The sequence below is a fragment of the Littorina saxatilis genome, linkage group LG13, assembly GCF_037325665.1.
Source record: "Littorina saxatilis isolate snail1 linkage group LG13, US_GU_Lsax_2.0, whole genome shotgun sequence".
Lineage (NCBI taxonomy): Eukaryota > Metazoa > Mollusca > Gastropoda > Littorinimorpha > Littorinidae > Littorina > Littorina saxatilis.
In genome coordinates this window covers 30,077,058-30,149,146 of record NC_090257.1, presented here as the reverse complement: position 1 = coordinate 30,149,146, position 72,089 = coordinate 30,077,058, and the positions used below count along the sequence as shown (strand labels likewise).

General features: G+C 42.6%; 2 protein-coding genes across 4 annotated transcripts; one reads left to right on the top strand and one right to left on the bottom strand.

Annotated features, from left to right (window-relative positions):
* Window positions 1-14,048: 14,048 nt before the first annotated feature.
* LOC138945474 (uncharacterized) lies at window positions 14,049-30,521 on the bottom strand. 3 transcript variants are annotated; one of them, XM_070316904.1, is made up of 9 exons: window positions 30,386-30,521; window positions 25,768-27,107; window positions 24,912-25,343; window positions 23,926-24,041; window positions 22,732-23,403; window positions 19,401-19,601; window positions 18,315-18,781; window positions 16,575-16,780; window positions 14,049-14,772 (listed from the first exon to the last, which is right to left on the bottom strand). In XM_070316904.1, exons 5-9 carry the CDS (start codon window positions 23,006-23,008, stop codon window positions 14,586-14,588), a joined length of 1,338 nt encoding a protein of 445 aa, XP_070173005.1. In that variant the 5' UTR covers window positions 23,009-23,403; window positions 23,926-24,041; window positions 24,912-25,343; window positions 25,768-27,107; window positions 30,386-30,521; the 3' UTR covers window positions 14,049-14,585. The 3 variants fall into 3 exon arrangements, with proteins under 3 accessions (XP_070173005.1, XP_070173006.1, XP_070173004.1); XM_070316905.1 differs by lacking the exons at window positions 25,768-27,107; window positions 30,386-30,521 and having other exon boundaries at window positions 24,912-25,380; XM_070316903.1 differs by lacking the exons at window positions 14,049-14,772; window positions 16,575-16,780; window positions 18,315-18,781; window positions 19,401-19,601; window positions 22,732-23,403 and having other exon boundaries at window positions 23,697-24,041.
* A 6,123-nt stretch (window positions 30,522-36,644) lies between these two features.
* Window positions 36,645-65,019, top strand: LOC138945971 (protein mono-ADP-ribosyltransferase PARP14-like). Its single transcript, XM_070317502.1, has 24 exons — window positions 36,645-36,987; window positions 40,705-40,982; window positions 41,294-41,536; window positions 41,854-42,090; window positions 42,734-44,259; window positions 44,872-44,911; window positions 45,107-45,447; window positions 46,341-46,568; window positions 46,930-47,151; window positions 47,703-47,739; window positions 48,230-48,306; window positions 49,029-49,256; window positions 49,566-49,787; window positions 50,242-50,359; window positions 54,270-54,410; window positions 54,738-54,803; window positions 56,042-56,227; window positions 57,084-57,278; window positions 57,737-57,969; window positions 58,509-58,718; window positions 59,953-60,157; window positions 60,525-60,685; window positions 62,129-62,306; window positions 63,040-65,019. The coding sequence occupies exons 2-24, from the start codon at window positions 40,715-40,717 to the stop codon at window positions 63,315-63,317; spliced, it is 5,640 nt and encodes a 1,879-aa protein (XP_070173603.1). The 5' UTR covers window positions 36,645-36,987; window positions 40,705-40,714; the 3' UTR covers window positions 63,318-65,019.
* The last annotated feature ends 7,070 nt before the right edge of the window (window positions 65,020-72,089 follow it).

The window sequence follows — 72,089 nt, the reverse complement described above, 5'->3', positions numbered from 1 at the left end:
GCCATAAAGTAGGCTACGCGATTTGTTCTACACCGTTTGGATTTTTCTTCTGCATTTTCCGGTTACTGGATTTTTGTATCCATCGCTTTCATCACCGCGTGTTCTAGCTATAGCTGCGTTAGACTTACTTTTGTGATAAAGCTTTGCTAAACTAACCATGGCTACAGGGGGATCTCCTACGAAGAGATTAACTTTTGAGACTCCTGGTAGCGAGGAACAGACAGAGCGAGACGCACGCGTTAGAGCGCGTAGTTTGCTTAAGCGCAAGGAGTTAGAACGTAAGGAAGACATAGAGCGACAGACGAGAAAAGAAGAGCTTGACAGACAAGAACGACAGGCCGAACGTGAGAGACAGGAACGACAAGACGAACGTGACAGACAAGAACGGAAAGAGAAAGATGAACGTGACCGACAGGACAAGAAAGAGAAAGACGAACTTGACAGACAAGAAAGAGAACGACAGGCCGAACGTGACCGTCAGGATAAGAAAGACGAGCTTGAGAGACAGGAACGACAGGCCGAACGTGACAGACAGGACAAACAGGCGGATCGCGAACTCCAGCTAGAACTAGCTAAGCTACAGGCAGAGAAGGGTACGCTTACTCAGGCTAGCGCGCCGACGTTTGTTGCTGACCGTACGAGACTGCCGACGTTCGACGATGACAAGGACGAGCTCGACGACTTTTTACGCCGGTTTGAGCGCATTGCATCTGACCAGAAGTGGGAAGAGGCCACGTGGGCTAGCCGCCTTAGCACCTGCTTAAAAGGACGCGCATTGCAGCTCTACAACGCTTTGGAGGACGACGAGGCGAGAAACTATCAGGCACTAAAGAAGGCGTTACTCCAGCGCTTCAACCTGACTGCGGAAGCCTACAGACGACGTCTGCGTAACAGCAAGAGACTGAGCGGCGAGCTGAGTCATCAGTTTGTGGCACGCCTTAACCTCTACCTGCGGCGCTGGGTGGAGATGGCCGAAAAGGACTGGACCGTCAACGACCTTGCCGACCTCATAGTCATGGAACAACTGATGTCCAGCCTGCGACCTGAGGTGGTGACCTTCGTGCAGGAGCACCAGCCAAAGACTACTCAGGAGGCAGCCGACTGGATCAGAGTACACGAGGACGCCCAGGCGATCTCTGGCAAATCTTCAGGCTCACGGCCGGGAAAATCGGGAAATTCGGGTTCTTCAGGACCCAAGGACGGGAAGGACGATCAGGGACACAAGGGATCGAGTTCCAGAACTGACATCCAGTGTTATTACTGCAACAAGCGGGGCCACGTGAAGAAGGACTGCCACAGGAGACAGGCTGACCAGAAGGGGGTACACTTTGTTGGCAGTGAGGAGTTAAGGGACGTCACGAGCTCATGCACAATTCCACAACTCTGCGTTCCGTGCTCCAGGAAACATTTCCAGCCCCACTGCAACGTCTACGTTAACGGAGTGAAGGGCGAAGGTCTGCGGGACACAGGGGCAGACATGATAGTGGTTCGGGCGAGTCTAGTTCCAGCTATGGCCTACACAGGAGACAGCATCAGGGTGAGAATGGCCGAGGCATCTCACGCTTACGACTTGAACACGGCAGTGATCAAGGTCGTAACCCCGTTGTTCACGGGGACCATCGTGGCCGTCGTCATGGACGATCCTCCATGCGACCTGCTCATTGGGAACCGGGTTCAGTTTGTGGACGGCGTCACCAGGGAGGTTCCCGTTTATCGGGCTCCCGACGTCATTTCAGTGCTCACGCGGGCACAGGCGGAGCGAGAGGACAAACCTCTCAAACCCCTACCTGCTGCACGAGCTGCCCTGGGGAACGTGACCCCCGCGCTTCTCGCGAAGGCTCAGGATTCTGACCCGACCTTAGCTACTCCTCGGGAGCACGCGAAGTCGGGGAAGGTGAAGCTGAGCGGGAAGCATGGGAGGTCAAGGTTCCTCAGGGACAAGAAGTTGCTCTACCGTGAGTTCAGCAACCAAGAAGGTACATTCAAACAGGTTGTCGTGCCTCGCGAGTTTCGCGAGGGTGTCATGGCAACGGCACACGACTCGATTCTGGGAGGTCATCTTGGTACCAAGAAGACCACGGATCGTGTCTGGCGCCACTTTTACTGGCCAGGCATCTGCACGGATGTCCGACGTTTCTGTGCGTCCTGCGATAAGTGCCAGAAGGTGGTTGCCAAAGGAAGGGTGAGGAAGGTCCCCTTGGAGAAGATGCCGCTCATCGACGAACCCTTTCGTCGGGTGGCAGTGGACATCATCGGGCCCATCTTGCCTGCGTCTGAGGACGGAAACAGATACATTTTGACCATGGTGGACTACGCTACTCGATACCCAGAGGCGATCCCTCTGAAATCGATTGAAGCCACGCGAGTAGCTGAGGCTCTGGTTACTATGTGGTCCCGGCTGGGAATTCCATCAGAGGTACTCACCGACAGAGGCACGCAGTTCACGGGAGGAGTGATGGCGGAGGCAGCACGACTGCTATCACTGGAGCAGCATTTCACCACTCCTTACCATGCTCAGTGCAACGGACTGGTGGAAAGGTTCAATGGCACCTTGAAGACCATGCTGAGGAAACTAGCTCAGGAGAAACCACGCACGTGGGACAGGTACATCCCAGCATTGCTTTTTGCATACCGCGAGGTTCCTCAGGAGAGCTTGGGCTTTTCCCCATTTGAGTTGTTGTACGGCAGACAGGTACGCGGTCCCATGGCTATCCTGCGTCAGGCTTGGACGGACGAAGAAGCTGACGAGGAGGTGCAGACGACAGCGACCTACATCGTAGAACTCAGGAACAGGATTGAAGAGACCTGCAAACTGGCTCAAGAGAACCTGGGAAGAGCAGCACAGCGTTACGCGCGAGGATTCGACCGCAAGGCACGGCCGCGCAGCTTCAAGATTGGAGAACGGGTGTTGCTACTTCTACCTGTCAAACACAACAAGCTACAACTGCAGTGGCAAGGACCTTTTGAGGTGACAGCGAAAGTGGGCCAGAACGACTACAGGATCATGATGCACGGGAAAGCACGCCTGTACCACGCCAACCTGCTGCGCGCCTACATAGAGAGGACAGCCTACGGGGAGAAGAACAAAGACCAGAAGAACAAAGACAAGAAGACAGAGAAGGTTGCAGTCATCAGGGGCGAAACGAGGGGTTGCTCGTTCTTGAGGACGACCTTTCTGTCTGGAAACAGACCATCAACCTCTGCAATATCTTCAGGTTGCAAGGTTGGCAAACGCCAGACTTATGCGCTGGGCGTTGATTCTCCAACCGTACCAATTCACGGTACGCGTCATTCCGGGCGCCAACAATGTTGGAGCTGACTTTCTCTCTCGGGCTGTAGAGAAGAACATGACTGTGAGCGAAACCGAGGTTTCGTCTTGAAGAGGGGAGGTGTGTCACGATCGGGTGACAGAGACCAAGAAAGTGTCACTCAGTGGAGTGCCTGTTCTTGGTCGATTATGATAGAAAGCGCCTGTACGTGATATTGGGCTACAGCAGAGTTTGCTGACAGTGCTCAATGAACACGGAGGGTTTGCTGCGCACGAGTTTTACAGTGGAGGTTTCTGCTGTCATAGGGCTGACGGTTTTTCGCTGACAGCGCGCACGGGATTTTCAGGGATTGAGTTTCTCGTGTCTTTTTTCTGCTTGGGGAGGCAGAATTGTGTATAGCTGGACTGGTTTTGTGACAAGGTCAGTCACGTGTTATTGGCTAGGTTGTCTGAGAGAGACACAAGGGCGGCGCACTTGACACCCAGCGGCAGAAGGGGAAGGATCTAATACACAGTTTCTAGAGTATGATGGTTTTTCACCGAGTATTATATTCGGCACTCTAAGGGAACTTCCACCAATTATTTCTTCTCTCTGCCACGTATTTTGCTGAGGACAAGTCGTCAACTTTCCTTCGTCGGCGATGGCTTTCGCATAAGGATTCGACAAGGGGTTCTGGACGTTTTTGGTCACTGTTGACGAACAGAGGCTGTTCCAGGGAGGAAGCGGATTTTTGCTTCCATGAGAGTACAATCATAGGCTTTTGAGGTAATAAATCATTATTTAACGCTGTTGATGAGTCTGTGTTGTGGAATGAAATACTCTCTGTTGTTCTTTCCAGGTTAGCGCATAATTTACTCTCTGTGACGCTAAAATACTAATCTGTATATGGTTTTTGCAGATAGGGAGAGAAGGACGGAAAATGACTGTTTTGTTGTTGTAAAAAGTCCGTTTTGTGCAGGCCCACGTGCTCGATGAGATATTTAAAGATGACATGTTTAAAGATGGTGGGTGAGGGGTAGCTGACATGTTTAGTGTACCGATGCTTTCTGTTTGCAGCCTTCGTTTCGTTTCGTTTCGTTACGTTCCTGTAACATCTGCACGGCTGACTTTGGCGGGACCTGTTGAAGCTACGCTAACCAGGAGACCGGCTAACCAGGAGACCGGCTAACCAGCGGACCGGCTAACCAGCGGACCGGCTAACCAGCGAACCGGCTAACCAGCGAACCGGCTAACCAGCGAACCGACTAACCAGCATACCGGCTAAGCAGCAGCAGCAGAGATAAAGCTAAGTGCACCATGTCGTACGCACCCCGTTGACCACCGTTGTCTTTTCGTATCTGTGATTTCATTGGAGTAGTGACAACGTGGGGTGTGTGACACCTGCACGAACTAGAGCTTTTCGAACAGAACATTCGCATTTAACTATATTTACACGGGTTCAGCGTGTTACTATAATTTTCTATATACTACTGGCATTTTGTCAGTGAACACTGGTTTTTTTACGTGTTGAGAACGTAAAAGGAACATATTTTGAGTGAAGGCTCGAGGGAGGTGGAGAGTTTATACATAAACAGGCGTCTGAAACTTATACTTTTGTTGACTCTATTTAATTGTATGCCTGCGAGAGTGGATCGTGGTGTGGTTAGTTAATTAGTAGTAATTAACCGGTTCATAATCACCTTAAGTGATATATTGAAACGTGACAGAGATGATTTGAAGAGTTGTACAAGACAAGCTGAGGCTACCTAATAAACAATAGAGTTTATACATTAATGTATCAGTTGAACACTGGATTTATCTTCTTTTGAGCCATGTGACGCGACGTCAGAGGCCGACAGTAACAGCTATTGTGTTTTCAGCGTAGCAATAGGGTCCGATATTTAGACGAGACAAGTATAATGCCGACGAGTCACAACACACAACACAGAAAGACAACCCAAAAGACAGACATACGCGGAAACACACTCATACAGAGAGAGAGAGAGAGAGAGAGAGGGAGAGAGAGAGAGAGAGAGAGAGAGAGAGAGAGAGAAAGAGAGAGAGAGAGAGAGAGAGAGAGAGAGCGAGCGATCGAACGATCGAGCGAACGAGCTTTATTTTACAAGGATAAAGGTGTAAGGCACATTTCAGTGTGATCAGCGTGTGAAGGTGAATACAAACAGGGGTATGATAGTGTGAGAAAGAGAGAGAGAGAAAGAGAAAGAGAGAGAGAGAGAGAGGGGGAGAGTGAGAGAGAGAATGAATGTGTCTTTTAAATCTCTCCACCTCCCAAACCCCCATCCGCCACTCCCTCCCCGTGTAAGACCTTATGTCACAGTAGCCTCGTCTGGGAGACCACAATTCGAACAGGCTGTATCGCGTATATCACCCCTGTTTTTATTTACCTTCACACGCAGATCACACTGAAAAGCCGCAATTTTCATGAATTAGTATTTATGCAGTGTAGGCCTACCGGAGACCTAGAACACCCCCCAAAATCAAATTCGCAAAAGCAAATTTTCAGACACTAAAATACACACCAAATCACAATAAGCAAGAGTGACCCCGTTTTTGATTGCAACTTGAAGAACAACTCATTTTCTACTCATACACATTTATTTGATTCAGCTGTTGTGTCTGACAGTGTTATTTTGACCGGCCCCCGGTGGTTAGCGCATCGGGCTGCGGACCGGGAGGTCGTGGGTTCGAATCCCATCAGGGTCATGTGGAATTTTCGGGCTACGGCCGGCTCCTACCCAGAGTGGAATTAAGTGCTATGGTTCCTATGGGAAGGCTGGGATCACACAGCCGATTGTCATTCACTTAACGAATGCGACTTGGAGGGTGCTCAGGTTCTGTTTACCTGACTAACACCGCAGGTGCGGCAGTTCTCGGGCCTGGTTGACGCCAGGATATATTATGCTAGTAAGCGTAAAGTGCTGCCCTGTCACGTAGTCTCAAAACAACATTGGAAATCCATAGCATCATCAGTATAATCATCCTCATCTCATTAAGCATCCAAACTTATTAATTGTCCTTGCTCTTGTGGGCCTTCATGCCCGGAGCTCTCATGGTGACATGGTCTCAGTGTTCCTGTTCGATCATTCCCTGAATAGTAGTTCTGCTGTCAGTCTTCAACGTGTGACGTTCTGGGGGGTCGACGAAGGGACATGGTGGCTGTCTGCTCTCTGGAGGGGACGCTCACTCAGTCTGGCTCCGCGACTAACAGTCAATGTCGTTAGTAAGGTGCTGCGTCCGTTAGCTCGGGACAGACCCACTACTGAACACATTCGAAGTGACTCGGCAGCAGTGCAGTGTCAATTTCAGAGGGTAGCGACCTGACATTCCCCCCTGGAGCGTCTGTAAAATCGACAAGTCTGGCAGCGGAAGGAAATTCAGATGTGGATGGAGCAGGGACGGGGCGGTGTGAGAGCACAACGGGACAAGAAACAGGTGTAAAAGACGAAAAAAACAGTGTTGTTTTGCCATTTTGAAGAAGACAGGTGTCAGCCTTGCCAGAAGCCGTATGGGTCTGTTTTGGCGTCATTTTGTGTGGGCTATGTGGGTAAAAACCCTGTGGTTTTGTATTGGTTCATTGTATTGCTTTTTAAGTAATTATACATGAGTATTGATAACACAATTGCAAAAACGCGCGAAACATCAATTACAAAAAACAGATCTTCCAACATCAAAACCCAGTCCAGCGCAGCAGACGGAACTTGCACGTCACTCAACTTGAAGCGATAATAACTTCAGCAGGACCGACGACGCAATGCAGATCATCCCAGCCCGCTACACGTTGCATGAAAGGAAAACAGGCCAAATACTCGTCATAATCCCTATCGCGGCATAAATGATAGGCCGTGCGTCGTCTGTGCCGCTGAAACTGCGCAGGTACATTCTGCCCATAAGCGTGCCAGTTCAGTCTGCTGCGCTGGACTGGGTTTTGATGTTGGAAGACCTGTTTTTCGTAATTGTTCTTTTGCGTTCACATTTCCATACCACCGAAGCGCGTTGTTGCTTTTGTACAAACTTGATCCCCAATTATAATATTTATTTGTGAACATTGAAGTTTGCAAACTGCTGAATTTGTGCAACTATAGTGAAAAGAGTTATTACAGTTTAATACAACTTTTTCTGAAAAGTTCCAGTGCGTCCAACAAACTCATCAAAACGCCATGATATTTTACACACTTTTTGCAATTGTATTAACAATACTCATGTCAAATTCAAAAGCAATACAACGAGCCATTACAAAACCACGTGTTTTTTTTACCCACATAGCCCACACAAAATGACGCAAAAACAAGCCTTTTACGGCTTCTGACGAGGCTGACACTAATCTTCTTCAAAATGGCAAAACAACACTGTTAGGCATAACAGCTGCACCAAATCAGTTTTTATGGGTAGAAAATGAGTTGTTCTTCAATTTGAGATCAAAATCGGGGTCATTCTTGTAAATTTGGATTTTTGTGTGTATTTTAGTGTTTGCAAATTTGCTTTTGCAAATTTTATTTTGGGGGGTGTCCTAGGTCTCCGGTACACTGCATAAATACTAATGCATGAAAAATGAAACGCTTTATTTCATGCGGTAGGGAAATTAATTGCCTTTCTGGCAATATACTTGGTTTTAATATAACTGACGCATCACAAAGATCTACAGCTAAATGTATGCGTGTACTTTTTTAGGACGAGTAGTGTAGTACCTCTTCGTCGTCACAGTGAACCGAAGACCTCATACACTAGATCACACACACACACACACACACACACACACACACACACACACACACACACACACACACACACACACACACGCCACCCCCTCCTTTTAACTTCAATGCACACACACACTGACACACACACACCCAACACACACACACACACAAACATGAACAAGACTTTGTATATATATACAAATGCCGCTGTTTTAATTAAAAAAATTATTTGAAAGCAAACAAATATCCATGTCATGATGCTTGATAAGGTAAAGCAAAATCACTCACAAATCTCTGTCTAAAAGATCTAAAAAGCATGTACCCATATGAACAGGGTATAAAATGTATTAAGCAGTTTTTAGGTGAATCAATTTCAGGCAGGCACATTACTATTTTTCAGATCAAATAGTTTTTATTGATAGCATATTGCACACTCGTTTGCATTAGAATATATGCGTTGAAAAGGAATTTTAATGATAAAAAGCGATATAGCAGGATGTGAAGCCTTGCTGTTTGTGAGTAGTCAGTATAAAGACCGAATTGGCATACAAACCACAAGAACAAAAACAAAATAAAAACACACCACGAAAATCATAGTGGTCTGATTGCTGCTAAACAATTCTGACTGAAACACACAGCAAAAAAATGCACAGTTTTTTAAAGGCACAGTAATGACAGATACAGCTCAGTTGGTAGCGCGCTGGATTTGTATTCAGTTGGCCGCTGTCAGCGCGAGTTCGATCCCAGGTTCGGCGGAAATTTATTTCACAGAGTCAACTTTGTGTGCAGACTCTCTTCGGTGTCCGAACCACCCCCCGTGTATACTACATTGGGTGTGCACGTTAAAGATCCCACGATTGACAAAAGGGTCTTTCCTGGCAAAATTGCTTAGGCACAGTTAATAATTGTCTACCATACCCGTGTAACTTGGAATAAGGCCGTGAAAGGTAAATATGCGCCGACATGGCTGCAATCTACTGGCCGTATAAAATTTCATCTCACACGGCATCACTGCAGAGCGCCTAGAACTGTACCCACGGAATATGCGCGATATAAGCCTCATTGATTGATTGATTGATTGATTTTACACACAGTACAAACACCCTTCCATTTGAACGCTCACCAAACGGGAACATCCTAGGTGCCCTACGTAAAGAGCGAGCAATTTTCAAAGAATTAATTTTGTGGATTGTCTCAGAGACAAATCGGACCGTGGTGCGTTTTGGCGCTAGACCTAACTTTTAAAATCTAGATAATAAATTGACAGCTTGTTACACAAACATTCTTAAATCATAAAAGAATTCTTTTTTCATCAAGACAAGATCAGTACAATTCGAAGTTTTGAAAGTTTGAAAAAAGAAAAGCCCGGAAGCAGGGTCACGCAAGGTCGTGGTTCTCGTAGCAGACGACGGTTTATGCCTATCGCCAGTTCCTCTGAACAGTCAAAAACCATCGCTAGAGTTCTTGTGAATCACAGCCGTTTGTTTCGTATAGATTCAGAGGTACATAATAACGTGCTATTGCAGATAAGCTTACAGCGAGTCGCATTCAAATTACAAACTGACGACTACATTGTGAAAAAAGGAAACTGGATCACAAGGGTTCACGATGGCTCAAGGGTAAGATAAACCACACACAAATGAATTCTTTGAAAATTGCTCGCTCTTTACGGAGGGCACCTAGGATGTTCTCAAGCGGTGAGTGTTTAAATGAAAGGGTGTTTGTACTGTGTGTAAAAGCCTGACAGTATCTGTGATGGTTTACGGGAGGCTTACTGTGCCTTTAAGTCGTACGTGCAAATTTTCTTTGCGAGAAAATTGTTGAATTAATTGCACTCCCACAGTGCTTACGTACAGTAATCTGGCAAGTGCTCATGGCGCCCTTTCAGAGAAAGCGGGACTCATTTTCTAATACCATTCATAAAATCACAATTGAAATTTCCACGAACAATAAACTTCATACCAGTCATACCAGTTGCATTACCAGATTGGTCTGCCAGGGCTCAGTAAGCAACATTTGCAGAAGGTGGTCTATCAAAAGTTCCAAACAATAGATTTTCCTGATCTACCTTCGTTTCAATCCAAATGGCTTCTAAATTGGGGACGGAGAGATCATGTCTCGTTTTACAAAACAAATTATTTTTAACATATAATGAGGATTATTGGGTCTATCTTGCCGTATCAGTAAGTGAAATCCAGTTAAATACAGATCATCATTGCTTACTGAGTTAGACAACCGTGTTTATGTCACAATATCAAAAATGTGAGCCTAAAATTCTAAAATATCGATTTTATTTCGAAGGCTGCTCACGTTCCAATGGACAATAGATATTTTCTCTGCATTTTTCTTTGCCGGTCCTGGGTTCATGAACATCGCCAGCTAAAATCAACAATATTTCGAATCAGGTAAATTATTGAATAACACATGTTAAATTAACAATCTGCATTAAATAATGATATACAAGCATTTTTTCCAAACTTCCGTTAAAACACCGCATTCATTTATTTTGAGTGTCTTTCACATTTTCGCGTATTTGGAAAACAATCACCTTTACACTTAATACAAAATAATGCGAACTAATTGACTCTGGAGTAAAAAGTTCGTACGATATTGTTTTACTCCGAGTACACCTGTCGTACGAGAAAAGAACTCCCCAAGGAACGGAAAAGTTACTCCCTCCACGAAATTTGTACTCCCCACATTCTTACTCCCAGTACAAATCTCGTACGACGAGGGAGTATTTTTTTCGTGATACACCGGCAGTTCCATGTTGCCAAAAAAACAGGTGAGGGGGCCCAGAACATTGTTACAAACACGGAAGAAAGATGTTGATACATTAAAAATAACATAGATAGACAGAGTTAGCGGAAAGGAATAATAAAAACGCCAAAATGTAATAGCTTGAGTTCAAGAAAAACACTTGAAATAATGTTGAACTGTGCATATGTAAATAGAGAAGGACATTTTGTTTATAACGTGATACTTTATATCATTAGAGTCCTTTGTGCTGAACAACAAAGGAAAAAGCAAAAGAAAAGCGCACTGAGTCAGGGCCAAGGCCAGTGGACTATTACAACATGTAAATACTGCCTATTGCCGGGTAACTATACAATGAAGCAGTGTAAACAAACAAAACGAGATCCAGCGTGAAAACAGTAGTCGCTGCATCTTAATAAAAACCACACAATACGCATATAAACAGTGAGTCATACAAGCAGTGCAAACCCCGATGAACACACGGAAAAGCAAGAACAGCTCCGATGCCTGCAGTGTCTCGATTTGAACAAAGTTGTGTAAATACCGTAATAAAAATCGGTTCCACACAATATCGCACAAGTCTCAAACATTCCCCACGAAGAACGCAGATTTAGCCTTTGTAAATATGTCACCGGCTTTCATACAGACAAACAACATCAAAGTATAAACAACAACAACAATGCAAACGAACAAGAAAATTAACCAAACTTGAAAGTAAACACACCCTCATTGAGAAAAACACCCTCGTTCACACACGAACAGAACCCATTATTAATCCACACCCAGTGTCACACACACGCACACACACATTTACACCCACACCCACACGTGTTGATGTCCACATATATAAGTAGGGCGGTTTCAAGTTCTTATCTTTTCGTGCACACTTTGTTCAATCTAAAGTTCGATCGTCACGCTTTCCAGACTAAGTCATTGATTATCATTCATAGTTAGATATCTGTACTTAGTGGTTTGTTATTATCGAAGGAGGCGGGGGGGGGGGGGGGGATTTTGACCAGGGGGCTATGCACCCCACGCGCGCATCATCCCTCACACAAAGTTTACCGAGCGTGTTTTGGCAGAGTTCAACACAGCCCAGTACAGCTTGTATTCGTGTCCACTGACACAGCAGTCAAGGTCACGTCGTAGCTTGACAACCCACCGTAGTGCTTGACGCAGCCAGAGTTCATGTGCACGCAGTCCTGTATGGCATAATCTCTTCACGTGTTATACGTACGATTGGAAACGACATGATTTACACACAACTAACATGGTATTTTACAACACAGAACCGTGTACTGTCAATAATTAACCATATTGTAGGCAGGAGATCCTCAAAGTTTCAAAGCAATTCACCGGGTCATCGCTGAAATACAGCGCTTTTTGTCATGGTTCCCCTCAAAATACGCAAAAGAGTTCTTTGCTGATGGTCACAGAAGGGGGGAATAAGAGGTAAACAATTAAGCAGCTTTAAGCTTATCCAAGTTATTTATGTTCCACATACATACTATTTTAACACACAGTTAAAACAAAAGCTGGGTGGACATCCACCGCAAGGGTGTCTTTGAACATGACCAGCGCTCAACAGGAACATTATTTTTAACTTTCTGAGCTTGTTGTTGACCCAAAAATAACATATCAATATGTTTTTGGAATCATAAAATGATAACAAACAAGATGAAATAACGTTTGGATTGATTACTTAAATTGTAATTTCAATTAGAATTTTCAGAATGTTTAATGACCAAACTCATTTATTAATTGTTAAGCTTCCCAGATGAAGTGAAACCACATAGTCCGGGCTTCGTCGAAGATTGATTGACCAAAATGTCATTCAATTTGAAAAAAAAAAATTAGGGTGTGACAGTTCTGCCTCAACTTTCACAAGAAGCCGGATATGAGGTCATCAAAAACATTTATGGAAAATATGAAAAAAAAAACCTTCTGGGGATATTATTCTTAGGAACTCTTATGTTAAGTTCTATGGAGAACAGTCCAGTAGGTTTTTTTTTTTTAATGAATCTACGCATATACACACTTTGTCAAATAATTTTCCCCTAACGCACGTTTTGTGCGTGACACAGAACTTTAATTGTGGTTTAGATGTATTTTAGGTTGAAACATGGTTGCTTTGGTGTTAAGATTTCAATATCTATATTAATGAACTCTTTCTAGCAGTAGTCCTTTCCCCCATCTAATAGAGTGGATTTGTGTGAGAACAAAATAAACGCACGTTTCAGGATGTAAAACTGCCTGAAACGTGCGTTATGGTCAGTTCAGGTCAGTTTTTACAGTTAGTCAAGTTTTGACTAAATGTTTTAACATAGACGGGGGATCGAGACGAGGGTCGTGGTGTGTGTGTGTGTGTGTGTGTGTGTGTGTGTGTGTGTGTGTGTGTGTGTAGAGCGATTCAAAGAAAACTACTGGACCGATCATCATGAAATTTAACATGCGAGTTCCTGGGTATGATATCCCCAGACGTATTTTTTTTATGAATGTCTTTGATGACGTCATATCCGGCTTTTTGTGAAAATTGAGTCAGCACTGTCACGCCCTCAATTTTTAACCAAATTGGTTGACATTTTTGTCAAGTAATCTTCGACGAAGCCCGGACTTTGGTATTGCATTTCAGCTTGGAGGCTTAAAAACTAGTTAATTAGTTTGCTAATTAAATTTGTCATTAAAATCAAATTTTCACAAACAGATTATTGCATCATATTCCTCAATTTCTCCTGAATTAAGAAATATATACATATATGTCATATTTACTCTAAAACTGTGCTCAGAATTACCGAAAATAGGTTCAGTCGGCCCAAGTACTGCGATTGCACGCTATGCGGAGACGAGCCTGACCGGTCTCAGTCTTTGGCTTTGGTTAGTCGAGACTATCTTAAATATAGTCTTGGCGGAGACTGTTTGTTGGCGTTAATCTGTTACTTTGATGCCGACAGCTTGACTAAATGTTTTTATGTCGCTTCACGCGACTTGTTGTTCTTAACGTTGCTTGTCTCAGCTGATTTTAAAATGTTGTCTCGTGCTGTTGAATATCTGAACCCTTCAAATAAACCAGTTTTAGTTGAAGATAAGTTTCTGCTATAAAGTAGCTTCCAGTACAATGAGCAAGAGTATGACCATTCCCAATTTTGGTTGACATAATTATTTGTGTGACACGCAAGTTTAATTTACCTATAAAAAAAATTAAATAAAACATTCTTTTATTCAATACAGTGCTTACACTGCTTCTTGGATGCAATTAAAGTTAAGTTTTACTCATCAAGTGTGAAAACGTTAACAAATGGTTAAAATTAAGCGACACCCCCCCCCCCCTTTCTGTGACCAGCAGCAAAGAATAACCCAAAACCTATTCTTATATAATCAATCAACACCTGCATAAGTAGAAATGCAATGACACAATAAGTACGCAAGGTAGCAAAATAAAACATCCTGTTCTGGGTAGATACTTGCTTTGACTTTCTACTCGTATGTAAACGTTGCCAAGTTGTGCGTATGCTGAATTTCTTCGATGTCTGATTGGCATCTAACGTTTATGTCGTTTTGATTTTGGGGTACCCTTATTTGGGCGGCGGTCATGTGACGCCTGTAAAAGAAATCTTTGATCTGAAAAGTGTGCTTCATCGCTAAGTAGAGGGCCGTTGATGGCATAGAAAATGTGAATAAATTAACATTGGAATGAATGCCTTGGATTGGGTACGAAAATGGGTGCAATCATTTTTTTTGCAGAGCTTAGTTCGCATGTACCCTGTTCACACCTTACCACAAAGATTAGACGTACATCTTATGTTAATACCGATGAATATTTACACATTTTCAAAATCGTAATCTGCGGCGCACCCTGGACTGTTCAAGCACTTGTTCCTGAAGTGTGAGAAAGATGAATTTGCGAAGATCCCCGTAGTGGCGCCTGACAATACTTATGCGGGTTTTCGATGAAGTCTTTGTGAATGTCAGTCAGATCTTTCTCTGTAACTCCATTGTCTGCCAAGTCCAGTGTCATTCGTTCCAAGAAGTTATGATCCAGATAGCCATGCCTGCACAGAGAAGCGTAAAGATATGTTTTCATGTAGCGACGCGGCAGCGGCACGACGGCGACAAACACGCGATGCCGCTAGCGAATTTCGCTGTGAGTGTTTCCATTAAAAGCGGCGTGGCAGGCCGATTTTTGTTCTTTCTGGCTTGACTTCTTCTTCTAAATCGGTCAAAAACTCACACTTGTAACCATACCGTAATTAAGAGAAACTATATTTGAAGCTACTTATGTTGGTTAGAAAATTGAAGAGACGAGAAATGTAAGGGAAAAAAACCTCTTTTGTTTCAACAAAATGCTCAAAAAGCGGAACGAACCCGGTGCCTTTGACAACCTGTGAAGAAATTGTTGCTGGACTATGTGCAGCTCAGGGAATACATGTATCTGACGAAAAAAACCAGTCAAAATAGACTATAAACCTGGTTCTGGGGGGGGGGGGGGGGGGTCCTCGAATATTTGAAAAGCCTTCGACCACGCCCACTTTGGTCGCGAATAACGCGCGGCAGCAATTGTTTTCGCTCCCTGGAGTGAACAAAATTTGGACCCCGAACCGTCGCGTGGCACGTTGCCGCATATGGAAACACGCCACCTCACCGGAACCATCGTGACGCCGTCGTGTCGCTATATGGAAACATAGCCTAACCTGTGTACCTTGAATAAGATAACAATAACACATTTGTCAGGAATACTTCTACGTAAAGTATAATGCACTTAAGATCGTAATCATTTTGAGCAAACAAATGCACAGAATATGAGCCTCAATAAAGCATTATTGGAATTTAATCAAGATGGGTTAAGAATGTAACAGATTCTGTGATTGGTCAGATGACCGATGTTCAATTCTCGATTAACACCGGAAATCTACTCAATGAACACCTGTTAGGGAGGTGCATTGATACACATTAAAGTAGTCTCTGTAAGCCATAAGGATCAATTTGCAAATTTTCTCCGTCGGGCTTTAATTAATCTTTTGCCGGGCGTCAATCGATCATCACAACCTCGAAAGTTCAAATGGAACCATATCAATGTACAATTATTTTTAGAAGTCTCATTAACACGACTTATTTCTCCTCCTTCTCTTCGTCCTCTTACTGCTGCTGGAAGTAGATATCAGCAAACTATAAAGTATGGCCGCCATTTGCATTTCAAATTTTTAATATCTACTATCTCTAGTAGGTTATCAAAACCAAACATGCGAACAGGGGTACATAAGGATGAAGACTAACTGTTGCGGTGATACCCTTCACATCAGTGCCTGGTTCCAATTAGTCACAGTATGTACTTAAATCAGAACAAAAACGTATTACTTCATTCATTAGCGACTACCACGCGTATGATTCCGTTATACACAGTGAGCCTTATATCAAATGAAAGTGCAGATTCTTAGGAACACAACGGTGCCAAAATCAAGAGAACTGGTCAAGAAACAAAGACGCACAATGCAATTGCAAACTGTGACTTTCGTACGTATTAGTTCAATTAACCTCCACCTTAACCACGGAGCATGTCCGCCATCATCGTACGCATATATACATGCTTTACCAAAATAAATCATGTAAATTCTGCGGCACTGATTTCAAGTCGTGATTCTTATAGTTCCCTGGTGTTAAAGGGTTCAGCTGTGTGAGTGGGACACTCGCTCATCAATTCATCCATTCGTCTAAACCACCTTGCGGTAAAGTGTGACACATGGCATGGTTTATGTAAACCAAAAAAGAAAAACATCTTCAAAGTCTTCAGACAAAGGTGCTACTCATGAGAAAATACAACGTTGATATAAACATAACCCCTCAAAATGATACTTACACTGAATCTCTCGAAGTCTTGTGATGGATGTCATTCCAGATAACGCCCATTTCGCCGCTGGTGAGAGAATACCCAAAAGTGAAGACCAAACGGCGATCGAAAGCAATTTTCAATAATGTCAGCACCTTCCTTCCGCCCTTTGTGTTGGGCAGGTATGCTTTGCTTGACACAGCAGGGTAAGGCCTGTCTTGATTGGGATCCTCTTCCTGTTGGCAAAGCAGATAGTTAAAATCCTCGTTAATTTCAATCTGTTTTAATCAGTCATTATTGCACTGAGTATTCAAGGCAGGCCACACTCATATGTGTGTATGTGTGTGTACTCACACCACTTGCCTTACGTAATATGAATCAGAAACAAATAACCTGCTGTTTACATGTGTGCTCAACAGCAACACAAAAAGTATACATATTTTTCCATTTTCTGGCACAGACGCACGTAAATTCAAAAGTAATAAAGGTTAACTTTATGTACGATTTACCGAGGATTGTATCTGATTTTTGTTAATCCGCCCCCAAAAGACGTCACGATTTTTTTTTTTCCATTGTGATAATATTTTACGTAATTTCTGAAGGTTTGTTTTGTCCTCAATTAAACGTTCCAATAATGTTTCCTTTGTTTTTGTTTTACTCTTGTGATAATAGAAGCTCGCGGTTTAACTCATTGGAATTTACAACGATTGGAATATAAAATTAACATGACAAAATGGGGTCAATAAGTCGAACACGTTTAAACAAAACATTCCGGCAAAAAACACTCCAATGCTATTACTTTGAAACTGTTTTTTTTTTTTTTAACTTATTTGGAGTTACCAACAGAGTCTTGGTAATGAGCAGTATTAGTTAGGCCGTCCGTAGAAGAATTATTCACTTTCAAGTTTTCTCGGATGTTTTTCAAGTAATAAATAATAATAATAATAAATGAGCATTTATATAGCGCAACATCATAACTATACAATTATGCTCTTTGCGCTTGACACATTTAAAATTAAAACACAGTTATACAAGCATTTACATCTACATTCATAGTCAGCAACGCTTAATTAAAAGCATACACCATCAAACATACATTACAAAAGATTCTTCCACTAACTAAGTAATAAAAACATGAATAAAATAGGTATTGAAAAACAAGGACAAGTAAGTGCCTCAAAATTTCAAAAAAGAACGGTAGGTTGTCATAACAAGACGAAAATTTGGTCTACCCTCATCAAGTTTCAAGCTCAAAGCGGGGGCATGTTCTGGGTAAAAATTATAAAGGGTTTGAAGAAATATTTTAGAAACTTCACACGCTTCCAGGGTATTTATCATTTCGAGTCATAACCAAAGTATAATATATATATCCATCTAAAATGTAAAGGTCACAGAGGGGTCATGTTTGGGTCAGAAAAAAGAAAAGTTATTTAATACATTGAAATAATAAAATAAATCCAAAAACAAAGAGACTGCCAACGTTCCAAAATTCAGAATAAAAAAAACGAGAAAGGTTTGTCATTGACAAAACAATACATTCACAAATATATCGACCTAACGGTCTTTTAAGTGCACAGACAAACAATTAACAACGAAGACTTATCTGGCTGATTTTTTCGTGGCAGGCGGAAGAAACAATCAGCCAGATAAGTTTTTGTTATTAATTACCGAAATTCAGACAAAGCGAAGACAATTTAGTAAGTATGTTTACTGATAGCAAACATTTAAACATCATGTTCTAGCACTTAACCGCGTGAAACAAGAACTTACATTCTGTTTTCCTTCCGGAAAGGAGTATTCAATCATCAGAGATCCATACCCTTCAAAGCCTTGGAGGTCAAGCCCGCACAATTTCATTCCCATTGTACCGTCCTGCGGTTGTATGCCAGTGAGAATGCCTTGAATCTTATAACATACGGGGCACCGAGACTTCTGAGACAACCACCTGTCAACACAATCCGTGCAGAATCTGTGTCCGCAATTCAATGTCTTCGGATTTGTCATGTTTTCACGGCAAATACAACAATCTTCCTTCACGGGTTCTTGTCGTAATGACGCCCCAGCAGGAGACTGCCTGGCATGCAAAGGCGTCTCCTGAGCAGTCTGCCGGCTCAAAAGATTGCTTGAGGTTCTGGGCAAGAGCGTCTCCAAGTCTGGGCTGACGTCTTCCATTCTCGATCTGCTGGACATTTTGTTGCAGTTCCAGTTAGCAGAAGAAGCAGTGTCCGAGTCCGAGTCTGAAACGATATTTGAGGCTGTAATCAAGCCTCTGCTATTTTCAGTATGTTTGTTTATGTTTGTGATACTCTTATTTTGCCATATTTGATAGAAGGTGAATGAAAACAATGCGAACGGTGCATGCTATTTGCAATCCCCCTTCACCCCTTTCTTCCTCACACACACAAATACGCTGCCCCTTTTCTGGAAAATACCGCCCCTAAACCTTCTGTTTGCTCTGTGCTTGAGTTGTTTACCAACTAACTTCAGATAATCTTGACCAGTATGGTAATTAGTTTTCCCTGTGGATATCTGACAGTGGTTGTTGAAAGGGAATAATTTTGTAAATAGACCTGAAGGAGAGCTTCAGTTGTTCAATGAACTGAAAATGGACTGAAATACATATGGTGGGGGAATAAAAAGCCGTAACAGAGAAACAGTCAAACCCGATTTGCATCACCCCCCCCCCCCCCCCCATCCCCTCTTCCCCAATGTCTCCTTTCCTGCGAGGGCTGGATGTAAAACAGCACCTGTTTGCATATATACAAGTATATGCCATTGCCCTCGTTTATAAAGAATTTGTCTTGTCGTGTCTTGTCTTGCACACGCACCACGTAAGTCAACAGATCATTTGCAAACCTGTTTGGATTGTCCTTGCCTCTTGAGTGGACGCAGATGTGTTCTGTGCGAAGGTTCGCTGTATGACGCTGATAATATCGCCTCTTGTGTCAACAAAGTGGATGTGTCTCAAGCTGGTTTCTCGGCCCCACGCATTGTCAAAAGTGTGCAACGCTGACAGGTACACTCTCGCACATGTCTCGTTTCCTTCACCATCTACACCTGTAATGCAAACAAAAACATCTCTACATACTTTTAAGGTTGATGTCGGCTCGACGTAAAACAAAGAACAAGAAACAAGTCGATATCAAAACATTTAGTCGATCTGTCCGCCTGAAACTAAAAGATTAGCACGGAAAACCCGGAATCAGTCAACACCAAAACAAGTAAAATCCTGGCTAACTGAAACCCGTAGACCGATACGAGTCGAAATGGTCTACGCGAAGCATGCGGACATTCCACATACTCTGCACAAAACCGATTAACTATGTCAGGATTGTCCGTGGTCTGGCAGAGTTAGAGCCCAGTGCCTCAGCCAAGCTTTCCAAAACGAGGCGGAGGATATCCCACGCTTTCGATCGGCTTTATCCTGCCATCGGGACGAATATCTAACTCTGATGTGTATGTTATACAGTGCGTGCACAATACATGACACTCTTCGTTCAAAAATCAGCGTTCACGTTCATCGAAGTTCACAACTTGTTGCGGAAATGATCGCTGTCACGTAGTGATGCCTGATGGCTTACAACGTGTTTTGATCGAGGTCAATTGGGTTTGGCTTGAGGTCACGTTAGTTTAGGAAAACACGTGCTTAGCGAACATTTCCAGTGATCAGCAAGCCATCAGTGGTGATCCTTGGCTCCAATCTGTGTATGTTCGAAAGAAAATGATATCATATTTAGTGCACGCTGCATAACATAGACAGTCATCAAAGTTAGTTGTTCGTCCTGATCGCAGGATAAAGCCGATCGGAAGCGTTGAACATGCTCCGCCTCGTTTTGCCTAGCATTCCAAAAAAGGGGAAAGTTGCATGGTTTTCGGTAGATAGCCTACTTCCCTGCCATCAAGGGAAAAGAGCTGCATCTCACAATTACCATTCAATTCATACACCCACCTTGCATGACCTGCATCCTTGCTCCCTTTTTTCAAACTTTCAAAACTTCGAATTGTACTTATCCTGTCTTGATAATATAAGAATTATTTCGTGTTTTAAGAATGTTTGTCTCATATGCTGTCAATTAATTATTTAGATTTAAAAGTTAGGTCTGACACCATATCAAGGCTTCCAATTCGGACCTATAGATACGTCCACACAAAATAAACTCTTAAAAAAATGCCCGCTCTCTATGGAGAGCAGCTCGGGTGTTCCCTAGTGGTAAGCGTTCAAACAAAAAAGGGTGTATGTACTGTTGAGTGTAAAAGCCTAACGGTGATCGGAAACCGATGGTTTACGGAAGGCAGAGTGGACCTTTAAGTCAATCTGTCGGCCTGAAACAACAAAAAGTAAAAAGGCAACTCCGACAACCCGGGGTCAGTCATCATTGAGACTAGCAAGGTTTGGCTAGCAAAAACCCGAAGACGGGTCGAACCGGTTTTGGAGATACATTAAAACATAGGACAACATTTGCATACACCGATTTTCTTTAATTTTGTGCACATTTGTAGAGTAAAAATCACATATCCCTATTATTTTTTGGATACAGAATAATACAGAATACGATGTAATCATTTTGAATCTCTTATTGAAAGTTCAGTTCAAATTAGAATTTAAAAAGAGTTACCAAACAAACTGATTAATTAATTTACAAGCTTCCGAGTTGAAATGCTATCCAATAGTCTGAACCTAATCAAACATTGCTTCAGCAAAATTTCAATCTATTTCATTGTAAAATTGAGGTCACCTTAGTGCGCCTTCGTCTTTCGCAGAAAAACGGGATATGACGTCATAAAAATATGTATCTAAGTGTTAGAAAACATCCGTCTAAGGATAATATTTGGCAAAGGTCACATGTACAATTTCATAAACATATGTTCGTTAGTTTTTATCGAATAGCTCTACACACACACACACACACACACACACACACACACACACACACACACACACACACATACATGAAAACATAAACCAACTTTTAAAAAACTTTGAGCATATTTTTAGAGTAAACATATCATATCTATGTATTTTTGGATTCAGTAAACGATAAAGAATACAATTAAATCTTTTTTGAATCTCTAATTCAAATTAGAATTTTTACATATTAGTGAGTCTTTTTAGCTTCCATCTTGAAATGCAATTCCATAGTCCGGTCTTAGTCAAAGATTGCCTGATCGACATTTCAATCAATTTGATTGAAAAGTGAGGGCGTGACAGTACTGCCTGTATTTTCACAAAAAGCCGGATATGACGTCACCAAAGACATTTATTGAAAAACGTCTGCGGATATCATCACCCACACACAAACACACACACACACACACACACACACACACACACACACACACACACACACACACACACACACACTCACAGTTTTTACATTGGGATTAAATAGCACATAATGTAATAATAATAATAATAATAATAATAATAATAATAATAAAGTGTATTTATATTGCGCCTATCCCTTACAAAAGAAAAAAAACATTTTGGCTCTAAGCGCATTACAACATGTGTAGGGACTTGGTACAATCAAGTCTGACAAATACAATAACACAATATACAGTCGGTCTCTTAGGTAAAACTGGGAAAAGCAGCTTCGACATTTAAACACTGCTACTAAAAAAATCCTCTAACAATGCATACTGCTTTACAATATGCATTTATGTATAAATATAGTTAAAGAACATCGAGTTAATAGGAATTAGAAAAGGTTCTTATGATAAAACTATCTAGCGAACGACGAAGACGAAGAAGAATAAAACTATCAATGTCGATGTATAACAAGTCATTCAACGTAAATGGCCAAAGAACAACAACAAAGCAGTGATGATAAAACAGTTATATCCAATGGCTAATAACGAGGCAGAACTAAATAGTATCGACACAAGGTTAAAACAAAACATATGTAACATTTAAAATCCAGTAGGTTAGATGTTTTTGACCGAGGTTATATGTTCTTTTCCTTTTTTACGAGGGACGATATTTTGCGTCAAACAAAGGTATACAAAACCCCTACACAACATACACCACTGATTACGCAACAAGAATGCGCAATACTAAAAATACATCGGATTTGACCGTATATATAACAATACAAACAGCGATAACCCCCTCCTCCCGCCCCCCCCCCCCCACACACACACACACACACACCCTAGTGCCTGCGCCAAAAATAATCAACATAATTACCTGAGATGATTGCCGGAATTCCAAGGGAAGCTATCTGCATGCTGTGAGCTTTGCGCAGACATTTATAGACGGTGTCCACCAGGTGTTGCCGACACAGCGCCTTGTCCTTGTAGTCTGACCAGCGTGGTCCCACAGCGTGCATCACCTTCTTGCAGGGTAGCCATCCTGCTGTGGTGGCCAGCACCTCCGTCACTCTCAGTGGACCATTATTTCTGGTGTATTGTTCTCTTTCCACAGCTAGCTTGAATCCAGCAGCTGTGGGTATGGCGTGTTCCATACACCCACCATGAGCGATATTGACGATGGCATCCACGTGGAGCTGTGTGATGTCCCGTTTGTACACAAACACCTTAATACAGACTTGGTGTGGGACTCTTGCAGAGTATGGCAGAACACTGGCTTGTGCACAGATGCAAGGATAGATTCGCCCTGATTTGATTTGGCACGGGCTCCTGTTGAGTTTGCTGCTTTGGCAACATCAGAGCTCAGTCGTTCGCTCCTCGGCCGTTGCTGTCTCTCCTGGCCAAATGAAACTGACGATGAAGGTCCAACGTTTGGTATCGTTTTTGATCGTGTTGCTTTTGAAGAACAACCGGGCACAGCCTGTGTTGCAGCAGTCTTGAATTCTTCGGCTCTGGCTGTGTAGCGGGGAGGTGCACTGATGGTACAAACCTACACACAATCACAAGACATGCTTATGAGGTATAAAGGATGCGCGACCAGAAATTACTATAACATTCTCTAGTGTTTGTTGACCAGAGGAAGAAATCCAAATGCGGTGCTTCAAAATCATACGGGGGAAAAAAGAAACACGTCCTCAAAATGTACTGAAATATTTTATCCCAGAGAGTGAAACACGACCGATGTGAGCAAGATGTACATCATGAGGAAGGGTCATAAAGTGGCCACATTTCAACGCTTTAGCAACAAAACATATGATAAAAATTAAATGAATAAAATATTGTACCCGAACACAATGTGACCTTGGCAGATGAGGATCAACCGGACATCCATTAATTGTGACTGACGGTCACCAAACCTGCAAGTGTGTGAAATTTCAAAGCTTTCTAGCTTCCATAACATCCGGGGGGAAAGAATCAGTATTCAGAGTGTTGTTATTAGACGGCCTTACATTCAAGAACTATTAATTACTAAGACACACTGTAAACTCAGGTAAGTCAAAAAGGAATTTACTTCGTCGATTGCGTCTTTGGCATCCTGTTTTAGTCCAAACAGATGGACAGTCGCTGCGTCTGTGTTGCTTTCGTCTTTGGAGAATTCGACGATGCCTTTAACTGATTCAATGTTTTCTGTAGCAAAAAGTACATCATTATTGACATTGTAGGCTGCATTAAGAAAAAGAGACGAACACAAACAGTGTGGTAATTGTACACTTATACCACGTCAACATCAAATATTTGCATCACACACAAATGATTTACTCATCTCTAGTTTCCCTCGGGCTTCAATTTAAATCAGTAATCTCTGTCAAGATTGAAATGGTTAAAGGCATAGAAAGCTGATGACTATTCACGCTAATTGCTTTACCCACAGCTGGAGACATGCTAAATTAAGTTCCCTGCAAGATATTGTAGTCTAGGACCCCTTAAATGTTGAGATATTTGAATTTTTATTTTGATCTAGATCGTCCTATTTATAGATTTGCCAACAGAGGGAACGTTGACGCAAGGGAAATAACTCCGCGTCTTTGTTGACATCCTCACTTTTTCAGAGGCTAGAACAAGCTGTAATGCATGTATATGGTCCGCGCATTGCGACATATCGTCATTATATGGCCTTATGATGCATTTGACATCGATTGTGGGCAAACTACACATCGTAAACACGGGAGCGAGTTAGTAAGCCTTTAAGTTTCGGAGCAACAACTATTCTAGGATAAATTACAGTATCAGTTATCCGTTGTGTTTCTCGTTTCTCCACTTAAGACTTGTGAATTTTCCATTTTGTCCTGAATTAAACGTTCCAATAATGTAACAGTTCTTGTTTTTGTTTTTAATCTTGATGTTTTTAACGTTAGTAGACTATCTGTTTTGGGTCTATTCAAATAGGGTACTGACACTTTTCTCATGTATGCCAGCACAATATGTCCACTCATCAGTTCTTCGTTCATCTTGTACTAATCAATGAATTAAATACATGACCAACATAAATAAACATACCAAAGAAAAGGTCAACCGACCACCCACGCCACAGCAACTGTTCGTTCATTTCATCAAAAATATCTCCTGCGTCCTGTGGTATTTTGTCCAGGTAGAGCTTGGCACGAATTCCACTCTCAACATTCTCGCTTATGGTCTCGATAACAGCCACCAGCATTGGCAGCGCAGAGCGTTTGGGTTGAACGCTGTCTACAAGTGTAAGCGGTAGAACAATTTCAGCATCAGGACAGATGTCAATTGCTGCCTGGATAGCCGTCTTGCAGGAAACCTGAAGCTGGCGCCGAAAGGCCTCTTCATTGGACAGTGCCGGAGCGTGCATCACGATGATGGTTCTTTTGCTGACACCATGGCTAACTGTTATGATGCGTAGCCATGTTTTGGGTGGTGGTCCAATTGCGCGTGCATGATTTCTGGCGTTGCTGGATATGTCTTCTGTAAGAAAAACATAAGAATACGAGCATTGCAAAGCCCTCGTTACTCACGTTTGTACAGTTTGTACATGTTGCAATATATGTAATCTACAAATACAGAGTATTGAATACTAAAGTGTGTGTGTGTGTGTGTGTGTGTGTGTGTGTGTGTGTGTGTGTGTGTGTGTGTGTGTGTGTGTGTGAGAGAGAGAGAGAGAGCAAGATTGTTATTGAGTCGTGGATGTCAGACTGCGTGCGTGTGTTATGCATGTGTGTGTGTGTGTGTGTGTGTGTGTGTGTGTGTGTGTGTGTGTGTGTGTGTGTGTGTGTGTGTGTGTGTGTGTGTGTGTGTGGACATTAGTAAGAGGTCTTTAGGTTGTGCGTGCAGTGTTTGATATTCAACTTAAAACAATTTTAAAAAGCACAAGTTCATAAAAAACACATACCCCTTTCCAGGATGTGTTTGTATGCTGGAGGCCATTCTCTCTGTCCTTCACAAAGCGGTAAAATGATGACTCCAGGGCTGTCGCAGAAAGCCATGTTACCGTCACACACTAACAGCATACTATCACGATAGGTAGCCCTCAGCTGTACGCGCTCTGCTGGAGACTCCACAGTCAGCAAACAATGGTGTTGCTTTTCTATGTTGTGCACAACACATTGACCGTGAACACTTTGCAGAAACAGACCTGTGGCCAGACTGATTTTTACATCAGTTTTTTCCAGAGATAAAACGTGTTCTTCCACTCTGGAAATTACGTGTTGTGTCTGACCTCTCTTGCATGTCACATGCAATGATGGAACGTTCTTGCAATCCTTTTGAAAATCTAGTTTTGCCTGACAACCCCCATCGTAGTGAAAAGTTTGGATAAACCTTTGCATGTTATTTGAAACTTCCAGGAACCTGCTAACAACGGGTCTTCTAGACAGTTGGATGATTCTTTGTGGATTTCGTAGTTGTTTTACGCTTTCTACAATCACACTCTCACTCTCAGTGTCTTTGTGGTAAATTATTGTTAGTTTTCCGTCTTTGAAATCCACAACAATCTCTCGCTGTCGTTCTTTTGTGTTCAAGCAGCCTATTATTCCAAGGTCGTCATCATCTCCGTCTTGAACATCAAATTCTTCCATTCGAATGTCCTCAGTTAATACAGTCTTCATTTTCTTATGATGCATAGGCTTTACAAGTATGTTTTTCTTGTTTGTTTTATCCAGCTTAAATGATGGGACACTGTTCATGAACTTCCGTTGGACTGCTTTCAAACTGAGAAGTTTGGCCTGGGCTAAGGTCACCTCAATAGCAGTGAACTGTTGATTTTTTGCGTTTTTCTCGCGACGGTTGTCTTCCGAAGACGAGAAGTAGTCTGGTTTTCGACCTGTCTCACAGGGCATGAAGGGTGGAAGAGACGAGTATTGGTCATTGTCAGTGTCAGTCTCAATTTCAGTGCTTGTTCGGTTCACAACAGTGCACTCTAGATGGCCAGAAAACCAAGGTGACTCCTCCTCGCTGTCGGGCGTAAGATAGTCCTCGTCCGTTGATGAATCTCCATCATCACCAGGACAAAGTGTTTCAGACATAGCCGACGCCCCAGGAGCAGGAGCGGTGCTTTCGGCCATTGTAACTTCAAATCAACACGTGCCCGTGCAAAAAAAACTCTGTTTCAGATTGGCAGGTTTAGTTTATCAAGAATGTGTGTGGCTGAACTGCGTTCAGACCATTTCGCAACATTGGGAGTTTTCTGCAGGTCGTCAGCTCCCGCCCAGCCAAGAGACCTCCATCATTAATCTGTAAATGAAGTCAAAATCATGGGCTATCCAATAGAACACATTCACTATTAAGTGGGGGTTTTAGTGGGTTTATTTATTTTTTTTACATTTAGTCAATTTAAACAACGACAGATAATAGAGATGACGTGATGATGTATGTATGTATGTATGTATGTATGTATGTATGTATGTATGTATGTATGTATGTATGTATGTATGTATGTATGTATGTATGTATGTATGTATGTATGTATGTATGTATATATGTGTGTATGTGTGTGTGTGTGTGTGTGTGTGTATGTGTGTGTGTGGGTGTGTGTGTGTGTGTGTGTGTGTGTGTGTGTGTAGAACTGATCGGCAACAAAGACTAACTGGACAATGACAATAGCTTTACTCTATAATTGGTGACAGTTCACCCTTTCACATATGTATGCATGTATGTATATATATGTATGCGTGTGTGTTTGTGTGTGTGTGTGTGTATGTGTGTGTGTGTGTGTGTGTGTGTATGTGTATGTGTGTGTGTGTGTGTGTGTGTGTGTGTGTGTGTGTGTGTGTGTGTAAAGAAATTCCAGGAAAGCTTGAGAGATGTACATGACATTTTACATGTACACTCTTCAATATTATATTCTCGCACGGTTTTCCCCTAGACGGGCGAAGTGGCGCAGTGGTAAGAAGTCAGCCTGCTAATCGGGAGGTCGTGAGTTCGAATCCCGGTCGCTGCCGCCTGGTGGATTAAGAGTGGCGATGTTTCCGATCTCCCAGGTCAACTTATGTGCAGACCTGCTAGTGACTTAACCCCTTTCGTGTGTACACGCAAGCACAAGACCAAGTGCGCACAGAAAAGATCCTGTAATCCATGTCGGAGTTCGGTGGATTATGGAAACACGAAAATACCCAGCATGCCTACCCAACTAAAGCGGAGTGAAGCTGACTATGCTCTCAGAGTTATATAGTGTGGGGAACCCAAATGGGCAAACGAGCTCACACGTCACCAGAATTTCTGGAACGTTGAAGAAGGTTTCCCCTCTTTTTTTTCTCGATAAATGTCTGATGAGGTTGTATCTGGCTTTTTATAAAAGATGAGGCCGCACTGAGGTTACGGTGACCTCAATTTTACAAGGACACATATGTAAAGTACATACGGAATTTTAAGTCATTTGAGGCATTAAGTTTGCTGTTATTTTACATGCCTGTTTGGGGGAGTTTCTGGCAAATTTGAGCAATTTGAAGAATCTGGGGAATCCAGTGTACGCGCACGACACGATTTACTCGAAAACACACCACAAATATGGTAACTAATTAAATTAAATTGAGGGAATCCGCTTCAGGGCGCTGAATCTCTCGGGTGTTCGAAACAAACAGTAGTCCAGGAACGCCGCCTGTCGGAAAGACGGGAGCGCTGCATGTCTATGACGCGGCCTCCCAGTAACGTTCATCACGTTAACAAACAACGGAAGTAACTCACAAAGAGTGCCCTTTCTTTGCCTATTCTACAACATTTGATTAAGCTTTTAACGAGCTTCCTTTTCTAAAGTGAGGGCAGGCGCATTATCTTTAACGCAGAAACTTATGGTATAACTTTTGAAGCGATCTGAGGGCCTTTTGCTGAGGTATTATCCCGTTAATGGAACGTGCTTCTGTAAAACCACTCTCCTCCCCCATACCCCGCCCCCTTCACGTTTTTACATAGTTTTGAGGTTTTGCAATTATGTTTTGTTTGCGCTAGAAAGACAGACCCAAAACTGCTACACTGTGATGATTACAGTCTTAGCTATCATATATATATAATTATAGCAACTTTTGTGTGTTAACAGCTCTGTGTGTGTCCGTTTTGAACGTCACATTTAGAGTGAATGCTGTCCGAGATGTGAAAAGGTGAAAAGGCCTATTGGTTCTATGGTTTTGCGTTTGCGTTCTGACATGGGCAAGTAGTCGAGAGAGGGTAAATGAAATTGCTTTGAGCGCTCTAGCATCGTTTAGTTTGTCAGACCTGGAGGTGGTCCATATCAAGAGCCGGTCCATATTAGGGGCCCTTCCCATAATTTACGATTGGGGAATGGTCCCTAACATGGACCACTTTTTGTTTCATGCTGATAACTAGCTTGTTTTCTTGCGAAGAAATTTCATTTGGTGTTTCGTAGTTCTTCTCTCCTTAGTTAACTATTAGACCTAATAGGAGCAAATTAGCTTTGATAGATATTCAGCAAAAAATTAAATACACAAAATCATTCACAATTAGTTCATATTAGGAGCCTTGGCACCCAATACCTTTCCATATCACTGTAAAAATCCCCAACTTTGTAACTTCAAAATAATATGATACAACTAAGCGTGCAAGTCAGACTAATCCAAATATGTTTCAGAGTTATCTGTTTGCGTTCGATGAGAGCATTATTTGAAGCACAACAGGAAACTAAAGAAACTGATCAAAAACAGAGAGAAAAAAATAAATGAAATTATCAACTTTCACTCAAAGAAGACTATTTGTTATATTTGTTTCGAAATGTTCGAGGGCTAGTTATTTTCAGCAAGCTTCTTAGTGAATAACTGAAACCCGCCATTATCTCTTATTTTCTTTTATTTGTTGGAGGTATTAGGGGACACGTACACAATACTTTGAGATTTTGCTAATGTATTTATGCCTGCACTAAAAACTCGGGGCTAACACTACCAATCTGTAACAAATACAGTCTAAGCTGTCATATACAGCAATGTTTGTGGGATAACAGGTTTGTCCGTGGACAGGAACAAGCCTGTTTGAAGCGTCAAATCAAGTTTAGATTGAACGCAGGCGCGAAATGAGTCTAAAACAGAGATAAAGCCTAACGGTTTTGTGGTTTGTGTGTCTCCAACTGTTTTGACTTGTGGAAGTAAATGTTGCAAATGAAATTGTTTTGAGCGCTCTAGCACCGTTAGTTTGTCAGGGCAGGAGGTGGTTCATATTACTGAGGAGACGGTCCATATTAGGAGCCCTTCCCCTACATGCCCTGTTGTTCGCAAAATGTCTAAAGATTTACAGTCTGAACGCTATTTATGTTAACATACATTAAGGGCAATAGAGAATATAATCTGTAACTAGAAAGTTGAAAACGCTATAGCTCCAAGTGCAACATAAACACTTCGTTCTGTCAGACTTCAAGGTCAGACCGCGTCGTGGCAAGATCATCGCGCAACAGCCTGCGTTTCGTATCTCCTGTTCCATCGCTAGCTAACTGATACACTTTGTGTTAAACTAATTAGATATCCAAGTAAGTTGGCAGTTGAAAACAAACTTGTATATAACTAAATTCTTACCTTTCCAACTGGTTCATTCAACACTGCAACTCTGACATTTCACAGTAAGTGTTATGCCGAGAGCTACCGTAAATAGCTGAGCCCAGCTAACCTAGTTTTTGAGAAACGACAGTGCCAGTGGCGTCGTGTGCCGTATTTAACATTACTGGCTGCATGACCACAAAAAAGAAAGGGCTTAGGCCTTCGTAAATCGACTAACACAGATACGCGCAACACACACACACACACACACACACACACACACCACACACACACACACACACACACACACACACACACACACACACACAGGTATATTTCAAAATGTGTCCCAAGTAGATCCTTGCTAACCTATGGCTGACGATAAAAGGAAAGGGCGTAGGCCTGCGCGTAGATCGACTCACGTCGATATTCGCAACGAACACAAACATATACTACACTCGTGCAGACTCTAGCCTTAAATGCAAAGTCCTTCGCAGGTTAACGATTCGGCTCACCGTCTCAGATCTGACTTTTTAATGAGATGACGCCAACCGTCCACTTGGACACCTACCAGAAATAAACCGCGAATCTGGATTCTTTATGTGAAGAATGGAATTTTCGTTATTAAAAACTTTTTTTTAAGACAATTGTAGCAATCAGCAAAAATAATGTAAACAACAAAAAATGCGGATGGAAAGTATTTTCTTTGTTTTTATCCATGTAAAAACTTGCAAGATTTGGCCTACCATTTCACGGGAAAGACTGCATGTGCCTTTAAAATGTTTTTTAAAAAGACGACCTCTGCAAGGTTTCCAGGTTTCAGCCTGGTAAAAAAAAAAAAGCCTATATGTGGACTGCCCCCCTTCTTCAACAGAAGCACAAACGACAACCACTTCTACCACCACCACAACAACAACAACAACAACAACAACAACAACAACAACAACAACAACAACAACAACAACAACAACAACAACAGGCAGGAAAACAAATCAAGCAGCTTCTAAAAATGCTTAATAACGGGGATTCCCATTTAATAGACCAGTCTATTTTTGTAAACGGGAATTCCCAGTTAATTTTTTGAGACTAAATAACAAAAGAGTGCATACGGTTCACTGATCTTTGAGATCAGTGCTACGGTTCAGTCCAGGGGAAGCAACCTTGTAAACTTTGCAACATTGTCGTTGTCGATTTAGCTCCCCTTCCTGGCCTGCCTTACGCTTTTTACATTTAGTCAAGTTTTGACTAAATGTTTTAACATAGACGGGGAATCGAGACGCGGGTCGTGGTGTGTGTGTGCGTGCGTGAGTGCGTGCGTGCGTGCGTGCGTGCGTGTGTGTGTGTGTGTGTGTGTAAAGAGATTCAGATATATGTACTGGACAGATCTTCATGAAAGTTCACATGAGAGTTGCTTGGTATGGTATCCCCGGACTTTTTTTTCATTTGTTCGATTCTTCTTCTTCTTCAGCGTTCTAGAATTTTCTGGTTACGTGTGAGCTCGTTTGCCCATGTGGGTTCCCCACACTATACTCTGAGAGCATATTCAGCTCACTCCGCTTTCGTTGAGTAGGCATGCTGGGTATTTTAATGTTTCCATAACCCACCAAACTCTGACATGGATTACAGGATCTTTTCCGTGCGCACCGTCTTGGTCTTGTGCTTGCGTGTACAAACGAAGGGGGTTAAGTCACTAGCAGGTCTGCACATAAGTTGACCTGGGAGATCGGAAAAATCTCCACTCTTAACCCACCAGGCGGGAGCGACCGGGATTCGAACTCACGACCTCCCAATTAAGAGGCCGACGTCTTACCACCACGCCACTGCGCCCGTCGATAAATGTTTGATGACGTCATGAGGCCCCACTGTCACACCCTCATTTTTCAATCAAGTTGATTGAAATTGTTGACAAGCAATCTTCGACAAAGGCCAGACTTTGGTATTGCATTTCAGCTTGGAGACTTAAAAATTAATTAATGAGTTTGCTCATTAAAAATCTGAAAATTGTAATTAAAATTAATTTTTTTATAAAACGATCCAAAATAAATGTCATCTTATTCTTCATCATGTTCTGATTAAAAAACCATATAAATATGTCATATTTGGATTAAAAACCAGCTCTGAAAATTAAATATATGAAAATTATGATTAAAATTAAATTTCCGGAATCGATTTAAAAACAATTTCATCTTATTCCTTGTCGGTTCCTGATTCCAAAAACATATAGATATGATATATTTGAATTAAAAACAAGCTCAGAAAGTTAAAAAGAACAGAGATACAGAAAAGCGTGCTATCCTGCTCAGCGCAACCACTACCGCGCTATTCTGGCTAGTCAATTTCACTGCCTTTGCCACGAGCGGTGGACTGACGATGCTACGAGTATACGGTCTTGGTGAAAAAAAAATGCAGTGCGTTCAGTTTCATTCTGTGAGTACGACAGCTTGACTAAATGTTGTATTTTCGCCTTACGCGACTTGTTTTTCATGTTGTGTTATCGAGACATTTGTTTGTTTGTTTGTTTGCTTAACGCCCAGCCGACCACGAAGGGCCATATCAGGGCGATGCTGTTTTGACATATAACTGACGTGCGCCACACACAAGACAGAAGTCGCCGCACAGGCTTCATGTCTCACCCAGTCACATTATTCTGACACCGGTGTAACACGAGAAAATTACTCCCACGAGATTTTTACTCCGGAGTAAAAATTTCGTACGAAAATGTTACTCCCTTTACGAAAAAAGCACTCCCCCATTACACGAACAAAATTACTCCCCACGACAGGTGAGTTCCGAGTAAACATTTCGTACACAAATGTTACTCCCCTGACGAATAAAAAACGAATAAATTACTTCACCCTAACACACGAGCAATTTAACTTCCCATGCCAGGTGTACGAAATGTATACTCCCTTGTCCCCTGTTAGTCTTGGTGGTGGAAGGGGTGGAGGGAGGGTAGCGTGACATTCGTTTGCGCGAGATCACATTATTGGCATTATCCCTTCGCCCGCATCCCATTTTAGCGTACGAGATTTTTTACTGGAAGTAAAAATAATGGGGAGTAAAAATTTCGTGGAGGGAGTAATTTTTTCGTGCCTTGGGGAGTTCTTTTCTCGTACGAAAAATGTACTCGGAGTAAGAATTTCGTACGAAATTTTTACTCCGGAGTAAATTTTTCGTGGAGTAAAAATTTCGTGTTACACCGGACCAACCAGTCCTAGCACTAACCCCATAATGCCAGACTCCAGGCGGAGCAGCCACTAGATTGCCAATTTTAAAGTCTTAGGTAGGCTATGACCCGGCCGGGGTTCGAACCCACGACCTCCCGATCACGGGGCGGACGTCTTACCACTAGGCCAACCGTGCTGGTCTTGTTTGAGGGTGTGGATTTCGTTAAAAATCAACAACAATTTCAAAAACAACGACAACAACAAATGATACACAAAATCAAGTAAAGTCTCCGTGCTCATTGCCACAAAATATATTTGACAACTAGATGAATACCCGCTTCGCCGGGTAGCCGGCTTCGCCGGGAAGAAGTAGAGCCGAAAATCAACAACAATTTCAAAAACAACGACAACAACAAATGATACACAAAATCAAGTAAAGTCTCCGTGCTCATTGCCACAAAATATATTTGACAACTAGATGAATACCCGCTTCGCCGGGTAGCCGGCTTCACCGGGAAGAAGTGGAGCCGAATACCCGGCTTCGCCGGGTACGTGGCGCACCGTACGCGATTGACGCCACACGAAGGAAGGGAGATAAACGCGTAAAACACTGGAGAAGATAAGGAGCGTTGTGGACAGTGACCTTCTAAAAATAGTAACGGGAATATGGATTGAGCGTTGTGGACAGTGACCTTCTAAAAATAGTAACGGGAATATGGATTGACGCCACACGAAGGAAGGGAGATAAACGCAAAACACTGGAGAAGATAAGGAAGAGTTACTGGGAATGGATGAACAGAAAAACCAAAATTGGTTCAGTGCTGCGCGCTGAGAGCACGTGTTGAAAATTTTCATCGACCAGATTGTGTCCGGGGTGTACCTGAAAATGCCCACCAAATTTAAAGCAGATCCATCGAGAATTTTGGCCGTGCATCGCGAACACACACACACACACACACACACACACACACACACACACACACACACACACACACACACAGACACAAGTCGTATATATATAGACTAGATGATTACCCGCTTCGCCGGGTACCGGCTTCGCCGGTAAGAAGTAGAGCCGAATACCAGGCTGCGCCTGGGACCCGGCTTTGCCGGGTGTACGCCGGCTTCGCCGGCGCACGAAGGAAAGGAGATAAACGCGCAAAACACTGGAGACCTTCTAAAAATAGTAACGTGCAGTGACCTTCTAAAAATAGTAACGTAGTAACGGGAATATGGATTGACGCCACACGGAGGAAGGGACATAATCACGGCTGAAAACACTGGAGAAGATAAGGAAGAGTTACTGGTGAATCCCGACAAAAACAAAAAAAACAAAACAAAAAAGTTCAGCGCGCACAGCGCTGCGCGCTGAGAGCACGTGTTGAAATATCTCATCGATGAGGTTGTGTCCGGGGTGTAGCTGAATACGGTGTCCAAATTTGAAAAAGATCCACCGAGAACTTTGGCCGTGCATCGCGAACAGACAGACAGACAGACAGACAGACACTAGTCGTATATATATATATACTAGAGGAATACCCGGCTTCGCCGGGGTGAATCGCAAGACAGAGACAGACAGCGTAGCGGTTCATCACAATCACCTTTGCAGGCGAAGTCCTGTCAAACGGGATTGAGAATTTTAGAGCTTATTTCTTAGCCCTATATTATCTGTTGTGGCTTCTCAAATGCCAGAACATACAGACAGACAAAAGCCGCTAGACCCCATCACAAACAGAACTCTACAATACACAGGTTTTTTCCCACACACACACCCAAACACCCCCACACACAGAGAAGCCGTATATATATATGCATATCTGTATCTATAAATATATAGAGATAGGTGAGAGTGTATTTTTCGCGTGGCTATAAATTGATTCGACCTTTTCACTTTGACAGTAAGAACAACTTACGGGTGCAAGGGAAGCGTTCTGTGGACAGCGCAGTGACATTCTAAAAATAGTAACTCTCAGAAACGGGAATTTGGGGTGAACGGCGCGACAGAGACAGACAGCGTGGCGGTTCACCACAATCACCTTTGAAAGGCAAAGTCCTGTCAAACGGGATTGAGAATTTTAGAGCTTATTTCTTAGCCCTATATTATCTGCTGTGGCTTCTCACATGCCAGAACATACAGACAGACAAAAGCCGCTAGACCCCATCACAAACAGAACTCTATAATACATAGGTTTTTGCCCACACACACACACAAACACACACACACACAGAGAAGCCGTATATATATATGCATATCTGTATCTATAAATATATAGAGATAGGTGAGAGTGTATTTTTCGCGTGGCTATAAATTGATTCGACCTTTTCACTTTGACAGTAAGAACAACTTACGGGTGCAAGGGAAGCGTTGTGGACAGCGCAGTGGACAGCGCAGTGACATTCTAAAAATAAATAGTAACTTACAACTGAACGGGAAAGCCACACGAAGGAAGGGAGATAAACGCCAAACACTGGAGAAGATAAGGAAGAGTTACTTATAATGGTGAAATGAACACAAAAACGAACATGAGTTTAGCGCTGCGCGCTGAGAGCACGTGTTGAAATATCTCATCGATGATATTGTGTCCGGGGTGTAGCTGAATACGGTGTCCAAATTTGAAAAAGAACCACCGAGAACTTTGGCGTTGTGATGTGGTGTAGCGGCTATGGTGTGTCGGTATGGGGGCCCGGGTAAGCTGAGGTGGAACCAAAATAGCTGAGGTGGAACCAAAATCGGTTCCGCGCTGCGCGCTGAGAGCACGTGTTGAAATATCTCATCGACCAGGTTGTGTCCAGGGTGTACCTGAATATGATCACCAAATTTGAAACAGATCCATCGAGAACCTTGGCCGCGCATCGCGCACAGACACACAGACACACAGACATACACACAGACAGACAGACAGACAGACACACAGACACTAGTCGTATATATATATAGATAGAAGATAGTTAATACAGGTACATTTTGACCGGCAAAACCCAACACACAGCATTCCACATAAAGATGTAACATGTTTTCAAGTTAACAGAAGTAAAAAAAATCACTCGAGTATCAAATACTGAAACAGCAGCATGATGAATAGGAATAGAAACGAAACAACGTTTGTTTCTTGTACAAACAAAACTGAAGCACACAACCCGTTTCGATGAAAATCGCAAAACGAAAGTAGGATCATGTACTGGCGAACTGGAAAATTGCTTTCTAAAATTGATGTGTGATGGATGATGCAAGAGCGGAGCAGCCTAGCTGGAAGCTGGCAAATAACAGTAAGCTAACCAAGTTTCTCTTCTCTGTGTGAGTGTAGAACCAGGACGTGTTTTAACGTTAGACTACACATGCATATCACTCCGACAACTGATGTCTTAAGTTATTAACAGTTGAGTGTTAGAGGAGTGTGCATAGTATCCGCTTGCAGCTGTGCACGTTCGTATCAAGAAATAATTAACGCGTCTCGGGTTCAGTTAAATAAAAAGGTGAGTATGCTACATTTCATTTGCATTACATAACAACATTGTTCTGTTACTTGTCACTATATATGTCTTCTTCATTGCTTTCTTCGGTGTTCAGTTAACCACTGAAGAACATTTCTGAATCGTATAACTTGTAGGCCTATCTTGTGTTTCTTCTCTTTCATACTTAAGGGCACAATATACTTCCCGCATAGCCTTACACATAACGAAAATCAATATCATGAATGCTTCCTGTGCAGCGTGAGTATATGTTGATGAATATAATGTCTCTTGAGAAAATCAGTTCATCAGAAATCTCCCACTCTGTACAAGACTCAGGCTGTTAATTTGTGATATGTCTCCAAGTAGTGATATGGTCTAATCCCACGTTAAAAACTTGGCCAGATTTAAGTAGGTGAGTTGAATCGTTTACATGGGAAGAACGACACCTCAGTTTTTTTAGTGTATTCACCGACGAAGACACAGCTGAATCGTATTTATTCCTTCAATCTTTCGATACCGATCTGCTTTGGCAGGATTGTTCATCTTCAATGTCAATACAGACTCGTATCTGGTTTCATCGTCTTAAGTTTGGGTAACAACCGGGAGCATGCCCCTGCTAGTTTGGTTTTACCGTCGAGGTTGTAAAACAGCATACATCACTATTTCGTATATATGCACGTATCAAAGATAGTTGGTTGTGAACGGGCAGCAGTTTTCCGCTAGTCAGTGAGCACTGTTGTAGAGTGAGCACTGTTGTAGAGTGAGCACTCTGTTGTAGAGTGATGTAGAGTGAGCAATGTTGTAGAGTGATGTAGAGTTAGCACTGTTGTAGAGTGAGCACTGTTGTAGAGTGAGCACTGTTGTAGAGTGAGCACTGTTGTAGAGTGAGCACTCTGTTGTAGAGTGAGCACTGTTGTAGAGTGAGCACTGTTGTAGAGAGAGCAATGTTGTAGAGTGAGCACTGTTATAGAGTGAGCACTGTTGTAGAGTGAGCACTGTTGTAGAGTGAGCACTGTTGTAGAATGAGCACTGTTGAAGAGTGAGCACTGTTGTAGAGTGAGCACTGTTGTAGAGTGAGCAGAGTGAGCACTGTAGTAGAGTGAGCACTGTTGTAGAGTGAGCACTGTTGTAGAGTAAGCACTGTTGTAGAGTGAGCACTGTTGTAGAGAGAGCACTGTTGTAGGGTGAGCACTGTTGTAGAGTGAGCACTGTAGTAGAGTGAGCACTGTTGTAGAGAGAGCACTGTTGTAGAGTGAGCACTGTTGTAGAATGAGCACTGTTGTAGAGTGAGCAGAGTGAGCACTGTTGTAGAGTGAGCACTGTTGTAAAGTGAGAAGAGTGAGCACTGTTGTAGAGAGAGCACTGTTGTAGAGTGAGCACTGTTGTGGAGTGAGCACTGTTGTAGAGAGAGCACTGTTGTAGAATGAGCACTGTTGTAGAGTGAGCACTGTTGTAGAGAGAGCACTGTTGTAGAATGAGCACTGTTGTAGAGAGAGCACTGTTTTAGAGAGAGCACTGTTGTAGAGTGAGCACTGTTGTAGAGTTAGCACTGTTGTAGAGAGAGTACTGTTGTAGAGTGAGCACTGTTGTAGAGAGAGCACTGTTGTAGACTGAGCACTGTTGTAGAGAGAGCACTGTTGTAGAATGAGCTCTGTTGTAGAGTGAGCACAGTGAGCACTGTTGTAGAGTGAGCACTGTTGTAGAGAGAGCACTGTTGTAGAGTGAGCACTGTTGTAGAGTGAGCACTGTTGTAGAATGAGCACTGTTGTACTTGTAGAGAGCACTGTTGTAGAGAGAGCACTGTTGTAGAGTGAGCACTGTTGTAGAGAGAGTACTGTTGTAGAGTGAGCACTGTTGTAGAGTGATCACTGCTGTGGAGTGAGCACTGTTGTGGAGCGAGCACGGTTGTAGAGTTAGCACTGTTGCAGAGTGAGCACTGTTGTGGAGTGAGCACTGTTGTAGAGTGAGCACTGTTGTAGAGAGAGCACTGTTGTGGAGTGAGCACTGTTGTAGAGAGAGTACTGTTGTAGAATGAGCACTGTTGTAGAGTGAGCACTGTGGCAAACGTACGTGTGATGTGTGAATGGAGGACGGGGGTGGTGGGGGTTCGGGTGGTTGCCGGTGGGTGGGTGTAGGAGGGGATAGGTGAATAAGGGGCTCAGACGACACCAGCTGGGGCGGGATCAGTGTCATATCATTCGGTGCATTTAGGCCTGGATTGATTAACAACGTTCAACATTCTGTAACCTTACGTTTATGTGCGCGAGACATCTATTTGCCTAAGTTTGTACAAAACCTTTCGTTTTGCGTTCAGTTTTGCGGAGGCATGCATCCAATGCATTATTTTATTCTTCGAGATGTTCAAATATGTTTGAGAAGAAAGTAAGCACATGGAAGCAAAGGTCATGTGTCTAGATATATGTAGGCTATTTTCGCATACATACGTGAATACGCAAACATTTGTGAAATAATAAGGTATAAATAGATAAACAGATCAATATGGATAAGTAAATAAATCCATGGTGAAAGCGAATTTCTCTCAGACAAAAATGTAGCAAGTGCATTGAGCACAGGTCATATTTTCAGAAAAGCATTCGTTGTGTCTAAAAATAAAGCTAATTCAAAGCTCAGGCCGTATTGTGCATCAGCACCTCAGGCACATGCAATCGTTTGTAACTTGCCAACACATTATTGACATCCTCGCTATTAATAGCGCACACACAGCGCATCGTCTGGGGCATTCTGGATTGTTTCTGGTTACAGTTTCGCATAATGGTGTTCATCTGATTTCATTTTCTCTTTCGCTTCTCTTTGGGTAGCAATTAAGCTTATCCATCAGGAATACACTTCGTGGAAATTAGTAACGATACTAAGTATGAGAGAGAGTGGAAGAGAGAGAGAGAGTGACTGAGAGAGAGAGAGAGAGAGAGACTGAGAGAGAGAGAGGGAGAGAGAGAGAGAGAGAGAGAGAGAGAGAGAGAGAAAGAGAGCGACAGCCAGATGTATACAGAGAGAGAGAGAAACACACACACACACACACACACACACACACACACACACACACACACACACAAACACACACACACACACACACACACACACACACACACACAGACAGTCATTCTTTGGAGTATAGTAATGTTTAATAAGAGAGATACAGAGAGAGAGAGAGAGAGAGAGAGAGAGAGAGAGGGGGGGGGGGGAGAGATAGAGGGGAAGAGAGAGAGATATATATAGTAGAGAGAGAGATACAGAGAGAGAGATAGAGAGAGAGAGGGGGGGGGAGAGAGAGATAGAGGGGGAGAGAGAGAGAGAGAGAGGGGAGAGAGAGATAGAGGGGGAGAGAGACAGACAGACAGACAGACAGACAAACAGACAGACATATAGCCAGACAGACAAACAGGCAGACAGATGGTCATTCTTTGGAGCAGAACCTATTTATAAGGGGTATTGTAGAAAACATATAACAAGGAACACACTTTTATGTATAACCAAAATGGCTTGGCCGAGAAGGAACAAAACAGAACGTGCGTATACTGTCACAGTGGTGTGAGGAAGCAACAACACCTGGTAGTTTGTACTTGAAGAGACTACAATAGATGAAATCTGTTGATACCCATTCCAACTCCCCCCCCCCCCCCCCAACAACAAAAAAAGGAAATATTAAACGAAAGAACGCCTTCAACTTCAAAAGCCTTCTAATTTCAAAACACTAAACAAAAAGTTCTTCCGTAACAGACCCACAACAATGAAAAGAATGCCACATGAACAGGAACACCAGCATGAGAACGACCCTCATCGCACAGATCACAGGCCCCCAGAGGTTACTTTCGACACGCTGTTGCCGGAATCAGAAGGTCCTCCCAGAACAGTAGAAGTGATACCGACTACTCAGCTCCTTGATGAACTCGTCTACAAGCTCTACTTTGAAAAACCTGACGTCGGGGGACCGGTGGAGACGGTGGTCGTGGACAAGGAGAATGAAACTGTCTGGGTCACTTTTGTCAGCGCGGAAGGTAAGCTGTTTTTTCTCGCCAGATTTCCTCCTCTTCCTTCTACTTTTGTCTCCATCTCCCTAAAATTGTAAGAACTGTGCTCATTCCACAAAATAAGTTTAAATTGATGGCATTGTCAGCGTCTGTTGGCATGAAAGAAAACTTTGAAATGGTAAATATGTAATTGCCATGTAACGCGGCATCTGCATTCCAGCAAATATTCATTGATTATATCTCATTAACTCACATTTAACTACTGCTTTGATATCCACATTTTTGCATCTTAAAGAGGACTACTTTTCCAAGCTGTGGTTTGTCTGTGTGTTGTGCAGACGCTGAAGCAGTGTGCTGTCGGCAACACAAGATCGAAGACAACGGCATGACCGTCAAGCTGCTCCTTCCACCCAAACCCACACCCGACTACCCGAACAAGTTGCTGTTCCGGAACGTTCCTAACGACGTCTCAAAAGACCACCTCACTACGTTTCTTGAGAACATCACCGGATGTGAGCCTGAGGATATCCTCTACGGGGATGATGAGGGTGTCGTCCTGGCAACGTTCGACTCGGAACCAGGTCTGATACTTAATTAAAAACATGTTATAAATAAAAACGCTAAGTCCAAAGCACTTAGCGTTAAAATACAATCACAGTTGACTAACAAAATTGGCAACGCCCCCCCCCCCCCCCCCCCCACGCCTTTTTATCCTCTCTCTCTCTCTCTCTCTCTCTCTCTCTCTCTCTCTCTCTCTCTCTCTCTCTCTCTCTCTCTCTCTCTCTCTCTCTCTCTCTCTCTCTTCAGGGCGATCGATGGAGGATGAATTGTTGATGTCTGGGAATAAATGGAGTGACGTAATAGAAAAAATATACCTATTTTCCCCAACCTCTTTCAGATTTTGACAAGGTGCAGGACAAATGCAACAAGAAGAAGCTGAAAGGAAAGCAGCTGTCAGCGGAAAAGGTCCCCGTGTCTAACTGTGTCTTGGTGGAGAACGTGGCGAGGGGGACCAAGGACGAGACCATCCAATGGTTCTTCGAGAACACTAAGCGGAGCGGCGGGGCGCCCGTGCACACAGTGCAGAGGATACCACCGGGCGACAGATGCCTCGTCTACTTTCACGACTATCAAGGTTGGTGTCAAACCTGATATTATTTGGGTGACGTCGACTTCGTGATCATCATCCCCGTAGAACTGGAAGTCTACTTCACGAAGCTCGCTGCACGAAGTTTTGGTTGTGAATTATCGGTAAAAAAGACTTTGAAAAGTCTGCGCGATGTCAACTTTGGGCTCAATTAAGGTAGGCCCTATAAGGACCAAGGGCAAGGTCGCTCGGTTCCTTTGTGATTCTTTGTGAAGCCAAGGGAACTGCTTTTAAAGTACTTAGCATCGTTTATAAGATCTGCATAGGCGTACCACTTTGGACTAATTTTGTTGGCCATTTGACAAATAATAGCACTATTCGTTGCTCCATTTCTGTGACATGTACAATAGGTTGAGTGTATGAGCTTTGCTCTTGCTCCTGAAAAGTTCACGCGCACATTGCCTGTTTCTAAAAAATGCACAGCCATCGAAGTCTTGGGCATAAGCAAAACAAGGCGTCAAGAAGCCACAAGAAGCGGTATGACAGATTGCGATGTAGCTCCTCTCTCCTGTCGCCAAAACATTGTGCTGGTGGGCAAAAAGATGGGACCAAAAAGAGGTCGGGTGGGGGTTGGGTTGGAGGACAATGACAGAAGCAGGTAACCAAAGCGGGCGTACTATTTCTGTTTCAGCGCTGGACTCCATACTGACAAGGAAGCTCGTGCTGGATGACCAGGAGCTGGAGACAAGAACGTTTCTGGATTGCCTCGGTCCGTCAGGTGGGACTGATGACCCCGCCTCTTTCAGGATGCCTGACGATGTTGTTGTGGAGGATGAAGCCAAAAGCATATTTCTGACCGAAAAGTCAGCATACTTTCAGCAGCTTATCCAACACCTTCTTCAGGCTCATGCGTCAGTCAGCATCGTCTCTAAGAACATTGTCATCGAGTGTAAGTTGACTCCGTCTGTTCGGAATGCTCGCTTGCTGGCTAGAACGTGGACCGACAACGTCAGAAGAGCAGTCAGTGACTTTCTCAGCCGCCTTCACGTGGAAATAATTCAAGTCGCTGCACAGCTGACTTGGCCTCTGCTTGAGAAAACGATAGGGGGCCGACTAAATGAACTGGAATGTCCAGATATTTTAGTTCTGATGGAAGCATCAACACAAAGTGTCACAGTTGTGGGATCTCAGAACAAAGTGCATACGGTTGCAGAAAAGCTTCGAGACATTGTGAGGGATGTCGACGCGCACACGCAACGGCAGAAAGACGAGGTTGAAGAAGCTGTCTCTCTGAAAGCGTACAGGGCAGAACTGCTGCAGGCTGCCTCCTTTAGCGATGAGATGGCTACAGAGTATCCAAATCTCAAAGTCACCATTAGCGATGGCAAGGCGATCTTTCGCGGCGTATCTCACGAAGTGAAAAACGCCCAGGTTAAGATGTATGCCTACCTCCAGAATGAAGAAAGTGTACGCTGTCCAGAACTATCAACAGGCACCATAAAGGTCTTGAAGCGGAACCAACACACACAGGACTACATCCTCGGACAATTTAAAGCGAAGGGCGTGACAGCGGTCATGGAGGTTGAAGAGAACGAAGTCGTCGTTTTTGCCCTGACCAAAGCTGATGCGGACAGGGCGGCAAGGATTGTCAAGGACTCAGTGGTCACGAGAGTTGTTCAGCTGTCCCCGGAGTCAACTACACTCCTACAAACTCGGGACTTTGGTCAGATTTTGGCGGGGCTGAGAGAAAGCCACCCCGGGCTTGACGTCACTCCTGCCGACGACAGGACCCAGATCGTCATCACTACCACTGATGACGTCATTGATGACGTCACATTGCAGGTGGAAGGTTTCATCAGCAAGAATACCATTTACGAAATAGAGCTTCGTCTCTCGCCCACTCGCCACAAGTTCGTGTCGTCTGCATGGAAACAGAAACTGGATTTGATCTTTACCAGCCTGAGAGACGAAAAGGTTGAAGTGACGGCTGATGAAGATGATCCCAAATTTATAGCCAGCGGAACACAACCTGGATTGACGCTTTTAACAGAGAGGTTTAAGGAACTGGAAGAAAAGATCATGGTTCAAGAGGAAACTATAGAGAGCGAAGAGAGGTTGAAGTTCCTGAATTCTGACAAACGGGACAAAGACTTGAGGAAGCTGGAATTGGTTCACCGATGTGCTGTTGGCTTTGAGTGGGAGACGACTGGAGTACGGGTAAGTTTGTTGTGTGTGGTTTTAAGCTAAAATGTGTATTGTATTGTACTACTTTAATTATGGCCAGGTCATCTGAACAGTTCAAGTTAATTTAAACTCTTGCTCTTCTGTTTGAAATTGTTAACGTACCACAATTACCTGCAGACTAGTTTTGAACGGAAAGAGGTTACTTCGATCAAATCTGATGTAAGGGAATACTTGGCTTTTTATGGCCTTTGAATGGAGAGCAAAAGAGAGAGAGAGAGAGAGAGAGAGAGAGAGAGAGAGAGAGAGAGAGAGAGAGAGAGAGAGAGGGAGAGAGAGCAAAAGAGAGAGAGAGAAAGGTAGAGAGAGAGAGAGAGAGACTGAGAGAGAGAGAGAGAGAGAGAGAGAGAGAGAGAGAGAGAGAGAGAGAGAGAGAGAGAGAGAGATTGTTTCAAGAATGGGCAGACTCTGCATGTATGTCACATGATGCGAAAGTACTTTTTGTGGCAAAAGAGACAAAAACAACTTTTCTATGACAGCAATCTTACATTTTAAACGCATATTACTTTAATGGCTTGTCACAATGGGGTTTTGGCTCCTTATGACAACAATACCAAATTAAAACAACCACAAAACTGTGTTTTGCAGGTGTTCCAAAATGCAAGGTCAACTCTGACATTGTCATCAGGTGCGTATGCTCACTTTGTGTTTTATTTCATGTATCTTAGAATTGACCATTTTGTTTTTCTAAGCTATAACGGCTTCTCGTCGGCGAATCTTGTGCGTTTCTTTCCTGTATTTGTATGACCGTGAATGAAATACGTAAAAAAAAAGACAGGTATATAGTGTCTTCAGTTGTAACGGAATTGTGTGTGTGTTTAAGAAAAAGGAGATGCATCCGTGGCACAAGAAACCGAAGATTCAGACACCATGGAAGCAAATTCCGCACCATTGCAAGAATCAGCAACAATGGAGACGGCCAAACCAGAACTTGCACAGTCAGCCAAACCAGAATCGGTACATTCAATTCAGCCAAAAAGAGCACAGACAGCCGAACCAGCATTGGCACAGCCATCCAAACCAGGTCAACCGTCGCGAACGCCACCACCCCGACCACCAGCGCCCGCACCACGCAGGTCAGCATCCATGTCCAGCACGAGAGGAACCAACCGTCCAGTGCAACTGGCTGTCAGTGTCGTCCCAGGGGAGATTGCCAAGCAGAAAGTAGGTAGCAGACAGGCGCGACGTAGAATCGGAAAGCCTTTGCCCATCAAAACTCTCACACGTTTGTTTCGATAAAACAACACTGGCGATGCAGTTAAGCGCCAGTGAACTTTATTTACTTTTGAAATTTGCCCTAACATGGTAGTTAGTCTGAAAATGGACGTACACTTTGAGAACTATACAAGTTTAGAATTTACTGAACTGTTTTAGAAGAGGAATTTGCAAGCCGTCCTCCCTTTTTTAAGCTGGTATAATTGCTGGTTATATTTCTCACAGTATAGTCAGGACTCTCCGGTAGTGATTGAACAAGTTTGTTTTAAACCATTCAAAAGGTTAAATGATCGGTGAGCATACTGAATGAGTAAAAGATTTCAACACAAATGTTGTTTTAGTTTTAAATCATACTTACACAAAACAGATACGAATGAAGACCACGCCCAGAAAATCCCCTAACCAGGCGATTTTTAAAAATTACGAGGAGTATAGTAGTGAGTAGGAAGGAGGGTGAGTACAGTCTTTCTCTCTGCATAACGGTCAATCTGTACAGGTCTTCTCTCTACATAACAGTCAGTGCGCACTTTTCTTCCCTCTCCATAACAGTCAGTGAGTACAGTCCTTCCCTCTACATAACAGTCAGTACAGCCATTCCTTCTGCATAACGGTCAATCGGTACAACCGACCCCTGAGCACATCCCTTCCTTCCGCATAACAGTCAGTCAGTAAAGTCTTCTCTATGCATTAAAGTCAGTCAGTACTGTCCTTCCCTCTACAGAACAGTCAGTAAATAGAGTCCTCCCTATGCAGCATACCTCCCCTCTGCCTATCATTCAGGGAGTAAAGTCCTTCCCTCTGTATAAAGGTCAGTGACTACTGTCCTTCCCTCTGTATAACAGGTGGACGTAATCGTCAACTCTACCAGCAAAGACCTCGATCTGAAGAGCGGCGCGGTCTCGTCGTCCATTCTACAGGCAGCAGGCTCGGGTCTGCAGGACGATTGCAGGACACAGCATCCACAGGGCGTCAGGCCTGGACACATCGCTGCCACTGGAGGTTACAGACTGTCGTGTCAGCAGCTGTACCATGTCACCTTACCGAAGTGGTCTGGGCAGCAAAGCAAGCAGGTTGGGCCTTTGATGGCAGGGGCAGGGGGGCGGGGGGTACGGGGGAGAGAGAGAGAGACCCAGAGATAGAGAGAGAGAATATTCTGCTGTGGCTGTACGTGTGCGTGCAGGAAGGAGTGTGTACGTGTGTGTGTGTATGTGTGTGTGTGTGTGTGTGTGTGTGTGTGTGTGTGTGTGTGTGTGTGTGTGTGTGTGTGTGTGTGTGTGTGTGTGTTCGGGATAGGTATTTGTGAGCGTGCGTGTATGTATATATGGATGTATGGGCTAGTCTTTTTATCTACCTGTCTTTCAGTTTTTAAAGAGCAGTGGTAATGACTGTCCTGAGAGACTCATGCACGACAATTATAACCAATGATTTCAGATACTGCACCAAACTGTTATTAACTGCCTAACCAAGTGCAACCAGAGTGGCTTCAAGTCCATAGCAATACCGGCACTTGGTACTGGTAACCTGTCCTACCCCCGGAATGAAGTGGCACAGACCATGATAGAAGCGGTCATGCAGTTTCAGCAGATCAGTCCATTCAGTGGTTTGAGGGATGTCAGGCTCATTGTCTATCACAAGGACGTTCAGAGTCTGCAAGTATGTTGTGTGAAACGTGATGAGATGTTCGCCTTTTACCAAAATGTTAAGGGAGGGGGCCCTCTTCGTTGGGTGCTCTAACGTTGAACGTTTCTGGTTCCGCACCGTTCTTCCATATTTTAGTGCAAAAGTAACAGGACGATGCAGAAGTATCACGAGAACGACTCGGTACTATTTTTTTTAAACATAAATCAGGGAAAGTCAACTTTTTGTTGAATAAAATCAAACTTTCAAATCTTGGCCCCGTAATGGCAGGGTTTTCCAATGTTGAGACACCCTTCCTTCGACGTTCCAACAACAGGGCAAACCTTTACTGAAATCTTATGGTAAAATCATAACCAAAGCTAATATAAGAGTAAGCTCAAATAGTAACACAGGGGCCTTTATTAATCATCAGTACATGTATAATTATTCACTTTGACCTAAATTGATTTTTGTTATTTGGCAATCGGTCAAATTATCAATTTTGTATTGACTTAAGTCTAATTTTTGGATAGTTTATATTTTTAACCGTTTGTTATTTGAATGATCTGTAATGAATGTGTGTGCAGGCTTTCCAACAAGCTCACCGGCAACAGCTTACAGGAGGTACATTTTGAATTCCATGGATAAAGTGCAGATAATAGTTCATATACTATTGCTGTTTGTGTTCTTGCTCGCTGTAGGTTATTAATTAGTTATCTATATCATGTCATCGTTATTCCAAAGTTTGTTTAAAAGGTCAAAGGAGCACTCATAAAGACTAACACTATTGAACTTGACTTCTCTTTGTGTTTTCCGCGAGTGGAAATGAAATCTGAAGTATTCATGTTCAAATATGGTAAATGAACTCAAAAGATGACCTGACTTAAACGGTTAAGTGGCATTAAACAAACACTACATGGCAACAGTCATACAGCCCAAATGTTTACTTGGTGCCACGGAATTAGTGTTCGCGATAGGTGTTCGTTTCTACTGCATACGAGCGCGCTGACTGCGTACACCTAGCTACCACGTTGTCAATGCACTTATCATTCAAACAAAACCACGCCTTGCGCATATCTGTGTGCTGTTCACTTATGCACTTTGTGCTTCACAGTGACGCAAACTTCCAGTCCTGGGCCATCCCGACAAATGACAATGAACGTTGTTTCAGGAGAAATTTCAAGACAACAGGTAAGCTTACATTGACCTGTAAGTTATTTATTGGTATTTATTTGTTTTTCCTGGAAGAAATATAGGTTACACACCCCCGAGTCCTGGATAGCTGGCATATTATCCCGAGGGTCAATTTTCATGTATTCCCAAGACTCTGGCGAAATAATACCTGAAAAGGAATCTACCTGAGGGAAATATTCCAGCTATTCAGAAAACAATGCGTCTTACACGCACGGAAATGTGGAGGTTTGTTTGAGTAGGTATCTTACCTCAAGTGAATTGTTAACATTATAAATTATGAAAAAAGCCAAACGGTGTCATGTGATTAAACCATAATTATGCTAATCACAAAGTAACTCATATGTCCCGTGCCATGTCGATTTATGAAAAAAGACAAACCGAAGTCATGTGATAAACCATAATTATGCTAATCACAAAGTAACTCATATGTCCCGTGCCATGTCGATTTCTGACGTCACGTGCTCTGTCAACAGCTGGACGTCACGTACTCTAGCAGTAGGTTGACGTCACGTGATCATTAATGTGTCACTGGAATGACGTCAGGTGCTTTCAGTAGGTTGACGTCACGTACTTTGTGCATAGGTAGAAGACACATGCTATATAATTATGTATGTTGACGTCACGTTTTGTGACAGTATTCTGACGTCATGAGCTATATGTAAATTCGTTGTAGCGCACGTCTTATGTAAACGGGATGACTTCACGCACTGTGTCGACAGGTTGACGTCATCGTGAACTCAACCAGCACCGACCTTGATCTCAGCAACGGCGCTGTGTCGTCGTCCATTCTACAGGCAGCAGGCTCGGGTCTGCAGGACGAGTGCAGGACACAGCATCCACAGGGCGTCAGGCCTGGACACATCGCTGTCACAGGAGGTCACGCTCTACCATGTCGAAAGTTGTATCACATCAGCTTGCCCCACTGGGCTGGGCAGCAATCGAAACAGGTACTTCACTAGTTTTAGGTTGGTTGTGTTTATTTGCTTTTGGAAAGAGGGTCGGTTTGTAAATGGCTGTGAAAGAAACCAAACCTCACGACGATGCCTCTGTGATCGTCGTTTCAGCCGTTTTCGGCACATGGCAGTCTTTAAAAATGTGTGCCTGTGGATTCCTTTGTAGAAAGCAATAATATAAAGTTTTGTATGCTTTATCTCCTTGAATAGATTTTTTTTAAATGTCTCTTTCATTTTCATTTTTAAAGCGTCACAATGTTGTCTCGTTTTTCACAGACGTTACATGTTGCATTTGTACCACAGGCGTTACACGCAACAATTGTGGAATGTCTGACCAAGTGCAACCAGAGTGGATTCACGTCTATTGCCATACCCGCTCTTGGGACTGGCAACCTATCATACCCGAGGAATGAAGTGGCACAGACCATGATGGAAGCAATTCGCCAGTTCCAGCAGACGAATCCGTTCAGCGTTTTGAGGGAGGTCAAAATCGTTGTCTACCACAAAGACGCTCAGACGATGACGGTAACATGTCTTAGTACATCCGGGTCTCTGTGAGATGTGTTTGTGTCAACAGATCTGTACGTGAGCAATATTTCGAACAAGATCGCACCTGCGGTGTGCTTGTTTCCACTTGTACCAGTGTGCACATATGGCGTGTGTGTGTCTGTGCGCGAGTGCGTCCATTCGTGCGTCTGTGTGTGTCTGCGTGTACCTGCGCGTGTGTCAGTTTTTGTGTGTCTGTCTCTTTACGTCTGTGTCTGGGTCTGTGTCGAACTTTATTTCGTAACTGTTAAAATCGAACGCAGTTGGTTCTTTAAAGACTTTTCAAGTACTGTTGCTCGTGTGCGTGACAGGTGCGATTCAAGCGTACGAGACGGGAGTGGGGTTTGGTTTAGCCAAACAAAATGTGACTACATTGCATATACTCGAGAATAGTTAATGCTTGTTTTTGAAGGAAATGCGGTGTCTGTGACAGGAGTTCCAAAAGGTTCAATGGTTCATCCCACGGCGACCGTCTCTTTCCCCATCAGCGAAGCAGATGAAAGGAAAACGACACAGACGGACATTTTCTGAACCGGGACATTCCAAGAAAGGTAAAAACAAATCAGTTGTGACTGCATGAGCCTTTTATAAGTATTTGCTTTTAACGTAAAGTACACGTATGTTACAGTATTACCTGGCAAACCAGTACTATCTGGATAGCAGTGAACAAGTAAGGACTTCTCCCTGAACGAAACTTCTTTTGCCTTTGCGAGCAGTTTTAAAGCGTCCCGTACACAGGTCTAACATTGTAGCCGTCGCGAGATGCTCAAGCAATGATGCTATACAAAATTAAATCTAAAAAAAAAAGTTTTGAGCGAAGCTCTCACGGCGAAAACACACACACGCACCGCCCCTGTACTGGCTGGTAGCGTGTAGTCTTTCACCCACACTGACACAGTTGTTAAGTTCAATATCGCTATCCGGCTTTTCTTTTCGGGTTGACTCACTCTCTCTCCACCCCCTCCATCTCTCTCTTTCTCTCTCTCTCTCTCTTTCTCTCTTTATCTCTCTCTCTCTCTCTTTATCTCTCTCTCTCTCTCTCTTCCTCCCTCTTTCTCTCTCTCTGTCTCTCGCTCGCTCTGTCTCTCGCTCGCTCTCTCTTTCTCTCTCTCTCTCTCTTTCTCTTTATATATATATATATATCTCTCTCTTTCTTTCTCTTTATATATCTCTCTCTCTCGCTCCCTCTCTCTATCTCTCTCTATCTCGCTCGTTCTGTCTAGTCTCTCGCTCGCTCTCTCTCTCTCTCTCTCTCCGTCTCTCTCTCTCTCTCTCTCTCTCTCTCTCTCTCTCTCTCTCTCTCTCTCTCTCAGTCTCTCATGTGAGCGCGCGTGTCAACTGCAGACATGTTTATTTGAAGAAAATGCCGCAATTTCCTGCTGCTTCAAAGCTCAGACACTCATGACAAAAGCACTATAAGTCTCTCACTTTTAAACTGTCTGTTTAAAATAAGTTTTTTAACAGAAACAAAAAATCCACATTGATACAAGACTGATGGAAAATGGTGACAATTCTAAGTCAAGCGGATAGGAAACCGGTGATACATTATGTAAACTATGTAATACGACTGTAATATATGCAGTTTGATGTCAAGTACATCTAACACAAATTAAGTAAACATTTACTGCAAGAACATTCTGATACCTGGCAAATGCTTGTCACTTGTGTCTGTAATACGACAATGGCCAGTAGAAGAAAAATCAACCGGACAGAATTAACAGAACGAAACTAACGAAAAAACGACTATGTAACACGGTCATTAGTATTGAACAGGATGCTATAAGTCGGTCAAGGTAATGAGTCAGAGCCACAGCTAGTACCGTCCTTACTCCGGGCTCGCCAGTTATTATTACGCTTTCTCTTTGTGGGATGCTTCTCTCTCTCTCTCTCTCTCTCTCTCTCTCTCTCTCTCTCTCTCTCTCTCTCTCTCTCTCTCTCTCTCTCTCTCTCTCTCTCTCTCTCTCTCTCTCTCTCTCTCTCTCTGTGCAGTAATTTTGATTTGTTCTTTATGTGTATGTATTGATAATGATATACATGCGAATGATTGGGACAATTCCTCCCCACATTTGTTTTCTCCCTTTTGTTATTAGTTGTTTTGGATGTTTATATGCAATGCATTATTGCAACTATGCTGCAATTTCCACACTATATTGTTTTTCCCATTTTGCAATGAATGATAGTTTGCCACAATTGCATATGTGTATACCGGCTTACATTCTTCTCGTCCTCTTTGTCTGCCGCAAGTCCTCTTTCGCCACAAAACGCTACAAGCAGGGCACAGATGAAAAATAGCGACACGTGCATTTTGCAGCCGAACTTCATGACGCGCGCGTAAAAGGGGAATCCCCGGGAGTTCCCATTGCTTGAGAGAATGATATAAAAATGAAAATGTAACGAAACGCGAAAATGTGGCAGTTTGTCAGTAGGCTTGATATTTATCACTCGTATCATAGGAGTATTTGAAGTGTCTTCCACAAGCAGCGAAAGTGCAGAAATGGCTATTTTGACCCATTTGACAAGATAGTACTGGCCAACCAGACAGTACTGTAACACACGTACCTTAAAACATTCGCCTTTGTGCGACCCTATGTGGATGAAAAGAATTTTGCCAAATCAATTAAACGATATAGAGCTAGAGGAATCGCAAGACAGAGTAAGCCTATGCAGCGTGGCGGTTCGCCGGCTTAGAGCACCGTGTTGACAATTTTCATCCACCAGTTTGTGCCCGGGGTCCACCTGAATATGCCCACCATGTTTGATGTAGAGTAGTATATATATATTAGTGGCAATATTTTGAAGATGGGAGGGATTTTGTACACGAATTGCAATACTTAGATGTACTACCTGTGCAGAAAAGCGCTGTGCAGAAAAGCGCTGCTTTTGTGTGGCGGAAGTGAAAGAAGTGAAGAAGTAGAGCCGAACAAAAAAGTGTTTATTTTCGTAATTCGTATCGCGAAACAGAGTATTTATTCACTGCGGTTCACCGCAACGCAAACACACACACACACACACACACACACACACACACACACACACACACACACCACACCACACCACACCACACAACACCACACCACACCACACCACACCACACACACACACACACACACACACACACAGAAGCCGTATAGAGATAGATGACAGTGGATTTGCACACACACACACACACACAAACACACACCACACCACACACACACACACACACACACACACACACACACACACCACACACACACACACACACACACACACACAGAAGCCGTATAGAGATAGATGACAGTGGATTTTTCGCGTGGCTATGAATAGATTCGACCTTTGTACTTTTACAGTGAGGACAACGGGTGCAAGGAAAGCGTTGTGGACAGTGACATTCTAAAAATAATAACGGGAATATCTGAAGCTGCTTGTCATACCGTAACATTCTGATCAGTCATCGCTCAACGGCTATCGCCAGTTATCTCAGAGAATGAGCCGTACTCAACGGCTATCGCCAGTTATCTCAGAGAATGAGCCGTACTCATTTTGACCTGAGTTCAGGATGATACCGTAGCTGTGATCGGAAGATCAAACTTTCTCATTCAGTATTCTTGCAAATACCGTACGTGATTGACGCCACACGAAGGAAGGGAGATAAACGCGCAAAACACTGGAGAAGATAAGGAAGAGTTACTGGGAATGGATCTGAATGAATGAACAGAAAAACCAAAATCGGTTCACCGCGCTGCGCTTAGAGCACGTGTTCAAAATTTTCATCGACCAGATTGTGTCCGGGGTCTACCTGAATATGCCCACCAAATTTGAAGCAGATCCATCGAGCACTTTCGCCGTGCATCGCGAAGTGACAGACAGACAGACAGACACACACACACACACACACACACACACACACACACACACACACACACACAAGCCGTATATAGATATAGATAAAGGACACAGGACTTGGGAAAACATGTACAAGAAAAAAATTACCCAAGGTTGAAAGTCTTTTTTAATGTTTGCATATACATTTGTGTGCTGTCTGTAACAGTTATAAAGCTTGTAAAAATCAGACACTGTTGTAAAAGCCATGGCTACCGTAAGTATGAAAGTTTATTCTTTTGCACGAATTAAATTTGGAGTAGGTCTGGAGAGAAATAACTTTCAAACGGCAGTATTAAACGCGCACTGGATTTGAGGGTTGGTCTTATCTCTCCAGATAAAACTTCAGTGCAAATGATGAGAGGTTGACTTAAAAAAAAAGACAAACTCAGGTGGATTTTCTGTCAACAAAATCAAGGAAACGTGTATTATTTGATTATAGCACAAATTGATTTATATCTTTACGCCAGTTGTCAAGAAACGATAAATGTAGGATGGTTGGGGGTCAACGATGCAAATTTAAGCCATTCATTTGTAGCTGACAACAGGTCTTCTGCAGATTCAGTGATATTCAAAATATGTGGTTTTTTGTTGTCAAAGTACCTGCCAACGTTTCTGCTACCGAGGACTGGGAATGTGACCTAATGGGAGTTCGTGTCACGGTCAAAAAAGGAGACATCAGCGAAGAAGACGTACACGCCATAGTGAGCCTGACGAACAAGAAGCTTGACCTCAGCAAAGGTAGGTCGTCTATTCCTAGCCCATTGGGGCAGTTCTGTCGTACGTGAAGACAGTACATAGTAGCAGCTGAGTCTTGTTGTTGTTGTTCGTGTTGTCTTTGTGGTGGTGATGGTGGTCGTCGTGATGGTGGTGGCGGTGGTGGTGTTGGCGGTGTTGTTGTCGTTCTTGTCTTGAGCTACATACAAAATAATTTCTACAGTCGATGTTTTTCGGGTTTTGTGTGTTCTCATTTTCGTATATTATTCTTGAGTGTTTGGGTCAGGTTACTTTGACTGCAAGGAACCGAGTCAATTGGATTGCTTGATGTGTTATGTATGAAATTTGCAGATGCAGTCAGCAGGTCATTGAGAAGCAAGTGTGGCATGCAGTTGGAAGAGGAACTGAAAACGAAACGTAAGTCGTTTACATTGGGTGTTCTGTACTCTACTTGTCTCAGGTGGATGCTTTAATGCTGAGCAAAGTGCAGACATTTTTGTCAGAAACTGTATGATTTAACACGTGCACACATACACTTAATCAAAGTGATACCACAGTTGCTTAAAAACAACTTCTTCTTCTTCTTCTTCTTCTTCTTCTTCTTTTTCTTCTTCTTCTTCTTCGTTCATGGGCTAAAACTCCTACGTTCACTCATGTTTTTGCGTGAGAGGGTTTTTACGTGTATGGCCGTTTTTACCCCACCATTCAGGCAGCCATACGCCGCCTTCGGGGGAAGCATGCAGGGTATTTTCGTGTTTCTATAACCCACCGAGCTCTGACATGACATGGATTACAGGATATTTTCCGTGCGCAGTTGGTCTTGTGCTTGCGTGTTCACACGAAGGGGCATAAGGCTTTATCAGGTCTGCACATAAGTTGACCGGGAAATTCAGAAAAATCTCCTCCCACCAGGCGCGACCGGGTTTCGAACCCGCGACCTTCTGCATAGGAGGCCGATGTCTTATCCGCTAGGTCACTGCGCCCGTCGCTTAAAAACAACAATTTGTTTAATTTTTCCCGGGTGTGTGCGAGGTTGTTAGGTTGATGTCATGATTGATTATTTGTGTAATTATTCACCAGGGACTGTAACATTTCACATATTCCTTTGTCAACAGACCTTTCCCAAGAGTACAGCCAATACACAGTGTTCCCAGAGCAATTTTTTCAGTTTGCCAGTATATATGTTCGAGTAGGTGATTGATTGATAAGGCCAAAAAAAAAAAATTGTCTGTTTAGGGTAACATGACCAAAAAAAGTAGGGTCGGTAGGTAGGTAGTTTTTTTTTTTTTTTTTTTTTTTTTTTTTTTTGGTGTGTAAATGCTATGTTGGCTGAACATTCACTTCTTATATTTGATGAATACATGTTTCAAAACTAACGTATAAATAAAACAGAGAGAAAGGGAGAGAAAGAAACGCCAAATGTCTCTTTTTAGCATTTTTACCTCTTTTTTTTTCTTTTTTTTTTTTAAATCAAAAAAAAGTTTTTGGGTCGGCGCCAAATCGATAGGGTCGGTCGGGTTACCCTAAACAGACAATTTTTTTTTTTGGCCTAACGTTACTCGCTGACTGATTGCGTCATTATTGACCAGCAACGTTGTCAATGTAATCTTAAAGACAACAAGCTGCGTTACAAATTGGTGTGCTTTTTTTTGCAGGAGAAGACATTTGCAACAAGGGCACAACAGTGACTTCAGGCCCCAACCTGAAAAGCAGCATGATCCTACATGTTGATGGCAAAAAGTTCTCTGGAAACTGGAGCTCGGGTATTAGGGCTGTTTTGGAGGAAGCGGAGTCCTACAGGGCCAAGTCTGTTGCCATTCCAAACCTCGGCACTTCAACAAGTAAGATTTTGTGAAATAACAGGGGCCGCTGTAGACAGTATTTAACACGAGTGAGCTACAAAGTGACCAGTGACGGTCGGCGGAAACTGTTCCATGCAACGGTTGTACGCAACTAGTTGCGTTTATCTTTGCTGTCTGGTGTAACACGGCCCCCTAATCGACAGCTACTCCTGTCGACGACGGTTTTTAAGTGGAAGTTCACAATGCTAAATTTCGGATAGTGTGATAATGAAGAAATGTGATGCTACTTTTATAACTTTCAAGTTACTTAGGATTTCGTAAATGGTCTGCTATGTTTCTTATATTAGTTTGTCTCATTACACCCCCGGTATAGGGGTGTGTATAGGTTTCACTCGATGTGTTTGTTTGTGTGTTTGTTTGTGTGTTTGTTTGTGTGTTTGTTTGTGTGTTTGTTTGTGTGTTTGTGTTCGCAAGTAGATCTCAAGAATGAACGGACCGATCGTCACCAAACTTGGTGAACAGGTTCTATACATTCCTGAGACGGTCCTTACAAAAATTGGGACCAGTCAAACACACGGTTAGGGAGTTATTGGTGGATTAAAATTATACAAGGACTTATAGAGGCACACCCCCGTTGGTCAAAGGGAAATAACCATTCTCACTGCCACCAACTGAGAAGGTTATTTCCCTTTGTCGCTTTGACGGGGGTGTTTTTCCTATCGGAGGAATTTCTTGTTTAAAATGTATCTTCTTATACAGTACATTATTAATACTAAGATGTTGTTTTCCACAATACATTGTCAATCCCTAAATGTCTTCTCCCACCGCATATTATTACTTGTAAATTGCCATCTTCAAAAGTACATTCGTAATCCTGAAAAGCCTTTGTCCACAGGTAAACTTGCGAGTGACCTGTTCAAGGCGGTGACGAAATTCTGTCGTACTGAGGACGCTCACCATATTGAAGAAGTGCGCGTGGTACTGACCGACAGTCTTCACGTGCCTGAGTTCAGGAGGGTCTTTCAGAACGAAATGATAAAACCTAGGAAAGAAAAGAGGACATCAGCCATCGGCAAACGCATGTTTCAAGGTTCTGTCTTAAAATTGTTCGTTTCTGTGTGTTTTGTTGGCTCTGTCTATGTGTTCTATTGTCTGACCTAAACTGTTCAGTTCCCTGCGTGTCCTCTGTCTGTTGATGTGTTTACAGTTCTGGGTGTATCGTGGTTCTGTCTGTATGCTTCATTCTTCTGTTCTGCGTTTCATGGTTCTGCCTGTTTGCTCAGATCTGTTCTTTGTGCTTCAAGGTTCTGTTCTGTGCATTTAACTGTTCTGCAGAGTGTCTCTCGTTTGAAGAATGCTCGTAACCACATTGCTTTATTCAAGAATGTTCTGAACTAAAACCAGTTAACGTTGTTTTCAAGATTATGTCCTTACCAATGAGTGGGTAACGTTTCTTATAATAATGCTTCAAACATCGGCAAGTAATAATTTATTGTTTGGATTTTCCAAACACAAAAAGTCAAAAACAATCTGCCCTTCTGTCTCCAGCTGTGAAGAATGCCGTACGGTGGAGACACAGCGGCTCCGCAGTGCAGAATAAAAGCAAAGCTAGCGCTGCGTACCGGCCTGGCACGATTCAGAAAGGCGCCAAGCTGTACATCTATGCTGAAAGCGAGGGGGCCGTGCAGGAGTTTCTCAAAGCGTTTGACGACCACGTGAAGGACACGGTCACCAAGATGGTCTACACCGATCCCGCCCTGAAGTCCTTGAACAACGATGAGGTAGGGTGGCAGGAGCGAGGGGGTGGGGAACATGAGAGGGACGGGAAAGAGAGAGAGAACAGATAAGTTATAAAGAGGAGGATGTTACGGTCACCACAATGGACTGATCCTGCCCTTTGAACGTGTTAGGATGGAGGATAAGGGAGAGAAACAGACCGAGGTAGCCAGCGCTGGTAAAAAAAAACTATGCTGAATTATGCGGGAGGGGGGGGTCGGGGTAAGGAGAGAGAGAGAGAGAGAGAGAGAGAGAGAGAGAGAGAGAGAGAGAGAGAGAGAGAGAGAGCGCGGGGGGTGGGGGGGGGGCGCCACTACTATCTGAATCCGTTGTACGTTCTCATTTCATGTATCTAATCTATAAACCTTGAAGCGAAGTTCATTTATGACTCACCTGAGTAATTACACGAGTCTTACTTCTATGGCTTGATACCTTTAACACCTGCAAGATGTACACTAGTTTAACTCCTGCGGGAAGGACAGTACCTTTAACTCGCGAAAGTCAGTAGATGTACCTTTAACTGGACTGTGTGCTGACTGTTCAGATGAGACAGATACGAGACATAGCGGAGGAAGCGGACGTGAGGATGGAGGTGTGGCGGGAAGTGGGGCGCTACGAGCTGCAGGGCGTGGTGGACGTACTGCCACGTGTGCAAAAAGACGTCAGCGAGTTCCTCAGGGCCGCCGAACATCAGCGCAGAGAACGAGAAAACGAGTCTCTCATTGCAGGCATGGTCCAGTGGAGCTTCTTGGAGGTAAACTACAATTAGAGTTACCGGCAGGTTGTCGCTGTCTAATTTACTACTCGTACGGTTGGGTTTCACGGACATGTAAAGGGGGGGGGGGTCGGGGGGGGGGGGGGTGGTGTGGGGGTGGGGGAAGGGGGGGGGGAGGGGGGGAGTAGGGGAGGGTACGGGAAGGGTAGACTCTTTATGGACAAATAAAATATCGAAAAATATGTACATAGAGCCGGTTGACAACCGAGTCGCCGGTGGTCAGGCCAAATTCATTGTCAACTGACTGCGTCCACTACGATCCAGATTCCTCATAATGAAATTCTGGAGTCTTTGAAGTAAATGATTTGGAGAACGTACGTACGTTAATGCATTCATGTCACCAATCACCTTGCCACATAAAGACACTTCCCGTTCCGTGACAGATTTCTTGTATATACATCACCACAGTTCTGTTCAGGCTTGTACATGTATATAAATCACCACAGTTCTGTCCAGGCTTGTACATGTATATAAATCACCACAGTTCTGTCCAGGCTTGTACATGTATATACATCACCACAGTTGTGTCCAGGCTTGTACATGTATATACATCACCACAGTTCTGTTCAGGCTTGTACATGTATATACATCACCACAGTTCTGTTCAGGCTTGTACATGTATATACATCACCACAGTTCTGTCCAGGCTTGTACATGTATATACATCACCACAGTTCTGTCCAGGCTTGTACATGTATATACATCACCACAGTTCTGTCCAGGTTTGTACATGTATATACATCACCACAGTTCTGTTCAGGCTTGTACATGTATATACATCACCACAGTTCTGTCCAGGTTTGTACATGTATATACATCACCACAGTTCTGTTCAGGCTTGTACATGTATATACATCACCATAGTTGTGTCCAGGCTTGTACATGGGACGACATCTCCCTGCACTTGGACACACACTAACATTCTACAACCTGGCTGCGTTCTGTTCAAAGTGGATGTTTTTCGCTGAAATGATTTCGTACATGACACCTGCGTCAATCTTAATTCGGCATAACGTTCGTACTCTGCACAATGTAGCAGACAGGCTGTTATTAATTTGTAGTATGTCAGTGTTCAAGTGGATTGCATTCTTATCCCACGAAACATCCTGAACAGACCCGTGTTAGTTGACTTGATCATTTACACAAGCAAGGAAGGTGTCTTTGGGAGTCTCGATCTTCATTGAACTTGTTTTGTTGTATGTTCCACTACCAGCGTACGAAAACAGAAACCAAGCGCATGGAGTACGGCCCGAAGGAGAACAAGATTATCGAGACAGCGTACGTCCAGGGACAGAAGACGGCGGAGATCGTGGACACAGAAGGCGCGGTGTATGTGATCGACTTTGACCGCATGGTGGAGTACCCCAGAGACTGTCCCTCAGAGGAGGAAAGTGTGGAGGTGATTCGAAAATCTCGAGGTAGGGCAGATTTTGTAAAGGTATTTTCATGAGGTTTTGTCAGATCTTATTGTTTGTTTGTCTGTTTATTTGTGTCTGTCTGTGTGTCGATCTCTCTCGATGCCTCTCTCTCTCTCTCTGTCCGTGTCTGTGTCTGTGGTGTGTCTGTGTTTACGTTGGTGTGTGATTGTGCGTGTGTGTGTGTGTTTGTGCGTGTTTGGGTTTGTGCGTGTGTATTTGTGTGTCCTTTTGTGTAATCGCCGTGTGGCTCGTGTTTGTGTGTTTCATAGTGCTGAGCTTAACCGAGACTACCAGTATTGATGGATATCTGTGATGACTGTAGGAAAGCAGTGAGTCTTTTCAATACAAGACAAACTTTGTCTGACAGAAACCGAGAGCAGCGGAATCCAGTTACCAGACACGTGGACACCACACGACAGCGACGAGCCAGTGATGCTGGTCAATCTGAAGCCCTCTGACGTGGAGTATCAGCGAGTGAAACAAGACATCATGGCCACGATTGGAAACAGCTCCATCAACATCGTCTCTGTAAGTATCTCACCCTAAAAATATCTCGCCTTAAAAATAATTATTGTTTCTCTCCGGTATTTCATCTCGGTCCTGTTTTAAAGTGAGGACATAATGTATATTTCGACATATTTTGATGCTTCAGTAAAGAAAATGGTGCCCATTTCGGAGGAGACACAGAGATCACGAAACACTCAGGTTATACTCAGGGGCAAAGGCGGTCAGACAGGAGTGAGTTGAGAAGGCCAATCAAATGGACTTAAAAATCTGCGTTGCTAAACATAATGGTAAAAAGACTGACTGATTGACTTAACTTTGTTTTATAAGGATGCAATGTTTAATGCGCCAATGCCTTGTCTCACAACCTGTCCTTAGAAAAATACGACATGTAATACACGAAGAGAAAAGCATATCAGAGAGACACCGCGATCAAACTACGTCAACAGCTCTCTTAAACCACACTGGGTGTTTATCCCAGCGACTACAATAGAAAGAAAGTGGAACGACTCCCGCGGAGCTGTAGTGAGAAGATCGATCAGCGCGTCACCCTGTAACACAGGTGTTTTTACATTTAGTCAAGTTTTGACTAAATGTATTAACGTAGAGGGGGGAATCGAGACGAGGGTCGTGGTGTGTGTGTGTCTGTGTGTGTGTGTGTGTGTGTGTGTGTGTGTGTGTCTGTGTGTGTGTGTAGAGCGATTCAGACTAAACTACTGGACCGATCTTTATGAAATTTGACATGAGAGTTCCTGGGTATGATATCCCCATACGTTTTTTTCATTTTTTTTATAAATGTCTTTGATGACGTCATATCCGGCTTTTCGTGAAAGTTGAGGCGGCACTGTCACGCTCTCATTTTTCAACCAAATTGGTTGACATTTTGGTCAAGTAATCTTCGACGAAGCCCGGACTTCGGTATTGCATTTCAGCTTGGTGGCTTAAAAATTAATTAATGACTTTGGTCATTAAAAATCTGAAAATTGTAAAAAAAATTAAAAAAAATTATAAAACGATCCAAATTTACGTTTATCTTATTCTCCGTCATTTTCTGATTCCAAAAACATATAAATATGTTATATTTGGATTAAAAACAAGCTCTGAAAATTAAAAATATAAAAATTATTATCAAAATTAAATTGTCGAAATCAATTTAAAAACACTTTTATCTTATTCCTTGTCGATTCCTGATTCCAAAAACATATAGATATGATATGTTTGGATTAAAAACACGCTCAGAAAGTTAAAACAAAGAGAGGTACAGAAAAGCGTGCTATCCTTCTCAGCGCAACTACTAAACCGCTCTTCTTGTCAATTTCACTGCCTTTGCCATGAGCGGTGGACTGACGATGCTACGAGTATACGATCTTGCTGAAAAATTGCGTTGCGTTCAGTTTCATTCTGTGAGTTCGACAGCTACTTGACTAAATGTTGTATTTTCGCCTTACGCGACTTGTTTAATCTCAGGTGGATCGCATCCAGAACGTGATGCTGTACCAGCAGTACCAAGCCAAGAAGACCCACATGGACAAGCAGAACGGACCAGGCTTTCCCAACGAGAGGACTCTGTGGCATGGAACTTCTCCTGACGCCATCCACAACATCAACAACCACGGCTTCAACCGCAGCTACTGCGGCAAAAATGGTAATGAAAATACTGAGCGTAGAAGCAGAAAGTATTTAGTTTACAGCTTCAAACGCAGCTTCTGCGGCAAAAATGGTAATGAAGATATTGAGAGTAGAAGCATATATTTTTGTCATAAACGATTGTATTTAATTCAGAATCGGGCTCTCCGTGCTAAGTTCACACAATCGTGTTACTTGTAGAGACTGTGCCAAAAGGTGACGTTTTCATGTCAGTATGTCCCAAATGACATCACCAGTACATTTTTCATTCTATCTAATCTGTTTTCGTTCTATTTTTTCTAATAACATGCGTTAACAATTGATTGCCAACTGGAATGGAAGAGCACAAAAAGTGTAACTTGATATGTAGTTTCTCTAGAGGGAAAAACATCTTCCACTTTCATGTCAGTGTGTCCCATGCAACATACATTTGCCAAACAGCTATGTGCAAGTAGATTATTTGTTAGTGGTATAGAAAATACTGATCAACAATTAAAGTCAGTTTTCACATTCATTTTCTACCTATTTCTTATTTGTTTATTCTGTTGGCAATGGTGAAATGTCAGCAATCGTGTGTCATTCGGGACAGTAGACATGACACCTGACCTTTTGGCACAGTCTCTGTACTAAAAGTGTTGAAACTGAAAGGATGTCCCGAAATAAGGAGAAAACCCCCCACTGGCAAACGGTCTTACATAGTCACGTTCAGGAAGCAAAGATATTTCTTACTGCTTCCATTTTTCTTTATGCAGCAACGGCATACGGGAAAGGCGTGTACTTTGCGACGAAGTCCAGCTACTCCACAGACTGTCGCTACTCCCCGCCCGACTCTTCAGGCCGCCGCTTCCTGTACCAGTGCCAGGTGCTGGTCGGTCATCCCACGCTGGGGTCGTCTGACATGAGGTTCCTACCGCCACGATCGGACCACGTCGTCTGCGACTCCGCCACCAACAACCTGCAGAGCCCTGACATGTACGTCATCTTCAACGACACGCAGGCCTATCCGCAGTACCTGATTACGTTCACGTAGTTGTGGAAAAGAAAGGTGTGCAGTCAGTGGAGTACTACAAGATATGACGGTTTCCGTCTTGTTGCGGGGGGAGCTTGGCGGATATAATAAGTAATCGTTGTGCGCATTATGGTACACTGTACATAGAGAGGATATGTTTGTATCTAGGGCCAGGATTGGAGGGCCTTTAATAGCAGAAAAAGTTTGAATGAAATGACAAGGGAATGATTTTGTGGGGTACGAAAATGAGTGCGATACTATTTTTTGCTCAGTATATGTGGTGCGTGCGTGTGTGTGTGTGTGTGTGTGTGTGTGTGTGTGTGTGTGTGTGTGTGTGTGTGTGTGACTTTTGCCATCTTTCTGTCAAAGTGATTTTTAACAATAAAATGATGTTTTGTTTTGTCCCCATGCACTCCGTTGTATTTGAGCGGGAGATGTTTTCCCATCCAATATTTGTGTTAGTTATGTATAAATCGGCACGGGTAGGTATTCGGTTGTATCTCAGCGAGATCAAAGCCGAGCCGGGTATTCCTGCTAGTTAAGGATAAAATCGCCACAAGAGCTTTACAGTTTGGTTCGGGTGCAAAAACGCGCCACACATCAGCTTTGAGCGCTCAGTTATTCAAATTTGACATGGCTGTGTTAGGATATGTTGTTTCTATACTTTGATTTCTTCGCGCCCCTTCCTCCGCTGCCTTTGTTTTGATTTTCTGTCCTACTTTTTGCTCCTGAGAGGAGCCTGTAATTCACACGTGTTAACAAGAACACATTTGAAATCGCCCAAAGAGCTATAGATTTTGGTTTGGGGAGCTGAATCGAAGACACCACACACGAGTAATGCCTAAGAATTAGTGTCTGAACGTTCCAGCCAATTGTTAGCGTTATGGCGAAACAGCCCCAAAAGCTTCATGTACTGTCTGACTTTTATCATGAAATTTTATTTGTTGTATTCCATGACAATCCCCATGAGCAATTGTGTGGTAAACCATGGTCAGGCTGGTGTTTGGTAAGATAATTAACAGGTTCGGCAATTAAAGCTTTCAATCTTAAAAACATACGTAAGGTAAATTAATGTATTGATTTAATCAAATTGTGTCACTTTGGTGTCCTAATGCGGCAACACTACACCTTGACTCTGTTCTTGGTTTGTGTCAATGGTGTGGTTGCATGTGTTTCCTCTTATTTTTAATACCTTTATATTAGGACTTAATGTTTGCGTCTCAAGAAATGTTGAACCGCCACTGTGGCGACTGCATCTTTAAAGCTTTGTTTGAAATTCATACCATGTAGTGTGTGGCTCGAATCTGTGTGCGTGTGTGTGTGTGTACGTGTGTGTGTGTGTTTGCAGAATGTATGTACATGACTTGAAGAGAAACACAGAGTTTGTTGATGTGTTGAATTGTCATAATTTCATCTTTGAACAAATGCAAATATTTCATCTGATTCAATTAAGAAGTTGTTATGAAGTTGTAATAAACCTTTTCAACCATGCACATGCTCAGAACACTGATTTTTTTCATCTATGCCCTTTATTCAAAATTTCAAACACAAATAACGAAAATAAGCGAACACTACATATCACAATACTTTTCATACATGTGTACCAAAGTTAATGTATGCAAGTGCAGATAGAGGTACATGAGCTCAGAGAACTATAGATTAATGATGTCTTCTAAACATAAAGTACAGGAATAGAAATCAGGAATGACGGTCATCTCAGTACTTGTCTACAGTAAAACAGTCTGGAACGACGCACATCTGACTACGAAGTTAGTTATAAATAAAGTTTATTTTAAAAGAGTACACAGAGAACCTAAATGACAGAGTGGTTAGAGCGCTTGCCTCTTGCTTAAGCGGTCAGAGTTTGACCCCCAGTCGGTGCGATCGCAAATATTCGATTTTTCTGAGCGCTCTACAGTACACCCAGCTTGAAATGGGTACCTGAAGGCGAAGGCAACAAGGGAGAGGAGATGGGTACCGCCCTCATAAAGCTAGCCCTAGAGAAGTAGAGATCTCTAACATCTCGATCCCCTACAATCAAACATGGTTCTGGGTCTTACTACCTTAACCATTTGACAAAACGTATTCAGATATCAACAACACGTGCTTAATCCATTCACTACGTAACAACGCTTCTTTTCCCAAGAAATGTCAAGCTGACTGTTTATCTAACAGACTAAAATCTCTGTGAAAATTACAACTTAAGAAAAAGAAAGAGAACTGTTTTGGTATTTTGGAGTTTTCCGGAAGTTCAACATTTCCTAGTTTCTCTAAAGGTTACACTTTTGACTCCTAAAGACAAAAATAGTGCGAGTTCATTTTCCGTCAAAAGCATCACTGGCAGCAAACATTGCTTTAGGAATAAGGTTTGCCCAGGTGCACTAGCTTGCCTTGAGTATTAATCTGATAAAAACAGTTTTACTATAGCATAGCTTTCGTTAATAACTGAAACATTTCCCCCCGCCTAATGTTCACATTCTTATGCCCTCATTCCAACAGTATTTTTGTGTGATAAAAAGAGAACATGTTGTTACACTTACAGACTGAAAACACTAACAATGTCTGTACTTTCCTCTTTGGTTTTGGCAAAATCCTACATTTATTTCTGAAATGTTAAATTCTCCCGCTGGTCAGGAAAATCTTGCGTGTTTACGTATACAGATTACAAGAAGCTGGAAGTCATATTGCCAATGGTTTTCTTTTTCAGCAGAAACCACAAAGACGATGAAACAATGGTACATGTACGAAGGGCTGACCTCTACACATTACAAATTGGGTTATACTTAAACCTGCTAAAGCTATTTTATTTACAGTACTGCATCAGGTCTTAGTTTAATCACTACAGCCAATTCAATTTGATAACATCCCTTTAGGTATTGTGCCCACCACCTCTTTTTAAACAAGAAAGGCAAACAACCGATATAGACTCGTCTTCCCAATAAACAATGTTAGCATAATTAAATGTTCAAGGTCTTAAAGAAGGTTTCTCTGTAGCAGTAACCTCAAACTTTGATGGAGGTCATCAAAACTGTATGACCGGACAAGGTTCATGAAAGGCCATAAGTTTACTTCATTTGAGTGGTCCAGCTGAAAACACTCACAAAAAGGTTAAGGTTAATTAATGCAAAAAAGTCAAATGTTTCCATTTCTTATAATTGCAAACTTTACACTGTGTGTGAAAATCGCCAAAGGATATAAATAGTCTCCTGTCCGCCCAGCCGACCTTCCCCTTGACCCTGCTTGTGACCTCGCTGGTTGATGCCCCCGCAAGGGGCACGGTACTCTCTAAGCACCCAAAACCTCAAAGAGATAACTGGCGGAAACCTTCCTATTGGCCCAGTTTAACTACATTGGCTACAAATAAATCTGAGAAAACACTACCTTTTCATTTGTTAAACCTAAATTTAACTTAACTCGGACCTTGAACGGACAACCATGTTTGCTTCATGTCTGGAGGTCATGAAACCTTGAAAGTGTGATGGTTCAGAGCTCTAGCTTTATTAACATTCGAGAAAATCTCAACGTTTAAAAAATTTACGTTGAGGTTTTCTTGAATATATATGTATTATTGAACTTTGAAGCTACAGATTTGAAAAGTTGCACTCTTAAGGTTTCATGATGACCAGACACGCCGCAAGATTGGGGTGACCCTTGCCAATTTTCAAGGTCATGGCAAAAGAAAGGAGAAATCTAATTCTCTTGACCCTACTCAATGTTTAATGTCATAGCGCGGTAGAGTTCAGGTTAAAAAAAAAAGCGAAAATATTTGTGTGGACATTCAGAATATGGAGGTTCAACACTCTAAAAACTTTCAGTGTTGAAACTTGTATGACTTCCTGACACAAAGTAAGCCTGGTAGACCCCGATATGTATGCGGCAAGACCAAAAGTTAATTTGCTTCTAATTCATATTGTATATGACAAAGATGAGTGTTTGTTCACAGACGGATGAACGGCCATCCGCCGGGTCATACATCAAAACATTTTTTAGTACTATGACGACCTGATTACTCAAAAGAAAAAAAGATAAAGGTTTATCTGGAAATGAATATAATACATTTATTTACCATCAAGAAACCTACGTCCTTTACATTGAAGTGAAAGGAATTATTTTTTTTTAGCAGAAACAACATCAAAATCCACAAATCTTCGCCTCTTATAGAATCAAATAAAATCTAAAACTATGGTCATAAAAAGTTAAATACACTTTAGAAAAACAAATACACATGTAAACCACACAAAAATCACAAGTCAAGTAAACAAGAAAGAAAGAAAGAATGAAAAAATTAAAAAGGAAAGCGCGAGAGCCTTCTTGTTTGAATCTAAATACATCATAAATGTACATCGAAAACCCCAAATTTGATCAGAAGGAACCAACAGGTATGCTGAGCAGCTGTTATGTGACACCTTTGAAATAAACCTTCAATCCGAAAAGTGTGCAAAATAGCCAAGTAAAGTACCATGTCTTTAAGAGCAAACACAGTTTGCATAAAACACTGGTATGAAGTTTTAAGATGGCAGTACTTTTTTTTAAATAGTTTAATGTTTCTCTTTAAGTTTTAATTTGGGCTCTCCTAGAAACTGCACACTTTGACACGCAACCAAGTGAAACTCAGTCTAAAACAGTAGTTAGATATTTCCTCCACACAAAAAAAGGTCTATCGAATTATTATCTCCTGTGTGTGACTGGTTGTTGATTCCCCTTTTTGCGTGTTTCCCCTCCATTTTCTTTCAAACCTTGTTCGTTCCGTGTTGCGTCTGCTTTTTGTTGTCTTTTGTGTTCTTGTTTTTCCTGATGAAGCTTCCAGAAGCGAAAATGTGTTATCGTCTTGTGTCGTCTTTGTATCGGTGAGTACAGTTATCAGACCTGGGAACCCCTGTTTTGCACTTGGAGTATACTTAGACAAACTTGGAGTATTATCAGAAAAAATTAGTGTACTTGATCACACCGCATTTGAACACCCATGATTCAAACATGCTTCACACACGTCTGTCGCACCGTTAATTAAGTTTACAAATACATGTAAAACGAATTCGTCTTTCAATGTTAACTGACAACAACTAATCATGTGTCAAAATACTGGATCGGCCTCGGGATGCGCTTGTTAAGAAAAGTAGCCTTGGTATTTTTCTCGTCGTATTTTGTTCCCACTGAACGTACTGATCGTATTCTAGACAATCATGCGTACAAAATACGGCGAAATCGTATGGGTTCCCAGGTCTGAGTAATCCTTTGATTTTTAACTTTGTTCATCTTGCCACAGTCATTTCGTTGTTTAGATTTCCCCATCAGGATCAAAGTTATTGTAGGCAAGTGAAAATGAAGTTGTACTTTACCATCACATATACTAGTACATTTCTGTTTGATTACAATAAAACTTTTTTTAAAAGCTAACATTAGGTTCAAACAATGTATATATGTCGTATCCATTCTGTACAATTTGCGCATTATGTACAATGAGCAGCATATCTTGCACATTGTATACAATGAGCAACAAGTTTTGCTCATTGTATATAATGAGCAAAACTGTTGCCCATTGTATACAATGAGCAAGACCATAAAGTTGCACATTGTATACAATGTGCACCGAGTGAGCAAGAATGTTGAATGGCGTTCAAGCTACACTGATATATGAATCATAGTGAATGGTTGAATGGAATAATTATGTGAGTAAAGTGTTCAAATAACGATGTTTGTTATGTTTAAGCATTGTTTTAATTCTCATTTTGCTAAAACTATACAGTGCATTAGGAATTTAATTATTGTAAATTAATTAAACAATAAAAACAAATAATGTTGTTTCAACACACGCACACACACATAACATTCGTTTGATCCATGGTGGTCGCGTTCTATCGCCGGGCAGACTGACACTGACACCGAAACTAAAATACTGAAAGAAAGAGAGTGGACAGACAATCCAAACAATTTCAAACACGAGTTCGGTTCAGTCCTATTTGGTCAAAATCGCACGTAGTTTGCAAGATCGTTATTTGAACCCTTTACTCACAAATAGAAAAAGTGTGAAAGGCGGTGAAAACGACGCTCTCATTAGCTGACGTTGTTGTTTCTATCTCTTACTTTTAGCATGACATGACAATGTGAGCGTTATTATGAACGAATGTTATGTGTGTGTGCGTGTGTTGAAACAACATTAATTGTTGTATTTGTTTTTATTGTTTAATTTAAGGGGCAGTCACCAGGTTGCTGTCGTTTCATGTTTTCGGGCCAAAAAGAGATTGCTTACTCTTTACTCTGTACTCTAGGTAAATGTAACAAAAAATATATTTAAAAAAAAAGAAAAGATTTTGAATATTTTTTTGAAAAAATTGTTTTGGATTTTTCGTTCCATTCTTTTTCTTATCACATGCACGCCAGTTCAAAACGCCGAAAGCAAAAAAACAAAAAACGCATGCATATTGGTCAAATTTGAAGCGAGTTACGGCCGTTTTAAAATAAAAAAAATATGACGTCATTCTACTTACACTACAAAGTTAAATTTTATTTCCAGCCAAACTAACAGCGCTATCGATGTGCGGTTTCACTAAAGTGGTTCCTATGCATCAAAGAATTTTTTAAAACAAATTTGTTTTTAGCTGTTTTCTGCCCCTTTAATTTACAATAATTAAATTCTTAATACACTGTTTAGTTTTAGCGAAATGAGAATTAAAACAATGCTTAAACATAACAAACATCGTTATTTGAACACTTTACCATTCACTATGATTCATATATCAGTGTAGCTTGAACGTCATTCAACAATCTTGCTCACTCGGTGCACATTGTATACAATGTGCAACTTTATGGTCTTGCTCATTGTATACAATGGGCAACAGTTTTGCTCATTGTATACAATGAGCAAAACTTGTTGCTCATTGTATACAATGAGCACGATATGCTGCTCATTGTACATAATGCGCAAATTGTACAGAATGGATACGACATATACAAACTAGAGGAATACCCGGCTTCGCCGGGGTGAATCGCGAGACAGAGACAGACAGCGTGGCGGTTCATCACAATCACCTTTGCAGGCGAAGTCCTGTCAAACGGGATTGAGAATTTTAGAGCTTATTTCTTAGCCCTATATTATCTGTTGTGGCTTCTCAAATGCCAGAACATACAGACAGACAAAAGCCGCTAGACCCCATCACAAACAGAACTCTACAATCCACAGGTTTTTGCCCACACACACACACACAAACACACACACACAGAGAAGCCGTATATATATATATATATGTATATCTATATCTATAAATATATAGAGATAGGTGAGAGTGTATTTTTCGCGTGGCTATAAATTGATTCGACCTTTTCACTTTGACAGTAAGAACAACTTACGGGTGCAAGGGAAGCGTTCTGGACAGCGCAGTGACATTCTAAAAATAGTAACTTAGAAACGGGAATTTGGGGTGAATCGCGAGACAGAGACAGACAGCGTGGCGGTTCACCACAATCACCTTTGAAGGCGAAGTCCTGTCAAACGGGATTGAGAATTTTAGAGCTTATTTCTTAGCCCTATATTATCTGTTGTGGCTTCTCAAATGCCAGAACATACAGACAGACAAAAGCCGCTAGACCACATCACAAACAGAACTCTACAATACACAGGTTTTTGCCCACACACACACACACAAACACACACACACACAGAGAAGCCGTATATATATATGCATATCTATATCTATAAATATATAGAGATAGGTGAGAGTGTATTTTTCGCGTGGCTATAAATTGATTCGACCTTTTCACTTTGACAGTAAGAACAACTTACGGGTGCAAGGGAAGCGTTGTGGACAGCGCAGTGGACAGCGCAGTAACTTACAAACGGGAAAGCCACACGAAGGAAGGGAGATAAACGCCAAACACTGGAGAAGATAAGGAAGAGTTACTTATAATGGTGAAATGAACACAAAAACCAAAATCAGTTCAGCGCTGCGCGCTGAGAGCACGTGTTGAAATATCTCATCGATGATATTGTGTCCGGGGTGTAGCTGAATACGTTGTCCAAATTTGAAAAAGATCCACCGAGAACTTTGGCGTTGTGATGTGGTGTAGCGGCTTTGGTGTGTCGGTATGGGGGCCCGGGTAGCTGAGGTGGAACCAAAATCGGTTCAGCGCTGCGCGCTGAGAGCACGTGTTGAAATATCTCATCGATGAGGTTGTGTCCGGGGTCTCTCTGAATAAGCCCACCAAATTTGAAGCAGATCCATCGAGAACTTTGGCCGTGCATCGCGAATACACAGATACACAGACACACACACAGACAGACACAAGTCGTATATATATATAGATAGCTTCTATTTTCAAAAATGTCTGTTTTGTCTGTGTCCCAATTTTCTTTCTTCTTCCAGCAGAGGAAAAAATCAACATGTTACAAGGTTGCAGAATTCACCATAAAACAAATACTTTGGAAAGTAATATAGAAGCCAGAAAGTCATGTTTGCGTTTAAGATCCTGTCACTCGTCACCCCAGAGCCAGAAATATAAAGTGAACACGGCATCCTGTGATGTTGGTGTACCCAAATCTCTATACAACTGAACTCATGCGGTTAGACTACTTGAAGTGGTAGCTAAAGTCTAAGAAGTCGACACGGCCAATGTAATTCTCTGGTTTTTTAATGAAGTCTTTTTGAGTATCAGTCAGGTCCTCCTCAGTCACTCCTTTGTTTGCCAGCTCCTGTGTCACCCGCGTCAGGTACGTTGGGTCTGGGTAGCCATGCCTGCACAGATATGCATTAAGGTAAGGACTCTGTAGACTAAGAAAGAGTTGAACCTGTATTGTAACTC

Excerpts from the sequence above, each read along its gene's own strand:
- LOC138945474 (XM_070316903.1), bottom strand. The coding sequence starts at position 26,938 with ATGGCCGAAAGCACCGCTCCTGCTCCTGGGGCGTCGGCTATGTCTGAA. Across the intron at positions 25,344-25,767 it reads CAAACACATCCTGGAAAGGG|AAGACATATCCAGCAACGCC; the intron begins GTATGTGTTTTT and ends TTTTTCTTACAG. Across the intron at positions 24,042-24,911 it reads GTCGGTTGACCTTTTCTTTG|AAAACATTGAATCAGTTAAA; the intron begins GTATGTTTATTT and ends TTTTTGCTACAG.
- LOC138945971 (XM_070317502.1), top strand. The coding sequence starts at position 40,715 with ATGAAAAGAATGCCACATGAACAGGAACACCAGCATGAGAACGACCCT. Across the intron at positions 60,158-60,524 it reads GGTGATTCGAAAATCTCGAG|AAACCGAGAGCAGCGGAATC; the intron begins GTAGGGCAGATT and ends TTTGTCTGACAG. Across the intron at positions 60,686-62,128 it reads GCTCCATCAACATCGTCTCT|GTGGATCGCATCCAGAACGT; the intron begins GTAAGTATCTCA and ends GTTTAATCTCAG.